Source organism: Euphorbia lathyris, chromosome 7 (genome assembly GCF_963576675.1).
Source record: "Euphorbia lathyris chromosome 7, ddEupLath1.1, whole genome shotgun sequence".
Lineage (NCBI taxonomy): Eukaryota > Viridiplantae > Streptophyta > Magnoliopsida > Malpighiales > Euphorbiaceae > Euphorbia > Euphorbia lathyris.
In genome coordinates, this window is record NC_088916.1 from 73,305,844 (window position 1) to 73,377,932 (window position 72,089).

Consider the following 72,089-nt stretch of genomic DNA (forward strand, 5'->3'; position numbering starts at 1 on the left):
TCACAGCCAGAGGGCTTCGTGGTAAAAGGCTCCGAGCATAAGGTCTGCAAATTGAAAAAGTCAATTTATGGCCTTAAACAGTCCTCTAGGCAATGGTACCTTCGTTTTCACAATCAAATGATTTCGAATGGCTTCAAGATGCTTGAAGAGGACCATTGTGTCTACACGAAACGGTCGGGTAGAAATTTTTTCATAAGTGATGAACTAAAGTTAGATGTTCAGGCACATCTAGACCTATGCTTCTGTATGGTGTTAATAACATGCTCTTCTTGAGAAAAAAATTGAACACCATAACATATGACCCATACCATGTGTGCTTTAGCGACCACGAGATGGAAAAGTAGATTGATCTCGCCTTTTCCTAATATGAGACTCACTTCATGAAGATGCGCTTCTTGACTATTGTTTATCCTTATAGACCCTAGACTTATTCTAAGAAGTTTAGTCTGATGTAGCTACCTTGGAAAGGGATACCTCGAGGTTGATGAGATAATACCAACCAAAGAGACCCTGACTGGATAAGCGAATCAAATTATAATGGACAGAATAATGTTAAGAGGGAAAGACATCCATTTGAATCATATCTAAGTGTTTCTATTCTTCACCGTCCGGACACTTATGCATATGTGCATATTTGTGAAAAATAGATGTACTGTAGAGATCCGAAGACTACAGTGGATATGATATGGAGTCTAGGATAAAAGCATACACCACCGACGATCCATGTTCAAATCTAAGATCTATATATCTATAATGAGTACATAGTTCCAAGTTTGTTACATGAAAATCGAGCAGCTATATGTTCTAACGAGTATATAGCACTAGAGCTCTCGATAATATGTCGGTCGCACGAACTATTTGCAAGAGTATGATAGAGACCGAGATTGAGAAAGTTTGGAATAAGTTCCATTGCGTGCGAGTGGGAGATGTTGGAATTAATTGGATATGGATCCAATTAGGCTCGCCCGAAATGGAATGGGCCCAAACCCAATAAGAATTAGGGTTAGGTGATCTATTTATTCAGTATAAATAGAAACCCTAATCGATCATAATTCTAAGAGAATTAGAAGAGAGTCAGAAATTAGGTTTTGAGATACAAGATCTCCAGAGAATTTTTTCTCTCCTCTTTTTCCCTAAGCCGCCGCCCCTCTCTCTATTTTTGGGATTCGTCGTCGCTTTAGTTCGTGAACCAATTGTCTTCCTCTCCCAATTCTATTGGCGTGGTTGAAGGCTTGACTGGTGATACTAGATCGGGTGATTGATCCGAAATCTTTTCGCTGCAAATCAAGAACGGGATCTGCACTACAATAGGTAACCCGTAAACCCGTTTACTTATTCAGATAAATATATATGTTGTGAATATATGCTTATCCCAACAATTGCTATTAGAGTAACATGCTACACAGAATAAAACACATCCTTACATAATCATGGTGACTCACAAGGATTCTCTTGATCACTCTCAATGTTTGTGGTGTTAAAGGTTTCTTTCCTCTATACACTCCTCAATTCTTGCATACTTGCTCAAGTCCATAAGCTTGTAAAGTTGTCTTAACTCCATTGCTCCATTTTAATCTTAAGTTCAATCAACAAGTCTTTTATTTGGTTGTAATGGGGCTAGGGTAATTTAGGTATGTATAGAAAATAGTAAAGTTCATCACGGTTACCAAGTTACAATTCCAACTCACATAGTTATATCTGGATGTACTCATAAACACATAATATTAATGCAATCATGTTTACTACATTGAATGTATTGTGCGATAGATTATGAGTTTTCACAGGCTATGTAAACTCAATACTGTACTACTAGAGAATGTTTTCTGTAGAATTTAATAATTTGACAATTTGACACCACAAGAATATTCTTCTTTCCCATCATTTTTCTTTCATTTTTTTTATTGGATGCTAATGATAGACAATTTCACATCCATTTTCCTATAAGATAAAATTGAGTGAAATTATGTGAGACAGGTGTGAAAGTACATTTATAATTATTCAAACTAAATTATAATATGATGAAATCTTCGAATTAATATTTCATAATAGTTTTAATAAGAAATTTAACAATATTCTTATTCATTTAATAAGAAATTTAACCCATAAATCATTTCACATCCACTTTCTAATGAGGTGAAATTAAGTGAAGTGATATGAGATAGTTCTCAAAATTTCAAACTCAATTATAATGCGATGAAAATTTCAAATAAATATTTCAAATAATTTTAATAAGAATTTAACAATATTCTCATTATTCATTTGATAAAAATAAATTTCATAAAAAAAATAATTCTTTCAATTGAATAGTAAGTATAAACAATTTCGTATCCACTTTCTCATAAGATGAAATTGAGTGTGTGAGATAGGTGTCGAAATTGCATTTGTAATTATTCAAACAAATACCCAATCACTTTCCTCAACTAATTTCCACGTCGAATCATTTGGTGACTTTTAATTTCTATATCCGCTTTTCTTAACTCAGTTATTTGACCAATTTGTGATTAATTGGTTTGATTAAAATCAATCAATTAATTAATTAGGTTAGAAATTATTTTGAATAGTGCAACATGTCCTAATTAATTATGAGCGAAATATCCTTATTTTTTTTTTTTTAAATTCCGATTATTCGGTTCAAGACTTCTCAGTCATCTTTAGGTGAATCTCCTTTCAATTAATTTTTTTTATGCATATACTAAAAGTCGCACCTGAAATCATTAGATTAATCGACTTGAAACCTTAACAACTAATTGTTGGTAGGCTTGTTGTTTTATTTGCTGAGAATTGAGAACTTTTCCTTTATAACGTGCCAATGCACGGCGTCGTTTTCTCTGCATTCCTATCCCTAGAATAGCCAACCGCTACTGCAGCCCCGCGAACTGAACCAAATTATCTGTTTGCGAGAAAAGAAAAGAAAAGTAGAAGGGAAACCATGGGTGCAGAAGAAGAGAAGCATCGGAAGCAAGGAGACGAGGAGCAGGCAAACCCTAATTCTATATCTAGGGAACAGTTCCTCTCCTGGAAACGCCGAAAGGTCTTTTTTCCCCCTTTCGTTCTTAGGGATTTGTTTCTTTGTATGTTTATTTGTCTATTCCTTTTTCCGTCCAAATTTGGTGAATGTTCAATTCTAAGCCCTTACGCCACTGACTTACTCGATCTAATGGAAATCGGAGTTTGGTTATTCAGATGGTTAAAATCACCTAATGTTGCTATTACTTGCTTTGGATTAATTATTTTTTGTATATGAAATGCCAATTTTGAGATCGTAAGACAAAGAAAGAAAATTGTATTATTAATTTGAGTTACTTTATCTAAAACCAACGGATACTGGAACTGAAATGGAATCTAGGAAACCATATTTGTAGAAAATATTGGAACTAAAAATGTGGTAGAAAAATGTAAATGTTTAACTTTCTAGTATAGATACATTAAAAAAAACTACATACACAAGTCACATAATAGGGAGAAAAAATAGACTTTTCATTTTGAAAACTTGTAGAAGACAGACCTAGAAAATATTAGGGATTTGTTGAACATGTGATTAACATTGATCTACTTCTGAAAACACATTATATTCTAGGAAAACGAGTTTTCAGTTTTTTTAAAGTATAGAAATGTTGCCCGAAAGTTGTCATACAAGTTTCAGAGGGTTTCGGTTTCTGAAATGCTTTCTTTTTTAACTGTTTCAGAATCCCCTCTTTATTGTTGATTATAATTAGATCAATATGTTGTTCTATTTTGCAGGATGAAGATTCCTCAGCTAGAAAAGCTGAAGCTGCTAGGAAACGTGCAGAAGACATAGCTGCTGGAACAGTGCAAATGAATGGCAGGGAGCTTTTCGTGCATGAACCCTGGGTATTTGATAACTCTCTTTACTAAGGTTAGTTTTGCTGGAAAGAATTTATCAAGGGCTTAATGTATACATTTAAAAAATCAGAGGATTAATCAGTAAAAATTGAATTGGTCGAGCGTTTAAATATGTATTTACGTCCACATATGTCTCTTTATAATTTTTATATGCAAATGCTGTTATAGTATAGAAGAGTGAGAACCACTGATCATATAGAGAAATTACTATCATATGACACTGATTATTGACCTTAACTCACTTCATACACATTGGAACAAACCTTGCCCAGACTTTGAGTTTTTAAAAAGAAAAAGAATCCACAATATCTGACATTTGATGTAGCGCTCTGGCTTACTACCATGTAGATATTATCGTTTTGGTTCTAAGTTCATTCCTTAGCCTCACACCTTTAAAATGCGTCCTCTTGTATTGGACACACTTTACTAATATAGCCCAGTCAGTCTCTCTCCCTATTTCCGATGTGGGGATTTAGTTCATTCTTGTCCCCATCACTATCCTTTACTTAGATTAGTTTAGTGGTTGAGATTAAGTAATCGTTAAGAAAACACCCTAATCAAAACACTAAATGTTACTGAGGTGCACCTCAATAAGAGCCTCCAAAGCCCAGGGGAGGCGCACAAGGCGAGAGCCTTTTAAACTGCGCCTCGCCTAGGGGAATTAAGGCTCACTACCTTGAGCCTTGCTTAAGGCGCTCTTTTAACAACTATGGCACTGAATTCCCTTTTCAATCCAGCAAAGATTATGTCTCCTTCAAGAAATTACTATCAATAAGCAGAAATTAATTCTTGAAATTCATATTCAAAGAGACATTTGAGAATAATGCTTAAAAGTTCCTTTGTTTATCAGTTTTTCTTCAGAACAACTTCCAAGAATCTCCATAACATGAATAAATTTCCTGCAAAGTAAGAAAAATAAGTGCCATTATATATATGAAAAGAAAACTTGATTTATTGAATGAGATAATAGGGTAATTAATTAGCAATTACCATATTCAATTACAACTGAGAAAACATTCTTAGATGAGGATCAACCGGTAAACCAATTGTCTCAAACACCGGATCATAAACTGCATTTCTTAAAGTTGGCCTGCGAATTTATATAAATTCACAAAAACAATTTTAACCATTAAAACTCTCCCCTTTAATAAATAAAATATGTAAAATACATCCACGATCCTTGAAATATAGAGCTATTATTATTTTGGTCTCTAAACTTCATTTCTTGACATAAACCGTTTTTTAAATTCACATTATTGTAATATTAAAGTCCAAGTCAACTAAAATCCATAAAAAAATCAACACAATCATGATATGAACAAGTTTAACTGACTGCATCATTGACTCTTTTTTATCATGTCACCATAAGTTATATGCAAGTATCTATTTTATCCTTGTCATAGTAATGTATGTAAAGTTCAAGGATTTTTATGCCAGAGTAATAAAGTTTAGGGACTATATATAGTATTAGTAGCACTATTTTTCTGGGGTTATGTAATTTACTGAATAAATATATGATTATAAGAAAACTGATTTTGAACCTTGGATGAGAAAGATGAAGAGCACTAGAGTTCCCGGCGTCGTTTTGGGAGTCATTGCTTTCTGGAGTTGTTGTTTGCACCTGTATATATTATATGTATATATATTAAAATATTATGCAAATAAATATTTTAATTCAGAGAAAAAGTTAATACCTTTCTGCGTTTTTGTGAAGACGATTCTCCCTGTTCAAGTGTCTTGCGTGCTCCCCGAGTTTCTTTCTGAAAACATGTGAATTTAATTTTAGAAAAATAATATGTATATGTTGTTTTCTGTATTTGCAAGTAGAGAAATGTGTAGTTTTTTTCAAGATTAATGCTCATGTTTGGATTGTTAGAGTGCGTATGAATACGGTATTCAAAAGAAAAGAACCACCCGGTGATTGTATCACCGGATTGACTAACAGATGTCAACATTTTATAGGCTTAAGAGTTGACATTGGTGTTTCAAATATCGGTGTCAGTTGATTAACCGGTTGTTGCAACTGTCTAACTGAACTGATGATTTAATCACTGAGTTCTTTACTTCAGAAGCCGGTGTTTTGGACTCTGATTTTACACGCATTCTAACAATCCAAACTTTGTAATCAGTGCTTACTTGAGGAATTTACGTTATTCTGAAGAAAAATTGTAACGAAGGATAAAAGATGATAATAAAAATACGAACATACCCCTCTACGGTCCGTTGTTAGAGGTACAATATCCAATTGAAGAGATGGAAATTGGATGTTCTCATTTCCTCTTGTGTCCTATTAATTAACAAATAATATTTACTTCAATTAGCAATATACGAATGGATTATTAATTAGAAGATATTTTAATTTTCTTTTTCAAAAGAAATAAACAAGGTTAATTTGTACCTGATATATATGAGCTGAATTCAAGAGGTGATATTGTTGTTCCAATTCCCTAATTAAGTAAATTATTATAAAATGAAAAATATTTTGTAATAGAAAAAATAAAATTAATTGCATAAGTACGAAACCAACCTAGGATCGAAAGGAGTTGCGAGAAATTCGCTGATGCTCATTCGTCGTTGGAATGGTTGATGATGAGGATTAAAATGTTGTTGATACCTAAATTGAATTTAAATTAGAGTTAATCTTATTAATTTAAATGAATAAAATGAAATTAATGAGTTTAATTTGGAATCAAAATATATATACCAGGGAAGCATATGGCTATCATAGTCAAGAATTACGAGGTGAAAGACGAGGTTCTGGCCAAATACGTAGCGGAAGTCAAAAAGTTGCTGGATCGCCTTGAAGCTAAGGAAACTAAATGGGAGCTGATTCACGTACCAAGGGAGTCCAACACAGAGGCTGATCATTTGGCCAAAATGGCCTCTTGTGAAGACAACTGGACAGATCCGGATTGTCCCTTTGAAGTTAAAATAGCTCCAGCATTTGCCTTAGAGGAGGTATCCCTACTCACAATGGTAGAAGATGATTGGAGATCGGTCATTCGCCAATATCTGCTAAATGGAACCTTACCTGAAGACAAGGAAGAGGCACGACGGATAGTCAGGAGAGCAACTTATTTCGCCTTGATCAATGACAGCCTTTACAAAAAGTCCTTAGTCATCCTTGGTTGAAATGCATTCTACCGGAAGAAGGGCAACAGATCCACAAAGAGCTACATGAGGGATCATGTGGGGCACATGAAGCATCCGCCACCATCTTGAAAAAATCCAGGTTAGCAGGTTTCTACTGGCCCACGGCTGAATTGGATGCCCAAAAATTGGTAGAATCATGTCACAATTGTCAGGTTCATGCGAATGAATCACATATTACCAAACACATTCAGAGGCCAATCATTGAGGGACGTCCATTCGCCCTCTGGGGAATAGATATTGTCGACCCATTTCCCCCGACTCGTCGGCAGAGAAGATACGTGGTAGTGGCAGTGGACCATTTCACCAAATGGGTAGAAGCCGAAGCTGTTTCCTCCATTACTGCAGAACGAATGGTGGAATTCGTCAAAGACAGCATCATAGGAAGATACGGTGTTCCACATACCATCATCACCGATAATGGAACACAGTTCAACTGTGGCGAATTCAAGGCTTTCTGTGAAGGGTTGGGCATCCTAAACAGATTCGCCTCCGTTTATTATCCCCAGTCCAATGGAATGACCGAAGTAACCAATCGAACGATCGTGAAGGGGATAAAAAAGAGATTGGGAGAGCATGACAAGAAGTGGGCGGATCAACTAACAAGTGTTTTATGGGCTTATCGCACCACCCCAAGGACGGCTACAGGGGAAACACCGTTCGCCCTTTCTCATGGCGTTGAGGCCGTTATTCCAGTCGAAATACAGGTCCCCAGTGACCGAGTGGCTTTTTATTGTGAAGAGGACAACGGCAAACGACTAAGGGAGCACCTAGATCAGATTGAAGATCGCAGGGATCAATCCTTTGTACGCATGGCAGCATACAAACAGCGGATTGCAGCTTACCATGATAAAAATGCCAAACTTGTGGATCTAAATGTGGGAGATCTCGTGCTCCGTAAAGCTGATAAAGTCCAATCTCGAGAAGGCAAGGACAAGCTAGGACTTAACTGGACGGGTCCATATCAGATAGTGGACAAGATTGGACCAGCCACGTTTAAAATACAGGACATGGAGGGCAATACACTACCACGCACGTGGAACCTCCAAAATCTCCGCAAATACTTTGTCAGAAAATGAAGTGTATACACGGTCTTGAGTGCTCTTTTTCCTTTAATAAGCTTTTTCCCATGTGGTTTTTCTTATTAAAGGTTTTAACGAGGCTCACTTATAAGATCTACTTGCTGTAATAAGGTTTCTCCCATTAATAAACATCATTTGTTCTATTATCTATGTTCTTTTTATTGTTTACTGCAGCAATATCAATATTCCAGTCTTAAAAAGAGGGGGGCATCCAACGCTCTCCACATTTGCAATGTATCGCTATCTTAAAGATACGTCCTCAATGTCCTTAAAAACATAAGAGGATCAACCTTATGGGCGGATCCGCCTCTAGGCGGATCCCAATCTCCAATAGAATTAAAACGATCCTTGGACGCAAGGTCTTTACACTCTCTTATCCTTCCCAGAAAGGAATTCACAAGTCCTACGGGCGGATCATTTCACCTCAAAGATAGGTAACAAATCGATCCCCTGGGCAGCTTTACTTCCTCTAGAAGGAATAGAACAGCTTTCAAACCTTCACAAAGGTTCATACGGTGGAGTATGGCTGGCCACCTACTCCAAATCCTAGATGTCTATATATTTCCTTACGCAAACGTAAAGGTAAAATAACATAGTTTCCATAAAGGATCAAAACAAATTGTACTTAGAAATGTTTTTACAATATCCCAAATAAAAGCAAGCTAAACAACAATAGGAGCATCCTCCTTTGCGCTTTCTTCACCCACGGTGCTTGCTTGGGGATCCTCCTTCTCCACATTCGCAGATACGCCATCAGGAGATACCTCCTTATTCACCAAAGATACGGGACCAAGTGGAGGAGCCTGGCCAGGAATTGGTTCTGCATCCGCCTTAAGGGGCACTTCATCAAACTCATCCACTAAGACCGTAGTAGAGGGTTTGGTTTCCTCCATAGGTCCCTTCATCCATCTCCGAACGTAATCACGGAGGTACTCCTTAGCGTCTGGCATTTTATTGAACTTCGCCACATCTCCGGCTCAGGGACGGCGAATTGCGGATCGGTGAAGTTAATCTCAGGATAAGCCAAGGAGAAGTACGCCATAAGCATCTCGCCGTAATAAAAGGCTTGCACACCCGCCGTGTATTCAGCTTCTCCAAGGGCGTCTTCATGGCTCTTGGCATCAGATGCAATCTTTGCCTTCATACTCTTAATCTCCTCATCCCTAAGAATTAAGGCGGCTGTGACAGAAGCAAGGTTTGCATTCGCAGAAGCAAGACCTGCATTAATAGAAGCAATAGTGGAATTGGCTTCCACTATCTCTTTCTCCAACCTCTCAATAGTTGCCTTATCCGCCACATTTTGAAGGAGCTCATTTTCCATGGTGCGAAGGCGAGCATACAACTGTCAAAAACAAACGATTCAATCAAAAAGCAAAAGGATTGAGGAACTAATACTTTCTACATCTTTTCTAAAAGAAACTCACCGAAAGGAGCTCCGTCTTTCCCTTTTGAGCATGAATTGAACCAGGAATCTGGTCATAGTTCCTCTGCACTTCGCCCACCTGACCCAAGGCCTCATCCAGATCATTTAGGATGGATTCGTTCTCGAAAGAACATTGGGCAACCAATTTGGCGGACCAGTATCCCCAATATCAGGCTTCGCCGTCTACACAAACATGAAAGAGTCATACTTCGGTCCGAAACCTGATGAATGAAAGGAAATCAAAAGGTAAACTACCTGTGCAATCTCCTCAGCAGGTTTGGCGGACCTCATGGCGTCCGCCATAAGTTTAACGCCCCCAGCGGTGTTGGGCTTCCTCTTCTTTAGTGGCGGATCAGCCACCTTCTCTGCGGGACGTTTACCAGTATCAGCTGGAGGATTCACCGCTTGACCTTTCTTGCGTGTTTCAGCCTCTAAAAACTTCCTGCGTGTCTCTGCAAGAGCGTGATTGGCCTTAGATACACCCTTGCCAAAGAAAACATTAAAGTAATCAAAGTTCACGAAGAAATGAAGGGTACCTTGGTCAAATTGCGCAATCTTTGAGTAAATAAATTTATCCTCTTCCCGACGAATCAATGGGATATCACTCATCATGAAAGCTAAGGCATCAGCATAAGTCCATGCATCCGCCTTAATCTGCTTCATGAGCTCCGCCACCTCCTCATCACTGTTTGTTAAAATTCGCATGTCACCCGCCATATGTAGCGGCCTGGGATTCCAGACTGAAGGAAAGCCCAACGGTTCGCCATCCTTTATCTTCACGTAGAAGAATTTCTCATCCCAGCAATGAACATTAGACATTTTTTCGCTAAAAGGCGAATAAGCTCCGAACTTGGCGAACGTGAGATAAGATTCGAACTTCCTTTTTGAGGGTTTGTGAAAAGCTCTAAAGATACGGCCCGTATATACAACTCCTAAATTCGAAGCAAGGTAGCAGTCTAAAGCAATGTCCAACCAGTAGTTAGGATGTAGCTGGCTGACTGTGATGTCAAAGTAAGAGAGGATGTCCGCCATCATCTTTGGAAGAGGAAGTCGGAACCCTCTCTCCACATGACTAATATACACTGTAAGGAAGCCGCTAGGCGGATAAGAAGGACGTTGATGAGATGCGGCGAGCTGGGTCTCATAATTTTTGATCCAGGGAAAACAATCCGCCAGATTCGCTAGATCCGCGGCATTCATGCGAGACGGAGTGGACTCCGCTCGGGGATTCTTTTTCTTGGGAGGAATCGAAGAAGAGGCCATTGATCCCCGGAACCACCTAGGGTCACCGGCCGGAGTAGCACCGGAGATAGAAGTAAAAAGAGAGGGATTCCTAGTGGAACGAGTCTGGTAATGATTACGTGCCGAGTTATCAAACTCAACTAAATCGGAATTAACCGTATCCTTGGAAGAATGGGAGTTCTTCGATGACGAGGTAGTCCAGCTAAAATCTACTTCAATTTCTGGAGGAGGAGAGGAATTAAAAAGTTCTGAAGTTGATCTAGAGGATGAAGATGAACTTCTAAACATCCAGGAAAAGTTAAAGTGAAAAGAAAAACTTACATGAGAAATCGGAAGCTTGGTGCAAAACCCAGAAGAAATCCCAGAAAAGCTTCGAGCGCAGGAGAAAAATGGGGAAATGAGGAAGAAAGAGAAAGCGTAAGAAGAAGAAAGAAGTTTTCTCCTTCCTGGGACAGTGTGCCCACTACACGTGTCAATCATCCCATGGCATTGAACAATGTGCTCATTAATGCAAGTGTTTATGACGGCGCGCGGAAGTTCGAAAGCCCTAAAGGACTTTAAGGACATTTTGGGGGGGCTTCTGATAACATTGAGATATTATCTTGAGGACCAAAAGGGATATTCACCTCGAAGTACGCCGCGTAGTGGTCTCCAAAAAGGAAGCTGGTTGGCGGATCTCCCCAGATCAGCTCAGAGAGATCCGCTGGCGGACCTATAGGGCGAATCTCACCCTTCGCCTCTATAACGGCTGGCCGCTGACTCGGCCATAAAAGATCATTAATGAGTTATTAATTAACTAATCCGCCAGGTTCAGAATAACCCGTAACCGCCATTAATGAGGCATTAATGGAGACTTTCTAGTTACCTGAAGGTTACGGCTCTCCAGCTATATATATATATCCTGATCCCCTAAGTTATCAAGGTACACACACATTCTCACCATTCTTGTCAATTCCGTTGGTTTCCTTGATCCATCTTACTGACTTTGGCATCGGAGTGTCCCCGGCCGATCCCAACGGCACCTCAGAGGGAAGTGCTCCGATCAAGGATTTTTCCTCAAGTTAACATGTTACTTGTTGATTTGAAATGAAAACATGTACTAAATAATCTTCCAAATATGAATGATGGAAATTGAGAGGGCATATTTAGGAAGAAAGGTTACAACCATGAAATCCAAAATAAAACCACATGCTTTTCTTTATGGCATTTCCTAATTTAGCAAACATTTAGGTTCAATCTTTATAAGATTTGGTATTTTAGGTTTAAAATACATCATTTGCCTCTTGAACTTGTCTAAAAAGCTTGATTGACCCCCTGAACTTTCAAAGTGTCCTCATGGCTATCTGAACTTGCATAAAATGTTCAGTTAGACTCCTGAACTTGCGTAAAAGTAATCAATTGAACATTCGGTCGCAAAAAAGTAAGTAAAATCCAGAACATGTATTCTACGTATCTTAAAATGTTATTACATAATTAAAAAATAAATTAAAAATAAAGTTATTACTTGCTCAACTATACAACTTGTCTTCTTTAATATTAGAATTGTATACCTCGATTTTGGTCGTTTTACTTTTTTTAAGACTCGTACAATACATCTTCCGCATTTAACTTACTTTGTTGCGACCGAGTGATCAATTGATTACATGTTACACAAGTTCAGGAGGCTAACTGAACATTTTATACAAGTTCAGGGGGCTATCAGAATACTTTGAAAGTTTAGGGGACCAATCAAGCTTTTTGTACAAATTCAGGAGGCAAATGATGTATTAAGCCGGTATTTTAACAATAAGGCTTGATGCATATGCATATGAATGCCTGTGTTTCTTTTAATAATATCAAAAAGTATTTCCGTTTTTTAAAGATGGTACTCCTATAACCGTAAAATGATTCATTTATGATATGTGTAAAATTCAATTTCCTGAAATATTAATTTTCAAGTGACGTGCCAATTGCACAAGGATATCAACAACAACACATTTAACCACTTCTCTCGATTTTCTATATGTTCTTTCTTTATTCACAATTTCTAAAAAAAATGGGTAAGAAAATTAAGTGAATTACTATACATAGCCTTCATTTCCCACTCATAGCCCCGTGCATAGATCGAAATACCCTTCGACTAAATTTTCAAAAATCCCAAAACCTCTTAAATACTCTAAACTCTATTCGATCAAATCCGGACTAATTTGTCAACCAAACCATGGATCGTGACAGGGGCGATAAAGAGAAAGCAAAAATGGTACGATTTATGGTCTTATTTTTTCGTTTTCGAATCTGTGACAAAGTGGGAGAAATTTGCGGAATCAGTCTCGGACGTATGGAGATCATGCCCGAATCATAGGTCGGACGTATGAACATCACGCCGTACCATAGGTGCGGGCATGAGGCTATCACGTCCGCACCTATGGTGCGGCGTGATGTTCATACGTCCAAGGCTATTTGGGGCATTTATTTTTTATTTTTTAAATAAATATAATTAATTTAATTGTTTATTATTTGTTTACATTAATTTGATTATAATTTATATGTTATAATTGTTATTTTAATAATTGTTAATTTAATTTGTATCTACGTAAATTTTATTTTGTTTAATTATAGTTAATTTTAGTTGTTGTAAATTTAATTTTGTTTAATTTAATTTTAGTTAAATGTTTATGTTGTAAATTATATTCTTTTCTAATTTAATTGTTGTAAATTGTATAGGTAAATTTAGTTGTTGTAAATCATATTTGTTGTTAATTTAGTTTTGTTTAAATTTTTATGTGTTGACGGAGCGGTCTACTATCACGGAAAAATCTATACCGTCATCAGCTCGTCGTCTAGATATGGACGAGGATGAGGATACACCACGTCATACGAGACAACATGGTATTGATGTATCAGTTCGTAGACAGAGAGGGGACGCAATGCAGCAGATGCGGAGGGGTTCGATTGAGTAGGCTGTGTTGGATCAGCCCGAGATTCGGGGAGCGGAGGCGAAGGCGGATTCTTTTGATGATCGAGATCCTAGTCTTGACCCTCTCAATGATTATTTTCAGGAGTTAGCCAAGGTACAGAGGCGGCCAGTATCTGGTGGTGATGGTGAGGGTGAGGGTGGCGATGAGCAGCCGACCCAGGATAGACAACGCAGAGGTGGTCGCTTTGCGAGAACATGTACTTTTAATTTTATTATAGTATTTATAATTTTAGTATTATTTAAATTTTTAGTATAGTATTTTTAATTTTAGTATTATTTAAAATTTTAGTATAGTATTTTTTTATTTTTAGTATAGTATTTTTAGTTTTAGTATAGTATTTTTAATTTTAGTATTATTTAAATTTTTAGTATAGTATTTTTAATTTTAGTTTAGTATTTTTAATTTTAGTATAGTATTTTTAATTTTAGTATTAATTTAATTTTTAGTATTATTTAAATTTCTAGTATAGTATTTACAATTTTAGTATAGTATTTTTTAATTTTAGTATTATTTAAACTTTTAGGGACCAGCAAACGTCCCAAAGCTAGTGAGAACCACAGCTGGATTGTTTCTAGGTCGGTAGATGGTGGCCCCATTGATGGTTCCGCGATTCTTAGTTTTCTAAGACATGTTGCCTCACGGATGCTGGGAGGGTAGCTTCGATCGTATCTGACATGCTACAACAGATCATTAGCATGTCAGAATTTGGGGGTGTGGTTACGTGGTGCGACACCTGAGGTAAGAATAATTTAGTCAAAAAATTATTTTAATTATTATTTTTAACCCTCAACCTCAAAAAAATTCAGTAATTGTATATGTGTCATTTTACTGCTGCGGGATATGGTCGAGAGGACTGGGTTATCTCACCTTCCATCCACCATGTTCAGGAACCTCGATGCCCCGCTGTTATCTGCATTCATGGAGCGGTGGTAGCCCGATACGAACTCATTCCATATGCCGTTCGGGGAGATGACTATTCTACTGCATGATGTATGGCAGATTCTGCGTATCCCGATCGACGGTGCAATGGTCTCCGAGTTATGCAGTACTGAACGGCTGCATGCCATGTGCATGATGATGTTCGGGGTGGATCAGGAGGAGTTGCTGTCGCCGCTCTGAAAATACTAGAGTGGTGCATGTGTTTTTGTTGATGCTATACATAGACTTACCAGCGAGGGTAGGGATGACGCGACTCGAGCCACGGCGTGGATGTGGCTTATGCTCGGATCCACCTTGTTTGTCGACAAGAGTGGCGATAGGATCAGACCGTCCCATTTGACTGAGGTTCACGGCGGTGTCAGAGCGGCAGTTGGACTTTCATGGGGGTCTACTACACTTGCCACGTTATATCGGCAGCTGGGAATGTCGAGTAGAGGAGACTGCTCTGGTATTTGCGGATGTTTGACCCTACTATATGCGTTGATATATGAGTATTTTTCGGTGTTCCGTCCGCATAGATTACCACTCCGGATCCCAGCTGACCATCCCCATGCATGCAGATGGGAGGTCGGGGTTCCAGGCAGGACGACCACCCGACTAGAGACCATACGTGCACAGCTGGACCGCATGATGGCAGCCGAGGTATTTTATAAAATTTTAGTATTAATTATAGTTTTATTTATAATTTTAGGAGTGATGATATTTTTATTTATAATTTTAGTATTACTTATATTTTTTAATTTTAATTTTAATTTAAGTATTATTTATAGTATATTATTATTTATTATTGAGTATTATTTTTTGCAGGTGACGTAGTTGCCGTATGGTCCTATCCCCGATGATGATCAGCTTCGAGTGTCTTACGCCGGTTGGATACGGTGTAGAGACATTGTCGAGTCGTATATGTCGGATCGAGTCTTACGTCAGGTCGGATATACTCAGCCTATCCCAGCTGAGCGTATTAGACCTGATAGAGCAATACGGTCATGGAAGTCTTTATCGTACAGGCTCACGCATTCATCTGTCACAGTTGATGATACCTGGTAGAGATTTCCATCGGCTCGGGGCATTGATCGGAGGAGATGTCGGCCAGTTGGATACGATCCCACTGCATGTGATGCTGCATACATGGACTGGTACATGCGATATTCACATCCTCATCTCCTTCATGCCTCACAGGATGGACCGGTCCAGCTTGCTCGCTCCAACAACGAATATGTAAGTTTATTATTATTTATTACTACCTCCGTTTCATATTACATGTCTTTTTAGAGACTATTTTTTGTTTCATATTACATGTCATTTTATATGATCAGTACGCATTAAGTCGTCTTTTTTCCTGCTATAAAACGGTGGTTTATAAAAATTAATTAGAATAATGTATTTATTATACAATAAATAAATAGCGGAATCAATAAATAAAGGGCAACAATGTTTTTTCTCTAATATCCTTAATTTCTATACAACTCTCTAAAACGACATGTAATATGAAACGGGTGGAGTATTAGTTTACATGTGTTTGATTTTTAATATTTATTTATTTTTTTACAGTGGGTTAGCTGGTTGTGGCGTATCACTCAGCGATCGGCTGTCGGTCGAAATGATGAGGAGGCTCCACTTATTAGGAGCGAGATGGATGAGTTTATGGACGCGTGCCGCCGGGCGAACTGATATCTGTTTTTATCTACTAGAACTTGTTATATAGCCTCACATTTTAACACTTTTGAGATTATATGTACTATTTTATGTTTATTAATTTATTTTAATGTTTATGTTGTTAATTTTTATTTCTAAAAGATTAATCCGAGTTAATGTTTATTTCTTATTGTTCTTATTTCCGTACAATTTTCCCCCCATCCAGCCACACGGGCATGAGGCTATCACGCCTCACCATAGGTGCGGACGTGAGTCACGCCTCACCTCGTGGTGAGGTGTGATAGCCTCACGCCCCACCTTGTGATGAGGCGTGATAGCCTCACGCCTCACCACACGGTTAGGCGTGATTACCTCACGCCCGCATGCCGGGAGAGGAAAAAAGCCTCCATTTTCCACCCCAAAAGCTCTAAGGATAGGTGGGAAATGGAGGCTATGTTTAATAACATCCTAAACAAATTGTTTGACAAATTACCACTCCAACCTTTTCAATCATTTTTTTCACTTCATCCGGATCCGTCGCCCTCTTCCTTATCGGCATTCCAGATATTACATTATTAGCAACATTCATCACTTCTTCTCCCACATTCACCTCTTTCTCTTCATAACTCTTTTCCAATATCAATTTCTGAACTGAACTGAAATTACTGAACTGAACTGAAATTACTGATACTAAAAATTAAATAAAAAATAACAAAACTTAAGTTGTAGTAGATAGATTAATTTGTCTTTAAAATATATTAGAAACTCTTAAATCAAGTGGTTGAATTTTCAAATCCTAACGACTCAATTTGTTACTAGAATTTCAGAAAAATAATATGGTTGAGATTATTTCAATGATTAAATTATTTGAGTTTGTTCCTACTCAAATCAACCTTGATTAAAAGGTTTTTTTTTTGTTTATGAGGATTAAAAAGTAGTTTCTATTATGAATATGCTTCACCAAGAATAGAATTATCCCTCCACAACTTTCAAACACCCACCCACTATCTATCTTTTATTCCAACAAAAATAGTATTTTATAGGCATATATACAATACTTATTCTACATTTTTATAATTTTATATAGGGAAAAGTACAAAAATAAACCTTGTGGTTATACCTGTTTTCGAACAACACTTATGTGGTTTAGAAGTTTGCAAAATGACACAATGTACTTCATTCCGTTAGCAAACACATACCAAATTGACTAATGGTGTTAAAAGTCAAAAGAAAAAGAGTTAATTTGGTCCTTATATTTATTTATTTTATAAATTAACCTTCCTTATTATCTAACTATCACAAATAAACCCCAAAATAAAAATTCAAATTCAAATACACCATCTTCTCCATCCCATTAATTTCTTATTTTTGTTTTTCTTTCTCTCTCTTCTCTCTCTCCTCTTTATTAATTTCTCTCTCTAAAATCAATTGAATTTCTCTCTCTAAAAAAAGAAACAATCTCTCCAAATCAACATCATTAACTAAAGGGTAAATTAACCCTTCCCGAAAATAATAATTGGAAATCATTCAACATTTGTAACAGCAATTCAAACTTCATTTCTCATATCAAAATACCATAAATTAACATCAAATACCTCAACATCAGAATAATCGTGATGAATATATCCATCATAAAACAGCTCTCTTTATTGGATCCGAAAGAGTATGTAAGCTTCCTTAATCTTAATAAACATCCGACTATACTCCTCAACCTCATCCGGTGGCAGTGGCGAAAGGTATGAGTTATATTTCCGGCCAATTTCTTATAGGCCTGTTTAATTTCAGTCAAGGAACCGGATTCCGGTATACCCAGAATCTCGTAGAAGCTTAAATTGGCCACAATTGTGTCACGATCGGCAGACTTAGTTTTGAATGAAGAATTTGGAAAGTGGGTAAAGGGCTTGAAATGGAGAATTGAGTCGGGTCTGGATGTTATGGGAGGAGGGGTGGAGAATATAGTTGTGGAATGCTGGAAGAGAGAAGCGTCTGCTCCCCGGAAAGGTTAAACCATACCCGTTTCGTGGTGTATAAGGTAGTAGCTATTCAAATGGAGTTTATTAGGAGTCTAATATTTGGTAGCAGTTGTGTTGATAAGAAGGTTCTCCTCCAATTAGTGACTGCGGAGAGCATTGAGGTGGATTCATGGGAGTTTCCTTGTTCATGTGCTACCGAAGAAGATGGTGATGAACAATATCAATTAGAACAATTAGGTGAACAACAGAATCAAGAGGAAGTTTGGCAGATTATTTTCTCTAGATCAAACAAACAATCTAAATGGGTATGGAATTTCATAATAAATATGTTGTTTTTACTGATGACGAATATTTTAAATTTGATAGGGTGTTTTTTGGTCAGTTTGATGAAGTTCTAACCTATTGATTTGGGGATATTGTTTCTTTTTAGAGTGAGAAATTTAATTGATTTTAGAGAGAGAAATTAACAAAGAGAAGAGAGAGAAAGAAGAACAAAAATAAGAAATTAAAGAGATTGAGAAGATAGTGTATTTGATTTTTAATTTTTATTTTGGGGTTTATTTGTGATAATTAGATAATAAAGGAGGTTAATTTATAAAATAAATAAATATAAGGACCAAATTAAATCTTTTCCCTTTGCCTTTTAACACCGTTAGTGAATTTGGTATGTGTTTGCTAACGGAATGAAGTACATGGTACCATTTTGCAAACTTTTAAACCACATAGGTGTTGTTCGAAAACGGGCGTAATCACAAGATTTATTTTTGTATTATATAGTTATTTATTATAGATTTTTTGTTTTACAATTTTTATCATGTTTATCATAACACATGTAGGTAGTTTCTCCACTATCCCACAAACCAAAAAGATATGGATCCTTACCTAAGAAACTAGCAAATGCATTGAAATGTTGAATTGGTGATTATTGCATTGTGCATCTTGTTTTCCATACCTTAAACATGTATTGATGCAGACATCTCCTCGAAGAACCCTAGCCAAGATGAAAAAAAGCCTCACACGTCGTGTAACATCAGCCAAGGGTTGAATGAAGAATCACGGGGAAATACCCCACACGATGTGTGAGCTTATTGCTGAGCTCCTAGATTGTGAATTGCTAATTCACATGGCGTGTGGCTACTCCTCACACGCTGTGTGACCTGTTGAAGAGGAGCCTTAATGGTGCAAACGACGAATGTTGGACAGTCGGAGGAATCAGCCACACGACGTGTGGTTAATCTCACACAGCGTGTGGGCTGACTTAGCCAACATGGAGACATATGCTTCCCCAATCCTGTCATATTCCTCCTTACTCTTAATTATTGTTTTTGCCATTTAGGCATATTAACCACTTTAACATTTATTTACTTCACTCCATCCTGCCCTTATTATTTCCTTTATATTTTGTAACCTTAGCTAGTTAGGGTATTTAAGTCTTTTACCTTTAATTCAGGGGAGGCATTTAACCTCATTGTTTGTAAGGATATTGGGATTAACTACTTCAAGTTTAGCTTGAGAAGAATTTTTTTTGTTGAGTTACGATTAAAATCGACTTGTTTGTTAGTAATCTGTATCAGTTGGTATCAGAGCCAAATCGTTTTCCTTTCCGGAGGCTTCTTTTTGGTGATGGTTCAACCTCGACTACCCTAAGAAACTATAGAGTCTGTGGATAAACTTTTTGAGGATGTGAAAGCTAGCATAAGAGGGCTTAGAGAGATTCTTATGGAGCATAACGAATAGATGAGGGAGTTAGTCGCCTCTTTGGAAGATTTCAATATTGAGATGCACAACTCCCTTCAACAACCCACCAGAAATCCTCACTGGAGACAAGGCGAAGTTCTTAGACCCCAACCACAAAGACAACCTACACCACCACTTTCACCACCATAAAGGGAGAACATAGTTCAACCAACCATCACAAGTAGTGTTGGTCCCTTATAACGTTGCAAGTATAGTTCCAAGGGGGGGGGGTTAGGAACTATTTAAACTTTTTTTTTAATTTAGGGCTGACTTCTTTTCTTAAGAGAAAAGGTTTTAAACAGCGGCGCTGAGTAAACAGCAAGATACTGGCTTAGTCAACTGGTGACTAGGTCAGTTTCTTAACTTGAGTCAGGATATAGCACTTGGAGTCTATTCCTGAGCTCAGATGTTCGATGCACACAACTCAGCTTGACCTCTTTACTTGGTCAGTTTTTGGTTATTTAAGCAAGCAATATATATAAGGAGTTTAAGGTAAGAAATACGTTACTCAGCAGATTTATCCAGGTTCGGCTTCTAAGCCTACGTCCTGTCCCCGGAACACGTTCCGAGATTTCCAATCCTCTACTGAGCTCTTTAAAGGTAGAGCCTCAAACCTTTTACAATCTTAGCAACTGAGTATAACAAGAGTACCTTCCTCTATACCTCTACTCAATCCTAATCTCTCGCTGAGTACTATAACCGAGTACTCAGCCTCTCCTTTCTAATCTCTAGAAATGATAAGTGTTTGTCCTAAACAATGATTGCTAAGACACCTTAGATGATTGAACAATCACTCTAGACTTTTACACAAAAGATATGAAATTTAGTGTAAGATTGCTTTGCTTCTTGCTTGCAGAACTTGCATAGAAATTTGGTCAGCGTAATGGCTTGATCAAGTTCTGTGTTGAATAAAGCTTCTGATGGCACTATTTATAGAGACGTCTTGAGGCATCGGTCATTTCGAATTTCGAAATAACCGTTGGAGGGAAACGGCTTCCTGTCGTTGTCATCCTGACTTGCTCAAAGCTCTCGGCCAATCAGATTTGAGTATCTTCTGTCTTCGGTCAGCTTTTGGTCAGCTCGGTAGAATGTCTCTCCTTTTATGGTAAAGTCAACTGGACAGCATACTGTGTCGTCTGAACTTTACCCAAAGTGGAAACACTTTGTCTGGAAGTTTTCCTTAGCCAGCTGCTGTCTTGTACGCTTTGTCGAATCAACTCAGCAGCTTCGTTCCGAAGTTGTTCCTTGAAGGTCTTCTAGATCCTTCTTCCGCTGAGTTGCGTTTTGTCCATAACGACAACGTTTTAACAAACGCGGGCCGAGTTGTATTGAACCGTTTGACTTGGGCTTTGACTCTTGTATTGGGCTTGGGCCTTTTAATCCTTGTGTCTTATAAACAATTTAACTCAACATTGAACAAACACATTAGTAGAATAAATCAAAGCATTTAAACTTAGTGTGTTTAGAATATGTTTTTAATTATACTTAAATAATTTTGTCAAATCAAAATTATGTGGAAAAGTGTTTCAACAAACTCCCCCATTTTGATGTTGGCAAAACTATTCAGCGAGGAACTCAGTGTTGAGCTCCCCCATGATAGTTGACCTAATATAACTTAGCAAACTCCCCCGTAAGGGTTGAGCTACTGACTTAGTTTTACTCTAAACATTTAAAGGTTTAATTGAGTAAGTCTAAGGTCAGTTTTCAGATATAGGTCAGCTCATGGAACATATTCTATTTTACTCAGTGTTAAGTGGAAGGTTTTAACATTCAGAGGGCACTGAGTAATTTATTGTTCAATGAGTTTTATAAGACTATATATAAGTCAATGTCAAACATGTTATCAGCATTTGGTTTAATCAATAAATTTTATAAGCATTTAAACAAGGCTGATTCAATTGAAGATACATAATGACATAATACACAGCATCGTATAAAAATAATTCATAACTCAGAGTTTGAACATAGATGCAAGTATTGATATTTAATGTAGGTAGTCAGCGTTTACAAACAAAAGTTTAAGACAGGCATAGAGACTACATACTTAGCCTATACTGAGCTAGCCTATATTTATTTCTTTTTCTTCTGTTTGGATTGACTAGACTCATGCTGTGTTCTCGCTTGGTCTTTCTCCCCCGTTTTGTCAGCATCGGGAGGAGGAATCCTAAAGGAGTCGGTTAAGACGGCTCTGGTCAGTTCTGTGGACAGCGCTTTAAGTCTATCGGCGCTTTCATTGACACCATAAAAAATAGCCACTCCATTATCTGAGACCTCGGCGGGTATATTAAGCTCAGCAGCGCTGATCATGCTGACAGTGAAGGCTTCAGCTTTGCCTATCCATGTAAGTGCATCGGTCAGACCAGCAATGACTTGATGGAATGTTTTGAGTAAGTAGGTGTCATAGTATTGACGCTGAACATTGCTGTGACGTATGTGGTTGAAGGTTTGTCTGGTGATGGACAGCATTTCATTTTGCTTCATAGCGTCAGTATCCATCTCTTGCTTGTTCAGGTTCAGCAGTCGAACGGCCTCACCAATTTGCTCTACTGAGCACTGAGAATAAGAGACCATTTGCTCATTGGTTTTGAGTTGCTCGGTGTGAAGCTGAGCAAAGAGCATTTTTACTTCATCAGAATTTGCGTAGCGTGTGTTCTCAGCTGACAAAGTCTGAACTTGTTCTTGAAGAGCGTTGAGATTTTTAACTGTTGTCAGCTGGATCTCAGCCAGCTTTGCGATGGAATCCTGCTTAGCTTACTGTGCTTGAAAAGTAATGATGACATTCAGCAAATCCTTGAATCCCTTAACTTCGTTGAGAAGCTGAGTGACTTGGGAAAGCTGAGTTGTCTCAATAGTTGAAGACCCAGCAGCAAGAGGAGTAGTTTGTTGAAGGTCTTTGATCAATGCTTGCACTGAGTCGATTATTCTTTTACCAGACTCAGTGGCATTTAAGTAGTCTTGAGATCCTTCATTAAGTCATCCAGTGACATCAGTATGACCAGTTGGAAGAGGAGTGAGAGAAGTGACATGGTCAGTGACTGGAAGTGAGGTTCCAATCTGCACTTGATGTTCTGGGAGAACTGATTGAGCGGTAGATGTTTTGAGTGGAGAAGTAGAAATTCGAATACTGTCAGTGCTGATGGGGGCAGATATGTTTGGAGTCAGCACAATGCTTGGAGTAACAGCATTTACAGCAATCGGCTCAACTTGACTTGTTGAGTTGGCGGAAGCATTCAAGTCGGCGTGTTCCTGTGGTGAAGAAACAGAGGCTTTCTTTTCAATGGAAGCCGATGTATTAGAGGTTGGTTGTCTTTTGAAAAATTCCAGCTTAACTGCAGAAGGGTCCTGGGTTGGCTTCTGAATAACGAAGTCAGGAAGAGTTGGTTGTGGAACAGGAATTTCGCTGACTGTCTTCTGACTTGCCTTAACCAATCTTCTTCTGCGAGGAGGAATGTCAGCTTGAATAGACTCTCCTGAGTGAGATGGAGAAGTTTCTTCTTGTTCAACATTAAGCTGGTCAGCTTGCTCTTCTCCAGCAGCCAACTCAATATTGGCTTGCTCAGCTTCAACCTCACTGGTTGTCTCCTCATTTTCCTCAGCGTCATCCTGACCGCTGGCCTCTTCTTCTTCTTCATCTTCTGAAGTTTCACCATCTAATTCTTCCTCAACTTGTGCAATGAACTGATCGTCCAAGTGCACCTCATCTTCTTGATGCTCAGCTACAGTTCCTTGACACTGTGTGTAGTGAGAGTCACCAGGAACAATGATGTCAGTACGGATTGCGTCAATTGGAGTCAGTGAAGAAGACTTCTGCTTCTTTTGAGGCTGCACATCAGCATCGGTTCTTTCCTCAGTTTCAGGCTCATCTTACCTGCTTCTTTTCTCAGTTGACTGAGGTCTTTCCTGACTTGGTTCAACAACTGACTTATGCTTCTTTGCCTTAGGCTCAGCTTTCTTTGAAGTGGTCTCAATAGCTTTCCTCTTGCGGGCAGCTGGAGCCTTAGTTCTTCTCCCTTTCTTTGGGACAGCTGTTTCCTCAGCTTCTTGTTCACCAGCAACATCAGTTTTTCCTTTCTTCAGAGGCTGATTGAACTTCAAGGCCCTCAGCAAAGCTGCTGTGATTTCAGATCCTCTAGCTTTAACTTCATCAGTTAGGTCTATCTGATGATCAATAAGGATCCTGGTGATGAGCGAGCCCAGTCTTAGAGTTCCAGTGCTTCGTAGGAAGCCAGCAATGAGGAATACTGGCATGTTGATCGGCTTATATGTCAGCATATGCCATATGAAGCATTGCTCGAAGTTCGTTGCTGAGGTGGTGCAGTTGATCTTGGGGTAGATGAAGTAACTCAGCAGATAGTGAGCCATCTTTTGGTGTTGACCCATAGAGGAACTGGAGACTTCTCCTGAGTGACCTTCAGGTTTACAGAAGGTGACTTCGTACCCAGTACCTTCATGATCTCCAGATCTTCTCAGCTTTGCTCCTTCATTTTTCAACTTCAGCAAATTCGCCAAATAGTTAGGGTTTATGAAAATCGTTTTCCCCCTTACTATTGTTGCCAGACAGTCCTGGTTATCATCAGCGACTTGGAGGTTCTTATAGAATTCCCTTACTAGGTCAGGATATGTGTGATCCCTAATGGAGAACAGCTCGGTCCATCCATGTTGCGATATCCATTCGCAGAAGGGTTGCTCAGAAGTCACGAATTTCTCAGAGACCCATCGTGAGAAGTCCACCTTCCATTCGCTAATATTATCAAAAACCTTGGTATAGGTTCTGATTTTGGTCGGTTTTTCTTTGGAGGAGGTAGCTTGCCCAGTTTTTCCTTTACTCGGCGTAGTGACCTTGGTAGTTTTAGGGTGACCGGCACCGGAGATGTTGACGGAAACTTGAGTCATAATTTCAGAACAAGTTTGGGAAGCTTTGAGAGTTTTTAGAGAGAAAGCTCTTTGCCTTAGAATTCGGTAGGTGTAAAGAAGATAAAGAATGGGGATTTGCCCATTATTTATAGCGGTGAAGTGTGGATCTTATTGAATCCATGTGTCAGTTTTGCCTTGGGATTGTCAACCGACAAATATCCTGGCTTTTATGACACATTCGGCGCATACGTCATCCTAGGTGGCTATACGCGTGCTTTTGCATTTAAAGCAACGGATCTAACACTCAGCGTTTAGAATACTAAGCGTTCTGAGTGGTCAGTAGTATATGACATGATGATTTCTCAGTTTAAGATTTACTACTCGGTATGCATATTGACTCAGTATTGATGTGTATTTTGTGTTAAATGCTCAGCATAACAATCACTCAGCATGCATTTGCGTAAATCATTCAGCATAGTAATTCACTCAGCATAAATTTACGTTTTAGAACAGGAATTTACTGAAGAGGATTAAACATACCAATGGCTTCTCTCAGTATGCTGAACTGTTCACGAGCCAGTGGCTTTGTGAAGATATCCGCAAGCTGCTCATCCGTTGGGACGTAGGTCAGCTTTATCTCACCTTTGAGTACATGGTCTCTAATGAAGTGATGCCTTATGCTGATATGCTTCATTCTGCTGTGCTGAATTGGGTTCTTTGATAGATCAATTGCACTTTTGTTGTCGCATTTGACCTCAATTGTCTTTGTTTGAACACCATAGTCTTCAAGCTGTTGCTTAATTCATAGGACTTGAGCAACATAGTGACCAGCAGTAATGTACTCAGCTTCAGTGGTAGACAAGGCTACTGACGCCTGCTTCTTGCTGAACCAAGATACAAGACAGCTTCCTAAGAAATGACATCCTCCAGAGGTGCTTTTTTGTTCTAGCTTGTCTCGACCATAGTCAGCGTCAGTGTATCCAACGAGTGTAAAGCCATGTGTGTTGGGATACCATAAACCTGCATTCACTGAGCTTTGCAAGTATCTAAGGATTATTTTTACAGCTATGTAATGAGATTCCTTAGGGTTAGATTGATATCTAGCACAGTAGCATACTGAGAACTGAATGTCCGGTCTACTGGCTGTTAAGTAAAGTAGAGAGCCTATCATACCTCGATACAATTTGCTGTCTACTGACTTACCATTCTCATCAGCGCAGAGGACAGTGTCAGTGCCCATAGGAGTGGATATTGGCTTGCAATTTTCCAAGTCATATTTCTTTAATATCTCCTTGGCATATTTAGCTTGACTGATGAAGATGCCATTCTTTCCTTGTTTAATTTGAAGTCCGAGGAAGAAGTTGAGTTCTCCCATCATCGACATTTCAAACTCAGTCTGCATTTGTTTGCTAAATTCCTTGCACATTGATTCGTTAGTTGCATCAAATATTATATCATCAACATAAATTTGAGCCAGCAGGGTATCTTTACCCTTTCTCTTAATGAATAAGGTTGTATCAGCTTTGCCCCTGACATAATTTCTAGTCAGCAGGAAACTGGTCAGCCTCTCATACCAAGCACGTGGTGCTTGCTTGAGGCTGTACAGAGCCTTTTTGAGTTTATAAACGTGGTTTGGGAATTTTGGATCCTCAAACCCTGGAGGTTGATTAACATAAACTTCCTCGTTTATAACTCCATTAAGAAATGCACTCTTAACATCCATTTGGAATAATTTAAAGTTCATGTAAGATGCATATGCACATAAGATCCTAATAGCTTCTAGCCTTGCCACTGGGGCAAAGGTCTCACCGTAGTCAATACCTTCTTGCTGACTGTAGCCCTGAGCTACAAGTCTTGCTTTGTTCCTGACTACATTTCCTTGCTCATCCAGTTTGTTGCGGAAGACCCATCTTGTTCCAATGGTCTTCTGACTCATTGGATGTGGCACTAGCTCCCATACATCGTTTCTTCTGAATTGGTCAAGTTCCTCTTGCATTGCGCTCATCCAGAATTCATCTTCCTCAGCATCAGCGAAGTTCTTAGGTTCCTGAACTGAGACGAAGGCTACATTGCTGAGGTACCTCCTGAGTTGATTCCTCGTCATCAGGGTATTCCCAGCAGAATCAAGGATTGCACTCTCTGAGTGCCCTCTTGGAATCCTTATCTCTTTAGGTAGATTTATGTCTTGTGCTGTCTGTGTTTCAACAATCTCTGCAGAAGTAGACTGGTCAGTGAAAGTAATCTTAGGTTCACTCTTACTCTTGGTCAGCCTTTTAGTGAATGACTCAGCAGCTGGTTCTTGGTCAGCGGTTACTGAGTGTGGATCATCCTCGGTCAGTGGCTGGTGTCTACCTGCAGGGTTAGTCTCATCGAACTCAACATGTACTGACTCTTCTAAAATTTGAGTTCGTTTATTGAAAACTCTGTATGCTTTGCTGTTTGTTGAGTAGCCTAAAAAGATAGCCTCATCAGCTTTTGAGTCAAACTTTCCTAAGCTATCTTTGGTATTCAAAATAAAACATTTACAGCCAAAGGCACGAAAGTATCCAATGTTGGGCTTCCGTCCTTTCCAAAGTTCATAGGGGGTTTTCTTTAATATAGGTCTAACTAGAGCCCTATTAAGAATATAGCACGCTGTGTTAACAGCCTCTCCCCAAAAAATACTTTGGAAGCCTATGCTCATCCAGCATTGTCCTGGCTATTTCAACTAAAGTTCTGTTCTTCCTTTCAACGACCCCATTTTGTTGAGGTGTTCTAGGAGCAGAAAAATTGTGGTCAATGCCGCTGGCTTCACAGAATTCAACAAACTTTTGGTTTTTGAATTCTCCACCATTATCACTTCGGATGTGAGCCAATTTTAGGTCTTTATCATTTTCAATTTTTCTAACCAAATTTGAAAATGTCTCAAAGGTCTCATCCTTGCTACTCAGCACGATGACCCAAGTGTACCGAGAGAAGTCATCTACAATGACCAAGGAAAATCTTCTTCCACCCAGACTCAGCGGCTGGACTGGACCGAAGAGATCCAAGTGTAGTAATTCTAACAGACGCTTAGTTGAGACAATATTTTTGCTATGAAAAGATTGTTTGGTTTGTTTTCCAGCTTGGCAAGCGTGGCATAATTGATCTTTTTCAAATTTAAGTTCAGGCAGTCCCTCAACCAATTGCTTTCTTGCTAATTTGGCCAGGAGGTCCATGCTTACATGACCAAGTCTCTTGTGCCATAGCCAGGAATTTTCTTCCTTTGATACTAAGCATAGAGTTTTTGAAAACTTTTTCTCTAAGTCTAGCATAAAGACATTATCTATGCGAGGGGCAGTTAAAATTAACTCATTTGATTTACCCTCATATATTTTACATCCAGTAGCATCAAATATAACTTTTCTCCCATTATCACATAGCTGAGCTACGTTGAGTAAGTTATATTTGAGTCCGCTGACTAGGGAGACTGATTCAATAGTAAGATTACCTCCAATGGTTCCCGACCCTATTATCTTACCCTTCTTGTTGTCTCCAAAACTTACGCTTCCTCCTCGGTTACGCTCAAACGTGATGAACTGAGTTTCATCACCAGTCATATGCCTCGAGCATGCGCTGTCAATATACCACATCTTTGACTTCTCAGCACATCTCAGGCTTACCTGCATTGTAACTAGTTACTTTTAGGTACCCAATTCTTTTTGGGTCCTTGCTTGTTAGGTGCAATAGGTAAAGCATCATTCTTTATTTTATGGCGACATACATGGACAGTATGGCCATTCTTTCCACAGAAGTCACAGCTGACCTTCTATTTAGGTTGTCTTACTGACTGGTCAGCACTCCAGTGCTGAGCATGCCAGCACACCTTTATGGTGTGACCTTTCTTCCCACAGAAGTCACACTGGACATTCCGCTGGGGATTCCATCTCTGCTGAGTACCTTGGTACTGAGTTCTCAGAGGAATGTTTCTTTTATTTGGAACCTTTAATTGGTTCTGGATAGTTGTGACGTCCTTTCTCAGTTTCTTTGAAACTGACTGGACTTCAGAGACAGACTCATGTATGATCTTCATATTATCATGCAAAGTTGAGTTGTCCTGAAGAAGATATCTGAGGTCACTCAGCTTGACCTCTTCAACCTCATCACAGCGCCTGCTGAGTGCTCTAATTTTCTTATTACACTTTTTGACAAGTGTATAGAGATCACTCAGGGCATTACCCATTTTGTTTCTGAGCTGGGAAAGTGATATTACCTCATTTGATTGCTCCTCATCGTCAGATGTAGCGGAGGGGTCAGCATGCTCAGAGACGCACGGCTCAGCAAGTTCGTCAGCCATGAAGCATATCTTCGCTGACTCGGTGGCCTCAGCTTCTGTTGATGAAGACTCATCACTGTCGCTCCATATAGCCACCATTGCCTTTTTGCCGTTCTTTTTATCTTTCCTCAGAGTGGGGCAGCTGGACTTTATATGGCCAGTTTGATGACATTCAAAGCATGTAATGGGCTTTGAGTTGTCTTTCTTGTATTTGCTGTCGCTGGAGTCAGCTTTATACTTATCAAACTTTCTGTAAGACTTTTTAGAATATTTGTCACTCTTCCTGAAGAGCCTTTTCATCTTCCTTGTGAACATAGCCATCTCCTCATCATCTGTTGAGCTCCTATTAGTGGAGTCAGCTTTCATGACAAGAGATTTCTGCTTCTTGTCTTCATATTTTTCCTTCACCTCGAAATTTTTCATAGATATCTCATGGGTCAGCAACGAGCCGATGAGTTCGTCATATTTGTAGGTGGTTAAATCCTGAGCTTCCTCAACAGCGGTCTTCTTTGCTTGCCAGTCTTTAGGAAGACTCCTGAGTATCTTTTTGACTTGTTCTTCCTCAGTGAAGATCTTCCCAAGTCTCTTGAGCTCATTTATGATGTTGGTAAACCTTGCATTCATGTCAGATATGCCCTCATCATTGTTCATCTCGAACAGCTCGTACAGTCTCATCTGCTGGTTCACCTTGGACTCCTTTACTTTATTTGTTCCTTCGTAGGTGACCTCCAGCTTCTTCCAGATCTCTTACGCCGACTCACAACCTGAGATTTTATTATATTCTGCAGCATCGAGCGCACAGTGAATCATATTAATAGCCGAAGCGTGATTTTGAAGCTTCTTGAGATCATCCTCTGTCCATTTGGCCTCAGCTTTTACAACTGTTTGGCCAGCCACAACTTCGACAGGTACAAATGGGCATTGCACTATAGATAGCCAGGCACTCATATTTGTAGCCTGAATGAAATTTTTCATCCTATTCTTCCTGAAGGTATAGTTAGACCCGAAGAATAGGGGAGGCCGAGTGATGGACAGCCCCTCAGGCAATATCTGAGTTGTTTGGTTTCCTGGGAGAAACCGAGTACTGTTTTTGCCCATAGTAGGGATCAGCTCAAGGTTGTTAAACCTTTTACAGTGAGCTTTTAAGCTCTGATACCACTTGTTGGTCCCTTATAACGTTGCAAGTATAGTTCCAAGGGGGGGGGTTAGGAACTATTTAAACTTTTTTTTTTTAATTTAGGGCAGACTTCTTTTCTTAAGAGAAAAGGTTTTAAACAGCGGCGCTGAGTAAACAGCAAGATACTGGCTTAGTCAACTGGTGACTAGGTCAGTTTCTTAACTTGAGTCAGGATATAGCACTTGGAGTCTATTCCTGAGCTCAGATGTTCGATGCGCACAACTCAGCTTGACCTCTTTACTTGGTCAGTTTTTGGTTATTTAAGCAAGCAATATATATAAGGAGTTTAAGTAAGAAATACGTTACTCAGCAGATTTATCCAGGTTCGGCTTCTAAGCCTACGTCCTGTCCCCGGAACACGTTCCGAGATTTCGAATCCTCTAATGAGCTCTTTAAAGGTAGAGCCTCAAACCTTTTACAATCTTAGCAACTGAGTATAACAAGAGTACCTTCCTCTATACCTCTACTCAATCCTAATCTCTCGCTGAGTACTATAACCGAGTACTCAGCCTCTCCTTTTTAATCTCTAGAAATGATAAGTGTTTGTCCTAAACAATGATTGCTAAGACACCTTAGATGATTGAACAATCACTCTAGACTTTTACACAAAAGATATGAAATTTAGTGTAAGATTGCTTTGCTTCTTGCTTGCAGAACTTGCGTAGAAATTTGGTCAGCGTAATGGCTTGATCAAGTTATGTGTTGAATGAAGCTTCTGATGGCACTATCTATAGAGACGTCTTGAGGCATCGGTCATTTCGAATTTCGAAATAACCGTTGGAGGGAAACGGCTTCCTGTCGTTGTCATCTTGACTTGCTCAGAGCTCTCGGCCAATCAGATTTGAGTATCTTCTGTCTTCGGTCAGCTTTTGGTCAGCTCGGCAGAATGTCTCTCCTTTTATGGTAAAGTCAACTGGACAGCATACTGTGTCGTCTGAACTTTACCCAAAGTGGAAACACTTTGTCTGGAAGTTTTCCTTATCCAGCTGCTGTCTTGTACGCTTTGTCGAATCAACTCAGCAGCTTCGTTCCGAAGTTGTTCCTTGAAGGTCTTCTAGATCCTTTTTCCGCTGAGTTGCGTTTTGTCCATAACGATAACGTTTTGACAAACGCTGGCCGAGTTGTATTGAACCGTTTGACTTGGGCTTTGACTCTTGTATTGGGCTTGTGCCTTTTAATCCTTGTGTCTTATAAACAATTTAACTCAACATTGAACAAACACATTAGTAGAATAAATCAAAGCATTTAAACTTAGTGTGTTTAGAATATGTTTTTAATTATACTTAAACAATTTTGTCAAATCAAAATTATGTGGAAAGGTGTTTCAACAAGTAGGCCCTAGGGTTCCCGAGGTAAGATGACCTAATCATGTTATCATTCATAACATGGATAGTGATGGTGATAGTTTTAATGAGTTTGAGCATGTTAGGGTTGGTATAGATATGGATAATGATGATAATATTGGTGTGGTTGGTAATAGAAATATGAACTTCTTTGGGAGGAAAACCGTATGTTGATGATATATATGCTAGAGGCGGATATGTGAGAAATTGTGATCGAGGTGATGCTTTTAAATTGAAAATAGACTTGCTTTTATTTGGGGTGAGTTGGACATTGAAGGATTTCTTAAATGGTTTAGGGGTTTAAAGGTTTTTCGAATATGCGGAAATTCCTGAAATCATCTTGATTGAATCAACTTATTTCATCATACTATGAGCTTCAACTTTTCACTATTTAACTTATCACTCTCTTTTTATAGAAATTAAAGGAAATAGCAAAAAGAAACTAATTTCCGACATCAACAATTAAATAAAGAACAAAAATAAAATACTAAAATGTAATAATTGATAAAAAAAAACTGTACGGAATAATCCCAATGCAAAGTTTTTTTAATAATTAAATTTAGCTCTCATTGGTAGGTGATTTGTAAATTCCACTGTAAACCCTCATCAAGGTCTGTGGTTTGCCCTGACCTTGGGAGTGTGTAGACCTACCCTTACCTAAACTTTTTCTGTTAAAAAAAAGTTTTTTTAATAATTAAATTCGATTATTTTATTCCATACTTATTAGACACCTTTTTTAAATATATATTTTTTTTTATCTCAATTAGAGTTTGTAATGTACACTAAAATTCAATATAAGACAAGTAAATGATAATTGGGAAAAGTATAAAAATAAACCTTGTGGTTACACTTATTTTCGATTGCAGTCTTGTGGTTTAAAAATTTATAAAATGGTACCTTGAGGTTCATTCCGTTAGCAAACACATACCAAATTGACTAATGGTGTTAAAAGTCAAAGGAAAAAGAGTTAATTTGGTCCTTATATTTATTTATTTTATAAATTAACCCTCTTTATTATTAATTATTACAAACAAATCCCAAAATTAAAAATAAAAATCAAATACACATTTTTTTCCATGTTTTAATTTCTTATTTTTCTTCTTCTCAAAAAATTTCCAACTATTTCTAAATCTTAGAATTGATTTTGGATTAAAGATTAACAATTCACCTATGTACTCTACTTTCCGAAGACGTGAATTTCTAGCCGACCTCCTGCAATTTCAAGCATCTTTCATCAGATTTTGTACAATTTCAATCCAACTAATAAAGAAAGAATGCATACTATTTTGTTGCTTAAGATAGGTCGAAATCATTATTAGATTCTTGCGAAGAAACAGAGTCACTTGAACATCTTCGACGACCTGCATCCTTTTTTAATTAGGGTTTCTTCTATGCAATTTGAATCCAACAATTAAATTTGTCACTGAGATTTTGTGGGAAGAGCAGTTCAATATTTAATTAGAACTACGAAATGCAAGCATATTTGCTAGAAATTCACGTCTTCGGAGAGTAGAGCATATAGGAGAATCGTTAATCTTTAATTAAAATCAATAGTAAGCTAATTAAAAATTAGATTTAGAAAAAATGGAAATTCAATTGATTTTAGAGAGAGAAATTAACAAAGAGAAGAGAGAAAAGAGAGAAAAAAAAAGAAATTAGAGAGATGGAGAAGAAGGTGTATTTAATTTTTATTTTAATTTTGAGATTTGTTTATGATAACTAGATAATAAAGATGGTTAATTTATAAAATAAATAAATATAATGATTAAAATAACTCTTTTCCCTTTGACTTTTAACACCGTTAGTCAGTTTGATATGCGTTTGCTAACGAAATGAATCTCAAGATACCATTTTATAAATTTTTAAATCACAAAGGGTGTAACCACCATGTTTATTTTTCTACTTTTCCCGTGAAAATTTACACATAAATTTACATTTGAAAATTTATTTATAACAAACATTTATTTATTTCTAATCCTCTTCTGCTTCATCATCTTCTTCGTCTGTACAAACATTTCCTTACTATTTCAATCTTCAGTTTCTCAAACTTGCGGAGGTAATTTCGGAAAGCAAGTCGCCACTGCATCTGCTACTGTAAGGAAGATTCTGTCCTCGCCGATCTTACTTACTAAACCGGAGGCATGAAGCTTGTCGATCACCACCGGTCCCGGATTTGCTAGAATTAGCTGCAAAAACCACAGCCAAACAACTCCAGGTTAGTTAATTACAATGCGATTACTTGATTTAGGCTTTTTTATTTTGAATTTGAATTTGAATTTCAAACCTGAACATCTTTCTTCAGTAGACTCTTGTATAATTTTTCTAGATCGTGAACTCCACTGGTGTCACTTGTAGAATTTTAGCAAATGATATTGAGACCTGCACAAGTAGTAGAGGTGTCAAAACGGGTTATCGTGTTATAAAACGTCTGAGGCTCCCAAACATGCAATAATTTTACAGCTTACATCATTTGCTAAAATTCTTCTACCAAATAAGACTTGTATCTGATTTCCAAATAAGACAATACCAAACTTTAGTACATAACATTAGAAACCGAAACAAAAACTGACATGAAACTCAGAAACTCTTGTGACTTACATAGTCCGTACTGAGGATCAAGTTTTACTAAATTTGAATACCCAATGCTCTTGAACATAGAAAGCCTGTAATTCCTGCCCCATCTTAAGATCGGAAATAAGCCATGAAGCATAGACATAGCCACTCTGCTGCTGGGTTGATTAGTTTGCTTAGAAGTTGATTTTCGATGTGGGAAAACAACTTCCTTCACTGAAGAAATTATCTCCTGGTGGATCAGGAGGAGCATTTACAACCCCATTTCCTCTCTCACTTCTCCCATTTGCTTCATCAATCTGCTCAACTTCAGATGTTTGCTAAATAATTCGCATTGGCTGTTCTTATAGTTTTAAAAAGATGGAATTGCTTTCTTTCCTTGAAAAGGAACACAGTCTGAAAAGGCAAATCGAAAACACTACACAAGAAAGCAAAACAGATTCATTAAACAAATGACACGTGGACAAAAAAAAAAAAAACTTAACGGCTACAAAGACAAATTATACAATCCATAAAGAAATAAAAAAAACACTAATGAACCCAATACTGAACTTTACATTTTTTAATACTGATGATCACTCAATTTTAACTAACTTCTCAAAATGACAGTTAACGACCTCAAAATGAAAATATTCAAGAATTAAAGTTGTTTAAAATGACATTTACGACGAAGCCACATTTTTTATTTTCTAAAATCTTTTTTTTTTTTTTTAGTTTTTTTCTCTAAAAACTCACTCTCTTTTCTAACCAAACAACACATAAATGACCTTAAAACGAAAATTTTTAAAAATTAAAATTCCTTAAAATATCATAAGCTCTTCAAATTTTTTTTTGAGGCGTTGAGTGGCCACCGGTGTTAAAAAGTGTAAAGTTTAGTGGTCATACCTTTAAAAATTAAAATTCAATAGCCACAATGTTAAAATGGTTAAGGTTCAGTGACCATGGGTGTAATTCACCCATGAGAAAGGTGTAAAAATACATTAACAAATGTTCAAAATCAACTATAATTATAATGAAATGTTTGAGTTGATATTTCATAATAGTTTTAAGTAGGGATGGCAACGGGTAGTGTACCCACGGGTACCCGGCACTACCCGATCCTAATGGGACTACCCGTACCCTGTATAAAAGGGTATGTGAAGGGTATCATTAGGGTAATGGGACGGGTATGGGAATACCCCCCAGGGTACCCGTTACCCGTCATAACTCTCTTATATATTACAAAAGTTATTGTCTTTAGATGTAATATTTGAGATTTTAAACCTCAACCTTTTGTTTTTCAACCATTGAGTGATACCACTAAGCTACTTATTCTTATTTATTAAGATTCAATTTGTTCATCCCTGGATTTGAGATGGGCTATTAGAAAGGGTGATAAGGTGTCGGTTTGGGATGACCCCTGGATTTGGGGTGCTGATCAGTTCAGGGCACAACCTTTGAGTACAAATGTAAACCAAAATGCTAAAGTGGAGGACCTGTTCATCCCTGGGACAAGATGTTGGGATCGTGGGAGATTGAGTTGCTGGTTTTCGGAGGAGGATGCGAGTTGGATTGGACAAATGGTCATCCCGTTGACAAATCGACCGGACAAGCTAATCTGGCATCACACTAATGATGGTTTGTATTCATCCAAATCAGGTTATTAGCTACAGACTCAAATAAGGGAAAGGAGAGATGAAGAGGTTGGTTGGTCAAATTTGTGGAGGCTGAAGATACCACCAAAATTCAATTTTTTCATCTGGAAACTAATATCTGGTATTCTCCCTCTCAGGACTAAGTTGGCGGATAGAAGAGTTCTTATCTTGATTGTTTGTTTAATGTGCCCAGTTGGTGTGGAAAATGGTATGCATCTGTTTTCTAGGTGCAATTTTGCACGTAGTTGTTGGCAAATTGCGAGTCTTGATCCTCCGAAAGAAGAATGGGTTCATATCGAGGACTGGGTATTGCACATGTGTACTGGTGTGGATTCTGATATTATTAGGAAACAAATTACAGTACTATGGGCAATTTGGTTTGAGAGGAACAATGTGCTATGGAAACAAGGAAATAGAACTGCTGAAGTTGTTATGAGCATTGCAAATGATTTGGTGAGGAACTGGACTGAGGCACAGGAGGTGAGAATTGGAAATGGGAATCGGGTAGGGAGGGAAATGGTTAGGCGGGAGGTTATTGGGGCTGTTGACGGTGATGAGGGGAGAAGCGTAAGGGAGGTTGAAGGTGGTCGGGAGCTTATAGGGGCTGAATCTAGTTCTGCTGCAGAAAGGAGAACTGCTGGTTTTTTGAATAAGGCGAGGGAAGCTTGGGCTGGTGATGGGAGATGTGTGCGAGGGGAAGCGAGCAATAGGGGATTGGAAGATTTGGTTCGACGAGCTGGACTGATTAGTAATGGGCGTGCGCTTGTGATTAGAGGGCGGAACGTCAGTGAGAGAATCATCAGCTCTGGTTCATCTCGAAACTGTCAGCAGAGAAAATGGAGTTGCCCGACTGCAGGAACCTTAAAATACAATGTGGATGCGTCGTTGTTCCCTAATGAAGGAAGGTTTGGTGCTGGTGCGGTTATTCGTGATAGTTTGGGTGTATTTTTACAAGGGATAAGCATGCATTCGGTGGGTTCAGTGACGGTCAAGATGGCAGAGGCGTTGGCGGTAAAGGTTAGTATGGAGTGGTGTGTGGCGTTGGGCCACCAAAACGTCATTTTTGAATCGGATGCAAAGGATGTTGTTGAGAGTATATATACATGCGACATAGGAATTTAACTGAATATGGTTGTGTTTTAGATGAAATTAGATCAATTCTTAATAACCATCCATTGTTCCGGGTGGTTTTTGTTACAAGATTAGCGAATGAAGCGGCTCATGTCTTGGCTAGACACGCTCGTTCCTATGCTAATTCTTTTACTCATTCTTTTATTCCTGTATTTTTGGAGAGCACTCTGGCTAGGGATGTTTCTCTTAGTTAAATAAAGTTCTTTTTCCTCAAAAAAAAAAAAAAAAAAGATTCAATTTGTTCAATTTTTAGATAAATGATTTATTAAATTTATATTTTGTTAAATTTGTAATATTTTTTATTTTATTTATTGATTCTTAAAGGGTAAGGGTACCTGTGGGTACCCGCGAATTAAAGTGGAAGGGTATGAGATGCAAAAATATACCCGTTAGGGTAATGGGACAGGTACGAGTAAGGGTTTGGGATTGGCATTACCCGCGGGTACCCTACCCATTGCCATCCATAGTTTTAAGGCCTAATACTCCCCCTTAACTTGTCCAAATTGGTCATTTTACCTCCTCAACTTATCGAATATCCTATTTACTCCCTTAACTCTATAGAAGTGGTATTTCTCACCCCCTCAACTTGTCCATTTATCCCCCAACTCATAGAATATCCTATTTACCCTCTTAACTTCATAAAAGTGGTATTTCTCACCCCCTCGACTTGTCCATTTACCCCTCCCCAACTCATAGAATGTCTTAGTTACCCCCTTAACTCCATAAAAGTGGTATTTCTCACCCCTTACAATCCGTCATCGATGCCTAAATTGATACATTTTTTAAATGTTAAACTTATATTGGTGCTATTTGTACGTGGAACCTAAATTGATACTTCTCCAAAATCATAGGTCTATTTTGGTACATTTTCCCTACATATAATGTCTTTAACTTGTTTATATTAATGTTCTTGTTTTTTATAAAAAAAAAAAAAATTCTTGTTATTTGTATCTTTTATTCATTCTTTCTCTTTTCAACTTTTTTTGCTAGTTAAATTTTGATTATCTAATTATTGTAATACAATATTATTATAATAAACACATGAAGGATCGATATAATTATCAAATTAAAACAAAATAAAAAGTTGATATTAAAAATATATATTTTCAAACTCATTTGAATAAGTGCTATTAATTTTGCACTATACAATAGTAAGAAATGCCACTTTTATGGAGTTAAATGGGTAAATATGATTATAAGGGATGAGAAATACCACTTTTATGGAGTTAAGGTGGTAAACAGGACATTCGATGAGTTGAGGAGGGGTAAAATGGCTAATTTGGATAGGTTAAGGGGGTGGGAAATACCATTTGTATAGAGTTAAGGGGGTAAATAGGACATTCGATGAGTTGGAAGGATAAAATGACCAATTTGAACAAGTTAAGAGGGTTGGAAGAGCATTAGGCGTAGTTTTAGTAAGAATATTCTTATTCATTTGATGCAAATTAATTGCATAAAAAATCATTTCACAATTGAATATTAACCATAGACAATTTCACATTCAGTTTCCCATAAGATGAAATTTAGTGAAATTATATGAGATTGGTGTAAAAATGCAATTATAATTGCAAGAACTTAACTATAATAAAATACCAACTTCAAGATTTCATCGTATTGTAGTTCAGTTTGAACAATTGTACACACATTTTCATATCAATTTCACATAATTTCAATTTTGTCTCATATAAAAGTGAAAAAAATTGTATATCATTCGCGTTTAATTGCAACATTTGTATTTTTTATGAAACTCATTTTCATCAAAACATTAATAATAAAGTTTAATAAACTATAATAACAATATTTCAATCTAATTATAATCAAACTTAAATTAGTTAAGTTCACACTCTAAATTAAAAACAACAATTAATCTAAATGAATAAATTAGTTAAGTTCCCTCTGTGCTTTCACTATTATATATATATATATAGTAAAACCTCGATACCAGAAAAAAATATTCATTAAGCGAGATTATTTATTTATCGATAAATGATTATTCATTTATCGATAAATCGATATTTATTATTTTATAGATAATTTTTCATTGTAAAATGCATATATTGTATGCGGTAAGAAAAATCAAATGAGAAGTTATCCAGTCAATAATGAACAATGATGATGGAAATGATCCAGAGCCAGATGATAGTTGCGTTGTCGCAAATGTATCGTCAAAAGACGCTTTTTAAACAATGGTCACATTAAACAACTACTTGCTACAACATAAGCAAAATATACCAGAAATTGTATTTGCACTACAAAAAGTTAAGGATGGTGTTCATTTTGGTTTAGGTGAAAAGAAAAAACAATCGACTATAGATGCATTTTTTCAGAAGAAACGATTTCTATTTGATTGGTTGAAAGGTTTTAGTCTGTACTGGGGACAAGCCTTTCCCTACCAATTTATTTGGCAAAAAGTCACTCCTAAGACTCCAACCCGTAACTCTAACATACATATAAATAATTAAAATTAAACTTTAATAAGACAAAAAAAAAATAGTACAAATTTTTATTAAAAAATATTAATATGAAGCAAAAAGAACCAATAATATATAAGGAGAATAAGGAAATAAATTATGGAAAATGATATTCTCTATAAAAGTTATTAAATTATTTTAATTATTATAGTATTATAGAAAGGAAATAACCAACTTACCTCAAATGATAAACGAGGTAAGCTGGTCCCTAATTCTTTGGGACCAGCTTACCTCACGAATATAAAAAGAGATAATTATAAAACTGGCCCTATTTTACAATTTATTTACGTTTTAGTTTAGTTATTCAACTTTTTACAAATATAAGCAATTTTAAGGAATTTAGACAAAAATACCCTTTCTTTCCCCAACCCTGTATTTCGCCCTAACATATCAAACGACTCGATGGACACAGTTAAAGACGGCGATTGCGATAGGAAGGAAGGCAGACCACGGCGAACAACGAACGGAGACTGACGGAGAACGGCGAACGGAGACGGCAACAGCGAACGGAGACGGTGAACGACGAACGGCGACTGCGAACGACGAACAGCGACTGCGAACATCGAACGGAGAACGACGAATCTCGTTTCTGCAATCTCGTTCCACCATGGGCAAAAAGAAGGAATCTCGGAGCAAACGAAAGGTACATTAGTTATTTCTCTGCTCCATAGATCTACACTTCTGATGCTAGAAAGGTATGAAAAATTGTTGCCTGCTGCAGCATTTTTAGCTGAAGTAAAAGAGCATATTGAATTTGATGATCCCTCACATAATGCACCATTAAAAGTGTTTCCTTTTCTTCTCAAGCTAGTTCTGGCTAGCCTTGCAAATGCCATTTATGTGTAAAGTTATAAGGTTTGGCCTATTGAACCTGCACCAGAAGTGAGGGGAAGTTAGCAATGTGTGTGAAAGGGAGAGTTCAGAGCAGGGCTATATATAGGAAGCCAAATAGAGAGTTCCAAATCATTGGGAGGAATAAAGACAACATATAAAACAATCAAGGTAAAGTCCAAATGACATGTGAAAGAATCGTCAGGCGTGAAGACGATCCTTTCTAAGGGTAATTAACAAAAGAACAAAAGCCAAACATAGCTATTCTCATCAGTTGATGGTAGTCACAAAGAGTAACTTATAATTAAGTTTTGGCATAAACTACAACCAAATAACCAAAAGGCTAAATACAGCAGAGGACCCTGAAATGTGTCTTTTACATTAAGATTTCTTGGTCTCACATTCCTTACAGGTTAATTATTTTGAACTAGATTTCTTGTTTTTCGAACCTTGAGTTTTGGAATCTTGTATTTTCACTTTAGCATTTTAAAAAATACGACAGATACGACAGACTATATAATCTGTCTCCTGTCGCATTTTAAAAAATACGACAGGTATGACATAGTATATAATCTGTCTCCTGTCGCATTTTAAAAAATACGACAGGTACGACATAGTATATAATCTGTCTCCTGTCGCATTTTAAAAAATACGACAGGTACGACAGACTATATAATCTAACTTGACGTATATTTTCTATTATGTTCTTTGTATTTGTCTGATTGTTTGACTTATTTGTAGCATGATCAAAGGGTATCACAACAGAACAAAATGAGAAAGATTGAGATAAAGTTGAAATACCCATTTGCCCTATATTCACCCGCTCAAGTATCAAACAGGTTTAACACGTCCGTTAAAGGTGATATTAGAAGACATTTGACTTCTAAACAATTAGACTTATTTAGGGCATGCTGTTTCGGAGATTATCTCAGACGAGATTTTCCCTCTCTGTCCGGGTTGTTTATCCACACGTTGTTAACTAGACAGATTACTCTAGTTGAAACATGTGATACGGAGATATGTTTCAATGTGAGGGGATTGGAGTTGAGATACACTGCAAAGGAGTTTGGGATAATTACAGGATTGCCCTTTGCAAGCACAAAAGCAATAACGAAAGGGATGAAGAAGATGAAGACTAAGGGAGGATTTAAGGAGAAGTTTTTTGGAAAGGTTGCTAATGTAAAACACAAAGACATATATGGGAAGTTCACAGGAACGGATTGGGCCAAGCAAGACGATGGTGATGCAGTTTTGATGGCAATGCTGTATTTCATACATGGCAACATTTTGGAACACAAGGGCACATGAAAGGTCCGTTCTTATATTATGACCCTTGCTGAGTTCCCAGAGCTGTTCCACAAGTATCCGTGGGGTGTGGTGGCTTTTAATGAGAGCTTGAAGACTTTGAAGTCGGCTCTAAATAAGAAAAGTTTTCTGGATATGGTTGAGGCGAAAAAGGTGCAAGGCCGGATTGGATATAACATGTATGGTTTTACTCACGCACTCCAGGTATGAAATTTTTGTATACTTGTTTGCTTTATGTGTACTTGTTATAGTGTATATAATATTTATGTATACTTGTTGCTTGATGATAGGTTTAGATTTGTGAGATATGGAAAGCTACCAATATCTTTTATAAAAGACTCGAATTTGAACCTACCATTCCTCGCGTGCTTCGGTGGACACAGTTAAAGACCGCGCAATTGTCTGAAATCCAGACATTGTTTGTGGTAAGCGAACAAGTTGTACGAGTTGTACAAGTTGTACAAGTTGAACAAGTTGTCATCCGTCCAAGAGTGGATAAGAGAAGGGGACTTGTGGATGAAATCATGGAAAGGGTCAATCACATGATGACCTCCCATCAAGAGCGGTGCAACGAGCAATTTTTAATCTTAGGGAGTCGATTGTCATTGGTAGAGGCTGATGTTAAGAGTCTAAAGGGTGAACTCCAATATGCGGAGAAAGATGATACAATTAACTATGGGGATGCGAATAAAGATGAAGAAGAGGAGGAGAAAGATGGGGATGCGAAGAAAGGTGATGAAGAAGAGAAAGATGATGAAGGAGGTGATGATAAGAAAGAAGCAGGGGATGCGAATACAGATGGTGAGGAGAGGAAAAAAGGAGAGAAGCAGAAAGGAGGTGACGAGAATAAGAAAAAAGGAGGTGATGAGAAGCAAGATGAAGGTGATGAGAGGAAAAAAGGAGAGAAGCCGATAGAAGGTGAGGAGAAAGACGATGAAGAAGCATCAACTTCGGTATGTTGTTGGAATACTTGAATTTTTTAGTTTTCTTTAAGGTTTTCAATTTGTCTTTTACTCGTTTTATTTGTATTTAATAAGGATGAAAGTCAGAGTGCATCAGACTTAGTAAAGAGGTGTCTGCTGGACTTGAAGTTTGGGGGACATTTAAATGAACTAATGGAAAATGAAAAGGTAATAAGGCTTCGTCGCATTTGTTGTAGTGCGACAGAGTATTTTTTTCTATTGTTGTATATGTTATTAATGTAATTTATTGTGTGACAGAGCGATAGAAGTGCTACATCCAAAAGAAATGGAAGAACAACTCGACGGGGAAGAGCCAGTCAGTTTCTCCGCTCACCGTTCACAGATCCTTTCACCAAGAAAGGTAAGAAGAAACGCATCCCCGGTGAGAAAAGTGGAGTTCTGGATGATAGAAGGGATCTACTTGATGCAAACGCGATTCTAAAATACGCTGAGTGGTTAAGAATGGCAGATCCAAAAGAACAGAGGCGTATCATTGGGGTGCAATATCACTTGCCAAGTAAAGCTTGGTTTGAACAGATACAAACATCTGGTCAAAACGTCGACAATGATGTAAGTGTCTTGATGTCACATTGTATTTATTCTTATATACATTTTTACGTACTTATATTTTAAATATTGAAACATCATGTCAGTGGGTGGTTTACTTTACTCCGACGCCGTTCTTACACAAAGACTAATATATGGACTACCGTCGACTCAGATTTCATTTGTTGCATGTCTCAAGACTGTTTTGTGAAGGGCTACAAGGAGGAAGGCTGGGATGGATCATTATTTCTGGACCGAGTGAATGGGATGCCAACGCAGTTCATCCGGATGTGGAGTGAAGTTCAGATGGTACTTATTCCGATAAACTATAAAAACGAGCACTGGTTCCTAGGGGTTCTTATGCTGCAGGATATGCATTTATACATATATGACAGCCTGGTGTCAAATTGCAGCGAGGAATCACTAGAAATGTTTTTAAGTTTACGTCTAGATATCATTAGAAGAGTCATGGTTAAGAATGGTCATTGGTCGGAGGCACAAGTGAAACGAGACATAACCTGGAGCAGAGTTCCTGGTTGTCCACAACAACTAAGTGGGTCAAATGACTGTGGCATATTCACTTGTGCTTTTGTCCAAGTTATAACTGAAAGGTGTGAAACCCGACATGATCAGTTTGTGTGCAACTTTGACGGATCGTATGGCGTCCATTTTAGATTGCGTTTTGCAGCCGAGTTGTATCATCAGAAGTTATTAGTAGATAATCTAGAAACAAGTTTGCTTTTGTCTGATAGTTAGGCATTGTAATTTAGTACATTTGTTGTACAGATATGTAATATGTTATTTTGGTACATTCGTGTTAAAAGTAGTATGTAGTTTAGTACATTGATGTTTATTGACAGGTGCGACATTGATGTAATATGTTATTTTGGTACATTCGTGTTAAATGGACGACACAATTAGTATGTATTGATTGACAGGTGCGACATTTAGTATGTGTTGATTGACAGGTGCGACATTGAGTATGTGTTTTTTAAAAATACGACAGGTACGACAGGCTATATATTCTGCCTGTCGTATTTTTTAAAAATACGACAGGTACGACAGGCTATATATTCTGTCGCCTATCGTCTTTTAAAAAATGCGACAGGTACGACAGGCTATATGCTCTGAAACAAGAAGCAGATAGGGGAACGAATTATTTGCAACTATGTGACAGATGTGACAAGAGCAAACTACTTCAAATGTGGAAAGTTTTACTAAAGTACAATCCTAACAAATAAATTTTTAAAATGTTAATTACCCAAACATCAAAAATAAACAAGTACATAAACCTCACAAATCAAAGTTTGAAAGTACATAAACTTCAGAAATTAAGTGTCTATATTCCCCGAACAGCTTGCTGCAAAAGTTGAGATATTAGTTGGCATTCGTATTGTATTTGGAAGCGGACGATGACAATTCATCCTATTATGACCCGTATTCCCACATCTGCTGCATGTTGTGCGAACTACTTCTTCACCTTGTGATGGTATTCTGTTTTGACTTTTTGGACGACCCTTAGATGGCTTACTAAGAACTTTAGGGGGCAAAATTCTCATAGGGGGCTCGCAGGTCGACCATTCTGATTGGTGACCAACTGGATAAATAGACTCAGCCCATGTCAGTTTCACTTTTTCGTTCGTGTAGTAAGGATCGACCCACTGATATGCATCTGTTAAATTAAACGTCGCAGCAACCTTACACAAGTGTAGACATGGAATCCCGGATAGTTGCCATCTCCTACACGTATTAAACACATATGATATTGTATTGAGATTAAAATTGAAATCTAGGTCAAACCCGGCACCATACTTACATGAATAAACTAAGCTTTAGCTCTTGGATTGTTCACTTGATTGTTGTTCACTTGATTGTTGTATGAAGTGTTGTAAAAAAATGGAAAGAAAAAAAGAAGAGAAGGAAAGTGTGGAGCAAGTGTGATGAATGAGTAATGGTGAATGTGTTTGATGGGAAAGAAGGGGGAATAAGGAAGACAAGGGTATTTTTGTCCAAATACAATGAAACTGCCTATATTTGTAAAAAGTTGGATAACTAGGCTAAAAACGTAAATGAGTTGTAAAATAGGGCCAGTTTTGTAATTATCCCTATTAAAATTCTTGTTTAATAAATTAAATTAGTCTGGATTAAAATCCCAACCCATGAACAGTTCTGGACTCAATTAGTTGTTTGATGTAATACAATAGTCTTTGGTACGGTAGAATCAGGAAAAAGTACAAAAATAAACCTTATGATTACATCTGTTTTTAAATAACACTCATTTGGTTTAAAAGTTTGCAAAATGTGGTTTCATAATAAAGGTAACAACCTTAATTCTTGAATATTTTCATTTTGAAATCTTTAACGGTCATTTTCAGGAGTTAGTTAAAATTGAGTGGCCAACAATGTTAAAAATTATAAAGTTCAATAACCATACTGTTAAGAATTGAAGTTCAGTGACCATAATATTAAAATAGGTGAAGTTCAGTGTCCATGGATGTAATTTACCCGATAATTCTCGGTAGAAATTTGAGAGAGATAAATAAACCAAAAAAATAAAATAACTCTGTTGATTAATATTTAAAGGAATAAAAAGTAAATAGTTTTTTTTAGCATAAAGTTTAAGAATTTAAATGTCATAAATGCAATATATGTGGAGTATGGTTTTGTATACCTACACTCATAAACCTCATGCGACATAGTTATATCATTTCTTCAATTATTTCCATACACGTTTAGGCATGAACAATGATCCTATGAGTAAATTACATCCATGGCCACTGAACTTTACTCGTTTAACATTGTGGCCACTGAACTTCAATTCTTAACAGTATAACCACTAAACTTTATACTTTTTTAACACTGGTGGACACCCAACGCCTCAAAACTACCGTTGACGGTCTAAAAATAAAAAAATCTGAAACGTTAATGATATTCTAGAAAAATTTCGTTTTGAGGTCATTTAGGTGCTGTTTGGTTAGCAGACAAAGTGAATTTTTAGAGAGAGAAAGCTCAAAAATGTGATTTTGAAAAATAAAAAATGTGGTTTCATGATAAAGGTCGTTCTAAACAACCTCAATTCTTGAATATTTTCATTTTGAGGTCTTTAACGGTCATTTTGAGGAGTTAGTTAAAATTGGGTGGCCAACGATGTTAAAAACTGTAAAGTTCAATAACCATGCCGTTAAAAATTGAAGTTCAGTGACCACAATGTTAAAATAGGTAAATTCAATGGCCATGGATGTAATTTACCCGATAATTCTCTATAGAAATTTGAGAGAGATAAATAAACCAAAAAAATAAAATAACTCTGTTAACTAATATTTAAATGAATAAAAACTAAATACTAATATTCTTTTTTAGCATAAATGCAATATATGTAGAGTATGGTTTTGTATACCTACACTCATAAACCTCGTGCCACATAGTTATATCATTTCAATTATTTCCATACACGTTTTGTAAATTAGTTTTAGGCATGAACAATTATCCTATGAGTAAATTACATCCATGGCCACTGAACTTTACCCGTTTAATATTGTGGTCACTGAACTTCAATTCTTAACAGTATGACCACTGAACTTTATACTTTTTAATACTGGTTGCCACCCAACGCCTCAAAACGACCGTTGACAGTCTAAAAATAAAAAATCTGAAGCGTTAATGATATTCTTGAAAATTTTCGTTTTGAGGTCATTTAGTTGTTGTTTGGTTAGGAGAGAGAGTGAATTTTTAGAGAGAGAAGGCTCTAAAAAATGTGGTTTCATAATAAAGGTCGTTTTGAACAACCTTAACTCTTGAATATTTTCATTTTGAGGTTTTTAACGGTCATTTTGAGGAGTTAGTTAAAATTGAGTGGCCAACGATGTTAAAAAGTGTAAAGTCCAGTAACCATACCGTTAAGACTTGAAGTTCAGTGACCACAATGTTAAACGAGTAAAGTTCAGTGGCCATGGATGTAATTTAGCCGATAATTCTCTATAGAAATTTGAGTGAGATAAATAAACCAAAAAAAATAAAATAACTCTGTTAAGTAATATTCAAAGGAATAAAAACTAAATACTAATATTTTTCGCGAAGTTTAAATATATCATTTTAATCGTATTTTTGGAGAAGCTTATTAAATAAAAAGTTTCAATATATATTATTTTTGATCAAATTTTTTTTGTTATGTTTGGAGTATTACGGCCCGTTATTGGCTACCTGTTGTTTACGGTTCTTATTTACTATTTTTTTTTTGAAGAGAAATACTAACTTTATTAATCAAAAAATGCCTTATCCTGAATCAGGATACTGCCAATAAATACAGGAACTAAGTCATGAATAGAAGAATTAGCATAGGAACGAGCATTACGTGCCAAAGCGTGCGCTGCCCCATTCGCTAACCTTGAAATAAAGACAACCGAGCAAGTCGGATGATTTTGCAAAAATTGACGAACATACTCGACCTCCACCCCATACTCTGAGATATCTCGTTTTCCTCCGTGGACACTATCCACAATCTCCTTCGCGTCAGATTCAAATTCCACATTCGTGTATCCTTGAGCCACGATCCAATCGATACTCATTCTAAGGGTCAAGATTTCAGCCATTTTAACTGACACACTACCATTTTGGATCATCGTTCGGCCTCCCATGAATTCCCCTAATTCATCTCGTACAGCATCGACATTGCATTTGAGGTACCCCGCTTTTGGTCTAATCCATTGGCTTTTTTTGGAAATTAACCAGCTCCCTCCCCTGTGGATTTGTTCTTCACAGGCCTTCCTCTCCCTTTCTAACACCTGCTCCTCCCTCCCCAGGAATCCATTCCTCTCCACACCATACCCAACACTCACCACTTCACCTACTCTTCGTCCACCACTACTTTCTCCTCTCCCTAAATTTTGATTTCCCAAATTAACACCCAGCACCCTAATTTCCCCTCCCCAATCCGATACCTCCTCATTTCCCCCTCTTTCCCAATTTGCCACCGCCCCTCCACTCGTCTCTCCCTGTTCATCCCTTCTTTCCCTTATAACTCCCTGGCCTGGCCTAATTTGGTCAGGAACATGAATTGCATTTCCACCCCCTCTCCCTCCTTCAGTCCCGTCAGTTCTTGGCCCTTGCCCAAACAGATTTCGCCTTTCAGTTTGGTTTCCCACGACGACGTCACGACGGTTATAATCAGCAGCATCAGCTCTCCATTCTTGCTCCTCACTATCAGTTCCGCTTCTAGCCACTAATTTCCTCCTCTCTGCTGCCTCGGTGCGAGCCGCTATCCACTCTTCAATTATTTTTTGTGCTATACGGACCACTTCTGCGGCTTCCCTGACCTTGTTATTCCAACATTTTTCATTTCGAGTATGCCAAACAACCCATAGGACAGCCGTACTGGTCTTGATAATTTCCGATGGTGCCGTGTTACACAAGTGGATCACCCAATCCTCAATCCGCTCCCATTCCTCCCCTGGCTGTTCTAAGCCCACAGTAGCCCAGCACTGGCGTGCGAAATTGCATCCAGCAAATAAATGCTACCCATGTTCGACATCATTTGGACAAAGCAAGCATGATATGGGTGTATTTACTCTTCGGGATGCCAGCTTCAATCTTACAGGTAGAACTCCCGCCATGACTCTCCAAAGGAACATCTTGAACTTCGGAGGTAAATGTTGCTCCCATAATCTCTTCCAACCTCCATTCTCTTCTTCTTCATCTAAATTCTGAGTTATTAGTCTGTATCCTGATTTCGACGAATAGAGTCTGTCCTTTGTAAAGTGCCAGACTAATCGATCTTCAGCCCCTATATCCGAAACGACCATCTTAGTGATCTCTGCAGCTGTTTGTGAATTGAACCAGGAATGAATCTTCCCTTGATTCCACATTCTAGTATTGGGTAGAAACAGCTCTTCCACCCGTGCATTGTTGTTATGTACGTCTCCTGGTGACTCTGCTTTGAAGCTCGCAGTGCCTTTGATCCACGGGTCCTTCCACACCATAATCTGACTACCTCTCCCAATTCTCCATCTAACACCAAGCTTCAAGCATTCAATTGAGCTCCACACACTCTTCCAAACAAAACTAGGATTATTGCCTAATTTGGAAGAAAGGAAAGTCTCCCTAGCGAAATATTTAGCCTTGAACATTCGGCTTACCAAACTGTGTGGATTGTCAATCAGCTTCCATCCATGTTTTCCTAATAGGGCCAAATTGAAACTATGCAGGTCCCTGAAGCCCAGTCCTCCATTTTCCTTCCTCCTACATAATTTCTTCCATTCGAACCAGTGTATTCGTTTGGTTCCATCTTCCTTCGTACCCCACCAGAATGAGTTCATCATTCTTTGGAGTTCCTCACAAATAGATTTAGGCAGTAGGAATGTGCTCATACAGAACGTAGGAAGTGCTTGGGCTACTGATTTGAGTAATACCTCTTTTCCTGCACTAGACAAGAACCTAAAGGTCCACTTACTAAACCTTTTAGTCAACTTCTCCTTTAGGAATCCGAATATGGCCCTTTTGGATCTCCCAATTAGTGAGGGAAGTCCCAGATACCGTCCCGTATCTAGGGGGTTCTGAACCTGCAGTATTCCTTTTAGCGTTCCTCTCAGCTCTTCCTTCACATTTGAGCTGAAGAATATCCCTGATTTCATCAGATTAACTGCTTGGCCAGAGGCCTGTTCATAATCGGCAAGCAGTTCTTTTATCTTCATGCACTCAACTTCTGAGGCCCTGAAAAACAAGAAACTATCATCAGCAAAAAATAGGTGGGACACCCTTGGTGCCCCTCCACAAATACAAGTGCCAGTGATATCTCCCACTTCTTCTGCTTTGCTCAGTAATTGTGATAGAACCTCAGCACGGATTATGAATAGATATGGGGATAATGGATCGCCCTGCCTTAGTCCGCGCTTTGGGGAAATTGGCCCTATCACCTTCTCATTCACAGCAATTGAGTATTTCACAGTATTAACACAAAGCATAATCCAGTTGATCCACTTTTCACAAAAGGCCATTCTATACAATGTTTGTTTCAGAAAACCCCAATCCACCCTATCATAAGCTTTGCTAATATCAATTTTGAGTGCAACACTGCCTTCTTGACCCCTATTCTTGCGTTTCATATAGTGAATCGTTTCGAAAGCCACTTGCACACTATCCATTAAGGACCTTCCAGGCACAAAAGCTGATTGGCTCTCAGAGATTATGTCTGGCAAGATCAATTTAAGCCTATTTGCAAGGACTTTTGCAATAATCTTATACAAAACATTACACAGGGAGATAGGTCTCAGTTCTGTCATTCTCCTAGGGTTCTCACACTTTGGAATTAAAGTTACTATTGTATCATTCAAATTTGATGGAAATTCACATTTATCTAGCCACCCCAAACAAGCAAAGAATATATCCTTCCCAATTAAAGGCCAGAAATATTGGACAAAACCTGGATTCAGTCCATCAGGACCCGGGGATTTCTCCGGGTGCATCTGAAAGATTGTCGTGGTGAATTCCTCAAAGGTGAAATCCGCCACCAATTGCTCATTCATGTCTGATGTAACTTTCTCAGTCAGCCCATCCTCATGTGCCAGACCCGCCACGCTCCCTTCATTAAACAACTCCTCAAAGTAACCTTTTACTATTCTCTCCATTCCATCTGCATCTGTTACTTAGCCCTCTGTCTCCAGTAAGTCTCCTCTTGTTCTAACAACTCATTTAGCTTCCTCTTAGCTTCAAGGAACATCTTAACAGAGTCTCTATCTTCCCGATCTCTCAGTCTTTCCAGGGTCCTTTTACACGAATCAATTCTCATTCTGAACCTCCTTCGAAATTGGCGACCCCACTCCTCCATTTCAATGCTACAGGCTGTCATTCTCCCCATCATTGCAGCGCCTCTACTCCTATTCCAGCTCCTGCGCACTACACTTTTGAATTCCTCTTCCTGTAGCCAGGCTTCCTCAAACCTAAATCTCCTCTTCGACTTCCTGGACTAAGTTTCCTGAAAAATTATCATAATTGGGGAGTGGTTAGAGTACGAGGCCACCAAGTTTGTTACTTTATAGCTTGTAAATCGGCTACACCAGTCGCTGTTCCCAAAAACTCTATCTAGTTTTTCTCTGACCCAGTGTTGCGTTCCTTTTCCTCTATCCCATGTAAACGGGCTTCCCCTCATTCTTAGCTCAAAGAGGCTACAATCACGAACTACTTCAGTAAATTGGGCAATTAAGTAAGCTGGGTAAGATGGCCCGCCAGCCTTCTCAGACTGGTGTAAAATGCAATTGAAATCGCCACTAATCATCCATGGTAAATTACCCCGAACTGCCAGGCTTCTCATCAGATCCCAAGATTCCTTTTGTCTATTCCGGTCCGCAAAACCATAAAATCCCACAAATCTCCAGTCCTCAGTACTTCCTTCATGTATAATAGCTTCAATATGATGGTCAGAAAAAGACTTAACCTCCACCATACTACTGCTCTTCCATAACAATGCTAGCCCACCGCTATGACCCCTCGAGTCTACCACAAAACATCCTTCAAAACCAAACTTCTTACTTAGTATCTCAATTCTTTTTTTATCCACAAGTGTTTCCATGAGAAACACCATTGATGGGACGTGAGCCTTCAAAAGCTCACCAAGTGACCGAACCGTCCGAGGGTTTCCCAGACCCCGACAGTTCCAGCTTAGACAACTCATTCCTCTCGGCGGACCTGATCCTCAGGTCTCGCCGCTTCATTATTAAAAGAAAAAGATTTATCCTGAAAGCTCTTGGAAGAATCAATTCCTGGTTGTGAGTTAACAATGGTCACTGTCTCAACATTCTTGCTTTTATCTCCTGTCTCAGCTCTTCTACGTTTTCTATCTTCTAGGAGGGCTAATTCAATCTCCTCTTCAGTAATCATATCCTCCGTCTGTGCAATCAGTCCTTCAGCTCCACTTGCCTTACTCCCACCTACCCCGACTCTGCTATTTTCCATCGGTCGTTCCCATCCTCCCTCACTGCTGCTGCTGCCCCCACTAGGGGCCCGGAGCCATCTAGACACACCCTGGTCTCCTCTTCTTACAGGTGCCCGGAGCTAATCGCCCCATTCCCTTGTAACTTCCTGCACCGGTGTTCTAAAGAGCACCTCACAATATTTGTCAGTATGACCTATGTGGCCACAGATGTAACAGAAATTGCATAAGCGTTCGTATTTGAATCGAATAAAGGACCACTCCTCTGTCGATTTCTTCATCTTTTTGCACCTTTTCAGGGGTTTCCTGACGTCCATAGAAACTCTAATTCTCATATATTGTCTTCTTATGCCAGCATTGTTACTGACATCATATTCTTTAAAACTTCCTATGAAATCTCCTATCTGCTTACCAATAGATTCTGACATACACCCCACGGGTAAGTCATGCACCTGAACCCATATCTCCACAAAGTTCAAATTGACTTGCTCAGGCAGTATACCCTGCTTCCATTCTGCCAACAGTAGCATATTATTATCAAATGACCAGGGACCTCCAGCAAGGACCCTATCTCTATCTACTCTATAGAAGAACTCAAAGATATAGAGATTTGTTGTTACTTCTGAAATTGCTACCCCCCTTCCTGGTCTCCAGAGGTCAGCAAGTTTTGTTTTCATAGCCATGAAATTAACAGGTCGTTCCGTCAGGAACTTTCCTACTAATGAAAGTCCTCCTTCAGTACTAATAGTCCACTTCACTGCTTCCAGAAAATCGAAATGGTCATCCTCATCCTTGGATAAGGTGAGTTTAGCTAAGTCCCCTTCTACTCCTCCTTCAACGTTCCTATCCATCTCCTTCAAGCGATCAGACCCTACTTCCGCTATAATCCGCAGCTTTTCAAATACTGCACTACTAACGCCGACTTCCACTAGCTCGCAAACGAATAGGCCTCACGATTTAATTTTCACATACAGAAACTGACAAAACGCAGCAACCCGGAGACTTCGCCGGTGGCTGAAAACGATCTCTCACACAGACGAGGAGAGACACTCTCACATTAGAGTTCCAGTGGAACGGAGAGACTATAGAAATAAAGCACTTTTAATGGCATTTTTGCTGTTTACTATTTGTTGTTGGAAAATGTTGTTTTTTCAATGTAAAAAAATGCTATTGTCAACTTTTGTTAAAAAATGCTTCAATACTAAGCAACTTTAAAAGTTGTCACAATGGCTCCACAAATTATTATTTTTATAATTTATTTTAATTATAAGTATTATCAACCAATAGTGAAAGAAGAGAAAAACTTATAAAAATTTACACCAATAGTAATCAAGTAAATCATTTTTTTTATTAAAAAAAAATTGGCAACCTTAAAGCAAGGTTGCCAAAAAGTGTCAACATTGCTTGGCATCCATCATCAGTCCAATAGTAGACACCATTTGAAAGTTGTCAAACTCAATATCATATCATCTGACACTCTTTTAAGCATCCTTTATTGGAGATGCTCTGAGAGCAACTCTAGTGGGTGTTACAAGTTTGTTACTTGTAACACCCAACCACTAAAGGGCTAATGACTTTCTTGTTACAAATTGTAGTAAGTTAGGCCATGTTCTTTATCACTTAATTTCAGTAACAATCAGTTCAGTTCAGTTTAATTCAGTTCAGTTCAGTTCAATTCAGTTCAGTTTAGTTCAGTTCAGCATTCAGTTTCAGCATTCAGTTTCAGCATCCAGTTTCAGTATTCAGTTTCAGTATTCAGTAATTTATCCTTATTTATTATATTATAATTATTTATATATAATTTATTATAATAATTATTATTATTTAATTTATTATTATTTATAGTTTATCATTATCTATAAATTAGATAAAAGTTAAGAAATGATAGTCAAGAAATGATAGTTTATTAAAGTATATATCGTTTAATAAAAAAATTAAAACTAAAGTATACTTCCATATTTAAAAATTAGAAATTGCACTCAAATTTATCGAATTTATCAATGTTAGAGATAAAATTGCACCATTTTAGATGTTAGGGGTAAAATTACCCATGACCCAAAACGTTAGGGATATTTTTACACTTTAACCCTTAATTAGAATAAAAAGTTAAGAGTTTGTATTCATATAAAAATTTGTATTTGATTTCATAGGCTTTAAATTATATGTAAATTTGTGTTTGTATGTAATTTGTATTTTTAATTTAAATTAGACTTATTTTTATTTAATTTTATAGGCTTTTATCGAGCCAGAATTTTATCAAGTCGAGCTTTTATTTGATATTCAATTTAGTTTTATCTTTAATAATATATTTTTTTTATTATTATTGATATTATTAAATTTATTAGAACCATCATTATTATTATTATAAGTTTATTAATGTCCAATATTATCAATTAAATTATTTTAAAGTCTAATATCATCATTATTGTTTAGTTCGGTTCAGTTCGGTAGTATTCAGTTAAGTTCAGTAGTATTCAGTTAAATTCAGTTCAGTTCAGTTCAGTTCAGTTCAATTCAGTTCAGTTCAGTTCAGTTTTTTTCAGTAATAAAGAACAAAGCCTTACTACATTTTGTAACAAAGAAAAGTACAACAACAAATATTACTCTTCTTTTAAGAGTAATTTTTTTATTAATTTGTTAATTGTTTTTAATCCTTTAAATTTTAATTATTATTTGTCCATTGTTTTTTTTATTGATTTGTCAATGATAAGTATTCGCTTAATTATTAAATTTTAGAAAAATAATAATACATACAGTAAAACCTCTATAAATTAATAATGTCGGGACCATAAAAATTTATTAATTTATAGAGTTATTAATTAATCGATAAATTAATAATTATTAATTTATAGCGTGATTTTAAATTACTAATTTAAATAAAGTTTTTATCTAAAATCAATGAACAAATAAAATTAAATATGCATCATACAAGTTAATTCAACTTGGAAATTCATTGTATTTATGTTAAAAATATTCAATATATCATAGTTAATGAATTACTATATAAATTTATATGGACTGTTGTTTCAAATCATAACAAAAATGAGGATGAACCTCAGGATAATTCGGTACTTTTGAAACCAGTCAAAGGAAATGAAGCAATTATAGCATCATCCACTCTTTACAATTTTTTGTTACAAGTTAACAAGGATACACCGGAATTTTTGAGAACTCAGATTACCATCAGTATGTATATTGAGAAATTATTAATTTATAGAGGTAATAATACAATGTATTTATAAAGGGTTAGTTCCGAAAAATTATTATCTTATTAATTTATTAAAATTGATCATTTTTTGAACTGGTCCAAGTCGGGACCAAAAGAAATTATTATTTTAAAGAGTTTATTAATTTATCGAGTATTAATTTAGAGAGATTTTACTGTATTAAATTAATTACAAAATATAGTTCGTTTGAGTAGTCAAAGGTCTCAAGTCGCTTAAGCTAAATTTCGAGTTCGAGTCCTAATGTACGCAAAAAAAATTAATCGGACAGTTTATAAAAAAAAAATATTGAATTAATTATTTTATTGGACATATAGTTTTATGAAATTATTAATAAGTAATTGAATTAATTATTTTATTGATTAAAAAATTATTAATTGTATATTAATTGAGTGAATGTTGTATAGTGTTTATAACAAGTGTACTCTACTAAATTTTAACAAAGAATTATAGTGGAATGTTTTTTTATGAGTGTTTCTTATATTTACGTGGCACCCAATTATAACAAACCTTTGTTACAAACACTAAATGTGTTCTAAGAGATGAAGAGAATAATTTATAAATAAAAACTACAAAATTAATTGCATATAGACATAGAAGGTAAAAACTAAATTGGAAATTATAAATATAGAATTTAAAATTAGACATGGTAAGTATAGAATTAGAAATTAGAAAGTAAAAGAGTTGCAAGTAATTAATCCATTAATATTGAAAAAAAATAATTTAATTTTGAAGGGGATTGTTGATTTGAAATAAAAACATGTACTAAATAATCTTCCACTTTCCAAATATGAATGATGGAAATTGAGAGGCCATATTTAGGAAGAAAAGTTACAACCATAGAACCCAAAATAAAACCATATGTTTTTCTTTATGACATTTCCTAACTTAGCAAACATTTAGGTTCTCTCTTTATAATATTAGGTATTTTAGGCTTAATATATCATCTATCTCTTGAACTTGTCCAAAAAACTTGATTGACCCTCTTAACTTTCAAAGTGTCCTGATAACCCTCTGAACTTGCATAAAATGTTCAGGTAACCCTCTGAACTTACGTAATGTAATCAATTGATCACTCGGTCGTAAAAAAAAATAATTAAAATGCAGAACATGTATTCTACGCATCTTAGAATGTTATTATATAATTAAAAAATAAACGAGGGGACCAGCTTACCTCAATTAAATTATTTCATCCATCAATTTAATTCCCATATCAATATCATGTCTTCTTTTTGGATCAACTGCTATAATTCCCTCCTTTTTCTTCTTTATAAACACCTCAGACTCTCTATATCCCACATTCTTGCTATATATTAAAATTCTTTTTTAATAAATTAAAATAGTCTGGATTAAAATCCCAATTCTGGATTCAATTAGTTGTTTGATATAATACAATAGTCTTCTGGACCGTACAATCAATAGTTTTAAAGAAAAAGTACAAAAATAAACATGTGTTTTTTACTTGAATATTTTCATTTTGAAGTATTTAACAGTCATTTATAAGAGTTAGTTAAAATTGAGTGGCCAACGATGTTAAAAACTGTAAAGTTTGAAGTTCAGTGACCACAATGTTAAAATAGGTAAAGTTCAGTGGCCATGGATGTAATTTACCCGATAATTCTCTAATGAAATTTGAGAGAGATAAATAAACCAAAAAAATAAAATAACTCTGTTAATTAATATTTAAAGGAATAAAAACTAAATACTAATATTTTTCGTGAAGTTTAAATTTATCATTTTAATCGTATTTTTGGAGAAGCTTATTAAATAAAAAGTTTCAATATATATTATTTTTGATCAATTTTTTCTAATGTTTGGAGTATTACGGCCCGTTTGGCTACGGTTCCTGTTTACTATTTAATGTTAGAAAATGTTGTTTTTCCGATGTAAAAAATGCTTTTGTCAACTTTTGTTAAAAAAATACTCCACTACTAAGCAATTTTAAAAGTTGTCACAATTGCGCCACAAATCATTATTTTATATATAATTTATTATATTAATTTTTTTTAATCAAAAGAACAATGAATTAATGAGCCAAATCATGGCAAAATTGTAACAATGAATCAGAAACATAACTCGGTAATAAATTAAAAAAAGAAGGGCAAGTGGATAAACGAGAAGACTGTGCTAACACATGTGGCATCCTATTCGCTTGCCGCCGTATCCATTTGACTGAGTAAGAGTCATTTGATGTTAGAATCGATCGTATTTGAATAATTCTATCCCCAAATTCAGACTCATCAACATAACTAGAATTTATTGCATCAATTACTTGTTTAGCATCAGATTCGAAAACCACATTCCTTATTCTATCAGCTTCTAGCCATTGCATAGCCTGTAATAGAGCTTCAGCCTCACATTCTCGAGTTGTCGGACAACATAACAGACCCGTACGTCTCCCCATTACAAACTGCCCATTTGCATCTCGTACTGCTGCTCCCATCCCTGCACGACTATCAGCGTTAAAACATGCAACATCAACACAACACGAGAGAAATCCTTCTGATGGCGGGTGCCAAGCCATGCAACCAGTAGATGAACTATTTCCTACTACTGTATTTCTGGTCTGCTGTTCTCCTGTACCAGTCCGATTCCTCAAGGCATTTGCTTCTGACCAATCATTAAGTACCATGCAAGCATGAGCCACTATTTGATCTGTTGTGCGAATCTCATACTGCCAAAGACGAGTATTTCTAGCCTGCCATAAACTCCAGAGGTGCATCAAAAATGTGTTCACACTTTGTTCCGGTGCTGCTCTAATCATATTATGAAACCACGCTGTCAGGTTCTCAGCCACCGCCGCCTCCACATTAATTCGATCCAGAAGTCCCGCCTTTTGCCACACTCTTATAGCTCCTGCACATTCAATAAAAAGATGTCATCCATCCTCCCAAGGTTCGTTACATATCACACAAGTATTACATACCTGTAACCCACGAAATTGAAGATTCACTCGCGTTGGGAGACAATTGCGTGCTAGTTGCCAACCAAAATGTCGGATCTTGTGTGGAATTTCAGCATACCACAATTTTTTCCATGCTCCCTGAACATGAAATCTCTCACCTCCTTCCAACGTTGTAGCCAATCTGTAAGCACTTTTCACTGTGTAACGTCCTGAAGAATGGAATTTCCATATTAACCGATCCTCACTACTCAAAGTACCAACGAACAGTTTATGAATCTCTGTAATATCTCTATGCTCGAAAATTTCCTCCAACAGCTCTTCATCCCAATCCCTGGAATTATGGATAAACAAATCATTAACTTTTAAACACTCCAACCCTTCTACCATAGGGGTTCGTATATAGCCATCATCTTCATCATGCAACCATCTCTCACTCCACACATTTATTGATTGACCGTTTCCAATTTTCCATCTGATTCCTTCTTTAATGATTAGTTGAGAACTCCAGATACTTCGCCATATAAAACTTGGTGAATGCCCCAATGAGGCCCCCATAAAATCCCCTATTGGATAATATTTAGCTTTGAAAACTTTACTAACAAGCGAAGATGGATTGGTAAATAACCGTCATCCCTGTTTTCCCAACATAGCAAGATTAAAAGTTGTGAAATTTCAAAAACTCAGTCCTCCCATCAATTTTGGAGCACATAATCTATCCCATGCCATCCAATTCAGTCCTCTCTCACCTGACTTTTTATTACCCCACCACAACGAATTCAACATTCGTTCTAATTCCTCAGCCGTCGATATAGGAAGCAAGAATACACTCATGAAATAGATTGGTATGACTTGCCCTGCTGCTCGAATAAGTGTAGCTTTACCAGCTTTTGATATTCCTTTCCCTCTCCACCGTTGTAGCCGCTGCCATAATCTGTCTCTGAAGTGTGCAAAGAATGCTCATTTCGTTCTACCCACCAATGATGGAAGACCCATATACCTTCCCATATTCAACGGACTAGTAATACCCAAAATGCTAGAAATTCCCATAGCCAGATCATTTGCCACATTTCTACTGAACATGATTCCAGATTTTTGGAAATTTATAGCTTGCCCCGAAGCTAATTCATATGATCTGAGTAATTTTTTTAACACTCTAATTTCAGATATAATAGCCTGGCAAAATAAGAATGCATCATCAACAAAGAGCAAATGTGAAATCGCAGGTGCCCCTCGCTTAATTCAGCAACCATGCAATAACCCCCTACTCTCAGCTGCCACCAATAAAGACGTCAACCCTTCAACACAAAGCAGGAATAAGTATGGTGATAGTGGATCACCTTGGCGAAGTCCTCTTTTTGGGCAAACAGGACCGACCAACTGATCGTTTATTCTAACCATATATTGCACAGAAGTTACACAATGCATTATCAAATTTACCCATTTATCTGCAAAACCCAACTTTAGCATCAATTCTCTTAGATAATTCCAATCCACCCTGTCATATGCTTTATTCATATCAACCTTTAGTGCCACATTTCCTACATTCTTAGCAACATTATTGTTAATGCTATGAATAAGTTCAAATGCGATCAAAACGTTGTCATGAATAGACCTCCCTTTAATAAAAGCAGATTGATTTTCAGAGATAATCCTAAGTAAAAGCATTTTCAATATATTCGCTAAGACTTTGGAAAAAATTCTAAGTATAACATTACACAATGCTATTGGACGAAGTTCAGTCATAATAACAGGATTCTCACACTTTGGAATGAGAGTAATGATAGTATTATTAAGCTCAGAGGGAAACATACCTTGATCAAACCATGTTGACCCAGCAGTGAAGATATCATCTCCAATTATGTCCCAGAATTTTTGATAAAATCCTGAATTAAATCCATCAGGTCCTAGAGCCTTATCAGGATGCATATCAAATAATGCTCTATTGAATTCCTATTTTGTAAGTGGTCGTAGTAATTGCTCATTGTCCCGATCAGTGATGCGTGGCTGCATTAAATCTACTACTTCACTCCATTAGCTATTACTGTCAGAGAAAACTGATTCAAAATACTATATTGCAATCTGTCCCATCCCATCTTTATCATCAATCCATTCTCCTGCATTATTTCTGAGCCCTGTTAAACTATTCTTCTTCCGTCTTCCATTAGCGAAAGAGTGGTAAAAACGAGTATTCAGATCTCCCTCTTGAAGCCATAAGACTTTTGCTCTCTGTTTCCAGTAGTCTTCCTCTTGAACCATAATTCTCACATACTCAGCTCGGGTCGACTCATACTCATCACTATTATTTGGACCTCCCACATCACGTAATTGTATTAATGACCTTAAGGAGCACATACCGGCCTTCCTCCAAAAAGCACATATTCCTCCACTTCTCCCAATCCTATCAACAACAAAACACCCTTCAAAACCAATGCGTACTCTGATAGCTTCAATGCGAGATTGACAAACCAGAGTTTCATACAAGAAAATAACATCAGGCCTATGAGCTTTGATGAGCTCATACAGAATGGGAACTGCCCTAGTGTTGCCCAGACCTTGGCAGTTCCACCTAAAGATTTTCATTGCTCTAGGCAAACCATTTGGCCTGCCTGTCCTGTTTGCTGTTTAACTTTGTTTTGAACTTCTTGGTTTCTATGTTCTTGCTCACAAGCTTTATTATCATTATCATTTTCCTGGTTTGGAGGTAGATCATCAACTTCCATGGTTTGAATGGTTACCTCCTGTATAGTCTCAATTGGTTTTGGTTGAAATGCAACAAGTTCTCCCCTTCGTCTTTTCCTTTCCTCTCCTACTTCTAATCCGGTTTCTAATTGCAAAAGATTAACTGGAGAGATTTCCACACCCTCATGGTCATAAAAGCTTACACCAAAGTTCTTTGATAGATTCCGGAGATTATGTCTAGGAGTTGGTCCCTTCATCTGTCCCACTGTACTACTACCAGCATTTCTATTTGAGCCATATACCATATTTCCTTCGGTCCTAGCCTCTTCCTTCAGCCATCTTTCTCCTCCCATAACACTAGCACGATGCAAGGGAGCCTTTATAGAAGCATCCCAAGCCTTCACTAAGTCCTCTTCCTTACTACGAAAATAGATCTCACAATGTCTATCCAAATGTCCAATTAGACCACATATAAAACATATAGTTGGCAATTTTTCATATTTAAAGATACAGTTCAACGAGTCTCCTCCTGCCCTTCTTACTTTTTTTCCCTTTGTAATGGTTGTCTGATATCCACACTAACTCGCACACGGAGATAGCTTTGCTCATTTATCCATTTCGTTTTTGAATCCATAGATACATAAGACCCAATGAAATTTCCGAAAGCCTGTGCCACTATCTCAGTAAACAAATTCTGTGTAAGACCATGAATCTGTATCCAGAAGTTTGTATGTGTCAATTGAGCCGCAGATGGATCTTCCCCCTTTTTCAGAGTATACAAAATCAATAATTGATTATCAAAAGTCCAAGGACCATTTTCACTAACCCATTTCAGATCATACAGATGATAAAACCTAAACAAAATCAAACTTCCCCCAATCTCAGAAATTGTTAAACCCTTCCCCGGTCTCCATATACTAACCATTCGATGTTTGAAAACTTCAAAATTAAAGTTTTTATTCGTGACAACTGATCCAACCAGACACCACCTATAATCAATCTTTTCTCCTTCTGTGACTGTCGCTTCGAACTCGAACCCATCATCAACAATCTTCAATTGTTGAAACTGGTCTTCCATTTCCTTCTTGTATATTGAAGTTCCTGATCAACACAAAGAAGAAAAAAACCCAGCAGTTTATCAAACAACAGACGGTGAGAGAACGCACAAAACCACCCACACTTCCAAACAGACACAAACAACATAAAAACCAAACACTCTCAAATGGAGTAGGCTCTCAACAGGAGCATTTCAGATCATCGATCCTAATTAATCACCCTTTCATTCTCTTTTCTGAAATATTTCAATTAAATTTTCACTCTACAATTTTGAATATTTAAATTGTAAATTTAGGAAAGAAATAATAGCTTAATTTCTGTTCATTTTTTTCTTGATTTTCTAGGTCAGCGGAACACTTTAGCATAGATCGGCGGCGGCAGAGATCGGCAGCGGATCGGAGGTGATGGAAGCCTTAGCAGAGATCGACGATGGCACCCCTAGCAGCGGAACCCTTATCAGCAGTGGCGGAAACTCCATTAAAGCAAAACATGCCCTTTTCTCTTTCTAGGTCGAACGCGAAGGCACCATCAGGATCGAACGTCGGCGGCGACGGTAATCTTAGAAGATATCAGCGGTGATCGGTGGTGGCAGAATCGATCGGCGACGGCAGAAAATTGAAGCAGCGGCGGAAAACCCTAGATCGCCATTCACCTTTCTCTTTTCTCTTCTCTTTTTTATATAATTTATTTTAATTATAAGTATTATGAACCAATAGCGAAAGAAGAGAAAAACTTATAAAAATGTACACCAATAGTAATCAAGTAAATCATTTTTTTTTATTAAATTTTTTTTGGCAACCTTAAAGCAATGTTGCCAAAAAGTGGCAACATTACTTGACACCCACCATCAGTCTAATAGTAGGCACCATTTGAAAGTTGTCAAACTCAATATCACATTATCTGACACTCTTTTAAGAGGATGCTTTAAGAGATGAAGAGAATAATTTATAAATAAAAACTATAAAATTATAGAAATAGAAGGTAAAAATTAAACTGGAAATTATAAGTATAGAATTTAAAATTAGAAATTATAAGTATAGAATTAGAAATTAGAAAGTAAAAGAGTTGCAGGTAATTAATCATTAATAATGACAAATAGTAGTATAAATCAAATAAAGCTGAAATTTTGACATGTGTGTCACGACCCATCCCGCGGACCATGACTGACGCTAGGGAACGGGTAAATTTAAGCTACCGGAACCGTAACAAGCTTAATTTAACTTAAATAATCTATATACAATTATTTCTTTAAAAAAATTAGTATCTTTATACATATTAAACATTATAAACATTGGATCATTTTCAATATAATTTAATAAATTCTCGTATATCTGGTACTGCTGTGAAACCAGCTAATCCATTATATGTTTTCCAGTTAAATAATTCAACCGACTGGTTGAACATGGGCTTACTAACTATGAAAACTTTCTCAGTTAGAAATAAAAAAAATAATAATTTAATTTTGAAGGGGATTAATGAGAAAAACTTGTTACTTGTTGATTTGAAATGAAAACATGTACTAAATAATCTTCCACTTTCCAAATATGAATTATAGACATTGAGAGGCCATATTTAGGAAGAAAGGTTACAACCATAAAACCCAAAATAAAACCACATGCTTTTCTTTATGGCATTTCCTAACTTAACAAACATTTAGGTTCTCTTTTTATAAGATTAGATATAGTAGGTTTAATACATCATTTGCCTCTTGAATTTGTCTAAAAAGCGTGATTGGTCCTCTAAACTTTCATAATGTCCCGATAACTCTCTGAACTTGTATAAAATGTTCAGTTAGACCCCTGAACTTGCGTAAAAGTAATCAATTTATCACTCGGTCGCAAAAAAGTAAGTAAAATGCAGAACATGTATTCTACGCATCTTAGAATGTTATTACATAATTACAAAATAAATTAAAAATGAAGTTATTACTTGCTCAACTATACAACTTGTCTTCTCTAATATTAGAACTGTATACCTCGATTTTGGTCGTTTTACTTTTTTTTAAGACTCGTACAATACATCTTCCGCATTTAACTTACTTTGTTGCGACCGTTACGCAAGTTCGGGAGGCTAACTGAACATTTTATACAAGTTCAGGGGGCTATCAGAATACTTTGAAATTTCAGGGGGCCAATCAAGTTTTTTGTACAAATTCAGGAGGCAAATGATGTATTAAGAGGGTGTTTGTTTCAGCTTTTCGGAGGAGCATTTAGCGTTTCACTTCAAACCGCAGGAAATATAGCGTTTGGTTAGGTTTATATAACCGCAACGTTTAGCATTTTCTCTGGAAACTGCAGCATTTTGGAGCGTTTCACGAAAAGCTCCTATTTGGAGCTTTTCATAAACAGTTGTTTGTAGTTAGTTGTTATTGACAGAATTATCCTTCTTATTTCCACAAAATATATTTATTCTTTAACATTATTTATATTTCTACAACATAATTACTAGAAGAACAAGTTTGTTGCGTTTAATAAATTTTTTATTTTTTTATATAGATTAGTTTTATTAAGTTGTGTAACACATTTTTTATTTTATAATAGGATAAAGTGCAAAATTACCCCCAACATTTATATCTAGGAGCAATTTACTCTTAACGTCTAAAATTATTCAATTATACCCTTAATTTTGACAACCAAAAGCAATTTTACCAATAACATTGTCAAGTTTGGTTAATTTGAGAAATAATTTATCAAACTGTCTTCTTGGTCATGAATATTGTCATCTACACTTTACATGTGCACCCTTTTATCATCGTTAGTAATAGATCACAAACATATGATTAGACGTGAATTTTTTTAAGAAAATAAAAAAAATATATTGTCTTTTGTACGAGTTGGACAAAAAAATTTCCAATATTTCATCGAAGTAAAATTGCTCTTAGCTGCCAGCGTTATGGGTAAAATTGCACCATTTTAGACATTAAGAGTAAAAGTATTCCTATTTGTAAACGTTATGGGCATTTTTTCACATTTTTCCTTTTATAGTTTCATTGTTGATTAATTTAAAACATGTCCATTTTAGACTTTTTAAATCCGAACAGCAACAATTCAATATAATTTTACCAAACACTAATAATTAAACAGCTAATAACAAACAGCTAACAGCAACAGTTAACAGCTTACAGCAACTGCAAACAGCTAACAGCAACCGCAACAGCTATTAGCTAACAGCTGAACCAAACACGTCCTAAGTCGGTATTTTAACAATAAGGATTGATGCATATGCATGTGCATATGCATGCATGTGTTTCTTTTAATAATATCAAAAAGTATTTCCGTTTTTTAAAGATGGTACCCCTATGGGATATTTACACAGAAATTCAAATTTTAAAATTTAATTACAGTTTTGACAATAAGTAATTTTCAATATATCATGCCTAAAAGTTTTGACAGTTAACGGGAAATATACCTTCCTTTACCATATCACCAATTAATTTTTTAAAAAAATTAACCTGACATTTATAAAATAAAGATGGATATTCTGATATATTAAGAATTAAACTAATAAAAATGATAAAACAATAATATTATTTTCATTTATGATTTTCATGTAAATGACCCTAAACCGTAAAATGCTTCATTTATGGTATGTGTAAAATTCAATTTCCTGAAATAGTAATTTTCAAGTGACGTACCAATTGCACAAGGATATCAACAACAACACATTTAACCACTTCACTTAATTTTCTATATGTTTTTTCTTTATTCACAATTTCTAAAAAAAAAATATTATAAAAAATTCATGGTTTAATTGCTTCTCCAGCCCCCTTAACTTGTCCAAATTGATCATTTTACATCTCCAACTCATCGAATATTTTATTTACCCACTTAACTCCATAAAAATGGTATTTCTCACCCCCTTAACTTGTCCAAATTTGTCATTTTACCATTCCTCAACTCATCGAATATCCTATTTACCATTTTAACTCCATAAAAGTGGTATTTCTCAGCACTTATAATCCTATTTACACTCTTAATTCCATAAAAATGGTATTTCTTATCCCTTTATAGTAGTAAAAAAATTTGAAAAGAAAAAGAGCGAATAAAAAAATACAAATAACAAGACATTAATATAAACAAGTTAAATACATTATATGTAGGGATAACGTACCAAAATAGGCCTATGATTTTTGGAGAAGTATCAATTTAGGTTCCACTTACAAAATAGCATAAATATAGGTTTAACGTTTAATTTTTTTTATCAATTTAGGCCTCAATTATGGATTCTAAGGGGTAAAAATTATCACTTTTATGGAGTTAAGGGGGTAAATAGAACATTCTATGAGTTGGGGGATAAACGGACAAGTTGAGGGGGTGACAAATACCGCTTTTATGGAGTTAAGGTGTCACGACCCATCCCACGGACCGTGACCGGCGCTAGGGAACGAGTAAGCTTAAGCTACCGGAACCCGTAGCAAGCCTAATTTATCTTAGATAATTAATATACATAAATTCATTTCTTTTTCTTTTAAGTTTTTATACATATTAAATATTATGTCATTTTCCAAATATAAATAAATACTAGTATATCTGGTACTGCGGTCTAGAATTAAAATTTTTATATTAATTAATAGGATTATATATAATAATGATAGGTGTGCCGCCCGGAGGAAGATATTTGGCTGCAACAGACTTCTAGTCACTTGAAAAATTAGAGGGAGTCAAACCTCCCATAGTGAATTAATTATATGCAATGCATGAGTAATTTAACATTTATGTCACACAAAATAATAATAATAATAATGATAATATATAATATATAATATAAGTGATCACACAATATGCTTTTCATAAAATGTCTTATAAATAAATAGATAGGTGGTTTAATACGTGTGTCGGACCCTAAACCTCAATACTCAATCTAATAATCCACCAATAATCACCATTTCACTCATATCCAATAACTGGGGGACCGAGAATAACTCAACCGACCACACGCCCAGTTAGCTGGAGGACGGAGAATAACTCAACCGATTCCGTACCCAGCCTCACTTAAATCCAAAATCCACATATCATATAGCCCGAGAATATCTCAACCGAGCTTATCCATATATCACAACATTCACAACATTAGTATCATCAATATCCAATAACTCGATAGTACCTGTGCGCATAAAGTCCTGATGCCGCTCACCAGGAAGCATGTTCATAACACGTATTTATCCACAAATAATTACGTATAAATTATTATAACAATAAGACACTTTAATAAGTAAAAATAATACTTTATTTGAATTATCATGAAATCATTTATTATGAATGCAAATGCTAAATTAAAAATGCATAACATATAATTAACTCACAAATTGCTCCTAGCTGACTGTCCTAGTTTTCAGGTACTGCTCCTCCTCCTACCGTCTAAGTATCTAAAAGAGATAATATTGTTTTTAGAATTTATATATGTTTAGGGAAATATTAAAATTTATTTTGTTTCGTTTTACAGACTATCTCCCGAAAATTCGGCAGAGTCTCCCCTATAAAACGAACACTCTCCTAGTAATAACTAGGGTCAACCCTGCAATAAAATACACTTCTATATTAAAAAATATCCAAAGTCCAAACCGGGACTCCATAGACTGCAATTTATCAACCCGGTTGGACACCAATCATCCGACAGTTTCATAACTGCCAGTAATTCCAACACTTTACTCCCAAAATTACTCATCATCAAATATCATATAAACATATATATATTTATAATTCATATTTATAATATATATATCAACCAAATTAATTAACCAATAATCTTAAGAGCATAATTAATTAATTATGCTTAGTCCAATCTCCCTTCGACCTTTATTTTTAAAATTATATATTCTGAAATTTATTTAAATAAGGATCCAAAAATCATTTTTAACCCAACTTAATTTATTTTCTTTAATTTCACCCAACTATATACTTTTGTAATTTATAGAGACTAAACAGTAAGGAATTTGGCCAAAGTCCAAGAATTAATGTTGCTCCAAATAATATTTAGAACATTCTGAACTTAACTAAATAATTTTTCTGCACTTATTTCGTATGTCACCGGAAAATATCACCGGTGTTCGGGATCCGCCTATCGGAAAAATTAAAGTTGATTGTTTTGCGAAATTAATTATACCACTTTGTTCCTTATGATTCTAGGAGTCTAGAATCACTCTCAAAACACCCAAAATCGACCGGAAAGTTAAACTTTGGTTAGATTTCTTACTTTTTTCGGCGTAGCTCCGATTACACCTCAAAACTCCTTGCATGCATCAAAATCTAGTGTATCCATAGGTAAATCGACCCCCTGAGTCCATTTTTGGTGTTAGAATTGTAAAATAATGAACATAGGACTGAGAAATAGAGAGAATAGCAAAAGTGACGAATTTTCTCTCTCTAAACGATTTTTAAAAACTCAAAATCTCACAATAAAACTTATATGCACTTGTAACTGGAGTTGAGAGCTTCGTTTCGGTATAAAGAACGCCAAAAACGGTGAAGAAATGAGGAAGAATGAGGTAGGAGAAGATTGAGGAATGAGGTTGGAGCTTGAATGGTGCGAGGAAGAAGAAGATCCCCGGTCTTATTTGATGCATATTGGTGAATTTGAAATTGATCCCTATATTTATAAGATCTTTTAAAAAGTTTCTCAAAAGTAATTATATTTTAGCCTTAACTCCTTCTAACTAATCATTTTAGTAATTACTTTAAATATATATAATTTGGGGTATTACAAATCTTTCCCCCTTAAAGAAATTCGTCCTCGAATTTAAATTGGAAGGACTAATCTCATGTTTAAAATAGATAAAGATAACTGTTCTTCATCTCCAATTCGGATTCCCAAGTGCACTCTTCCATGGAACGATTACTCCATAACACCTTCACCATTGAGATAACTTTTGATCTAAGTTGGCAAACTTGACGATCCACAATTGCCATTGGTTGCTCCTCATAAGATAAATCTTCACTAACTTCTATCGCTTGAGGATGAAGAACATGAGAAGGATCGGGAACATATTTTCTTAGCATTGATATATGGAACACATGAGCCTGTGATAAGTTAGGAGGCAATGCTAGTTGATATGCAACCTCGCCTATTCTCTTCAAAATCTCAAACAATTTGATGTATCTAGGTGTCAACTTTCTTTTCTTTCCAAATCTCATGATTCCTTTCATTGGTGACACTTTGATGAAAATATAGTCCCCTTCCATGAATACCACATCCTTCCTCCTTGGATCCACATAGCTTTTCTGCTTACTGAAGGCAGTTTGTAATCTTTGACGAATGATGGGAACTTTTTCAGAAGTTATTTGTATTATCTCAGGGCTAATAAGCTTTCTTTCATCAACCTCTCCCCAATATAAAGGAGATATGCACTTCCTACCATATAATGTTTCATAAGGAGCCGTTTGAATGCTTGAGTGGTATCTATTATCATATGCAAATTCAATTAGAGGTAAATGAGCATCCCAATGACTACCAAAATCCAGCACAAACATTAACATATCTTCTAATGTTTGAATTGTTCTGTCAGATTGACCATTTGTCTGTGGATGGAAGGTTGTGCTGAAATTTAATCTAGTGCCTAATGCACTTTGAATTTTTTTTTTTTTTTTAAAATTTTTTTGAAGTAAACAACGAGCCTCTATCTGATACAATGGACACTAGCACTCCATGTAGGCAAACAATTTTATCCACGTACAACTGTGCCAATTTTTGCCACTGAATATGTTGTCTTTACTGGAAGAAAATGCGATGACTTGGTTAATCTATCAACTATGACCCAAATCGAATCATATCCAGTTAACGCACGGGGAAATCCAACCACAAAATCCATGGTTACTCGCTCCCATTTCCACTCTGGAATATGTAGCTGTTGTAATAATCCCGAAGGCTTCTGATGTTCGAGTTTCACTTATTGACAAGTCAAACATCGAGATACAAACTCTGCTACACCTCGCTTCATACCATTCCACCAATACAACTTCTTAAGATCTTGATACATCATTGTAGAGCCTAGATGCATATTATAAGCTGCAAAGTGTGCTTCTTCCATGATCAATTTCCTCAAATAATCTACATTGGGAACACAAAATCGGTCTCCATGTCGTAGACATCCACCATCATCAATTCTAAAATCTCGAGCCTCGCCATCATTCAATTCATATGCAATCTTACACAACTGAGGATCTCTTGTTTGAGCTTCCTTGATTCTATCAAGTAACATCGATCTAACCTTAAAGTGAGCTAAGAATGTGTCATGATGATTCAACTCTAGTTGCACTCCAGAATCATATAGACCATGCATTTCTTTAATCAAATGCCTTTTTTCTGAGCTAATATAAGCTAGACTTCCTGAAGATTTCCTGCTTAGAGCATCTGCCACGACATTAGCTTTACCAGGATGATATAAAATGGCACAATCATAATCTTTCAAAAGTTTCACCCAACGTCTCTGCCTAAAATTCAAATCCCTTTGTTGGAATATGTATTTAAGACTCTTGTGATCAGTGTAAATTTCACAAGCTTCTCCATAAAGATAGTGTCTCCAGATCTTTAGTGTAAATACTATTGCTGACATCTCTAAGTCGTGAGTTGGACAATTATGTTCATGTTTCTTTAATTGTCTCGAAGCATAAGCTACAACGTTACCATTTTGTATCAAAACACAGCCTAAGCTAACTCTAGAAGCATCACAATATGCAGTGAATCCTCTTGATCCAGATGGTAAAGTGAGTATCGGTGGTGAAGTCAAACATTCCTTTAGCTTTTGAAAACTGTTCTCACGTGCTTCTGACCATATAAAAGGAATATTTTTCTAAGTTAGCCGAGTTAAAGGTGCTGCTATCTTGGAAAAATCTTAAACAAATCTCCTATAATAGCCGGCTAAACCCAGAAAACTATGAATTTCTATCACTATAGTGGGTCTCTTCCAATTGGTGATTGCTTCTACCTTTTTAGGATCTACTTGAATTCCATCTTTGGACACTACATGTCCTAAGAAAGCCACACTTTCCATCCAAAACTCACATTTAGAGAACTTAGCATAAAGTTGATATTCTCTCAAAGCATGCAATACCATTCTCAAATGGTTGGCGTGTTCCTCCTCACTCCGTGAATATATCGAGATATCATCAATGAACACAATCACAAAGCGGTCTAAGAATGGTTTGAACACTCTATTCATTAGATCCATAAAGGCCGATGGTGCATTGGTTAAGCCAAACGACATTACCAAAAATTCATAATGGCCATATCGTGTTCGGAATGTTGTCTTGGGTATATCTTCGCTCCTGATTCTCAACTGATGATACCCAGACCGCAAATCAATTTTAGAGAAGTGACACGCACCTTACAACTGATCAAATAATCATCAATTCGATGAAGAGGGTATTTATTACGGATTGTCACCTTATTCAACTGTCTACAATCAATGTAAAGCCGAAGTGATCCATCTTTCTTCTTAACAAACAAAACTGGAGCACCCCAAGGAGACACGCTAGGTCGAATGAAGCCTTTATCAATTAAATCTTGTAAATGTTCCTTCCACTTCTTCAACTCTGTTGGTGCCACCCTGTAAGGTGGTATCAATATTGGGGTAATACCAGGAACTAAGTTAATACAAAACTTAATTTCCATTTCAAGAGATAACCCGGAAAAACACCTGAGAACAACATGAATTCTTTACTTTATCTTCATCTACCGTTATATCATTGACTAAGCAAAATATCATTGACACCTTTTATGCAACAACTTCCTAGTTGTTATGGCTCATATCAAAATCAAGGAGGAAGTGCTTTTATTACCTTTGGATTTGAATTCAACATCTCTCGTTATGTTAAATCTTACCACTTTCAGACGACAATCTAAAGTGGCAAAATGTTAGATAACTGATAAGTCTCCAATTCAACGTTCAAATGTCCACTTTAGTGCTAGGTTATTTAATTAATTTGGTGTTATTCTGGGTATTATTGTTTGTTTTGGTTTGATTTGCCTCCACAAGACTCAAACGATTAAAAGGAGCAGAATTGGGCTTAATTAGAGAAACTTTAGACCAGAAAGGAATTTGGTGCTGAATTAAAGGAGCTGAAGCGAAAATGGAGTTAGTCTTGCCCAAGACTAAGGACCTCCGAATCTTCTGATGTTCAAATTGACCAGGACCTTTTCCAACTCGAAATAAAAGGCAGAAAATCAGGGATTTGAAATTTGTAAAAGAG

The 72,089-nt window shown here is 36.8% G+C and overlaps 2 protein-coding genes and 1 long non-coding RNA gene across 6 annotated transcripts; all 3 read left to right on the forward strand.

The window, feature by feature from the left end:
• The first annotated feature begins 2,795 nt into the window (after positions 1 to 2,795).
• On the forward strand, positions 2,796 to 8,928 carry LOC136201248 (uncharacterized). Of its 3 annotated transcripts, none has more exons than XM_065991874.1 (3): positions 2,796 to 3,031; positions 3,742 to 3,877; positions 6,572 to 8,928. In XM_065991874.1, the coding sequence occupies exons 1-2, from the start codon at positions 2,930 to 2,932 to the stop codon at positions 3,874 to 3,876; spliced, it is 237 nt and encodes a 78-aa protein (XP_065847946.1). In that variant the 5' UTR covers positions 2,796 to 2,929; the 3' UTR covers position 3,877; positions 6,572 to 8,928. The 3 variants fall into 3 exon arrangements, with proteins under 3 accessions (XP_065847946.1, XP_065847947.1, XP_065847945.1); XM_065991875.1 differs by lacking the exon at positions 6,572 to 8,928 and adding an exon at positions 5,420 to 5,550; XM_065991873.1 differs by lacking the exon at positions 6,572 to 8,928 and having other exon boundaries at positions 2,798 to 3,031; positions 3,742 to 4,039.
• A 4,323-nt stretch (positions 8,929 to 13,251) lies between these two features.
• On the forward strand, positions 13,252 to 16,344 carry LOC136201005 (uncharacterized). 2 transcript variants are annotated; one of them, XR_010673639.1, is made up of 5 exons: positions 13,252 to 13,914; positions 14,242 to 14,456; positions 14,606 to 15,299; positions 15,465 to 15,875; positions 16,209 to 16,344. It is a non-coding gene; the product is annotated as an uncharacterized lncRNA (long non-coding RNA). The 2 variants fall into 2 exon arrangements; XR_010673638.1 differs by having other exon boundaries at positions 13,252 to 13,893.
• Positions 16,345 to 39,872: 23,528 nt separating this feature from the next.
• On the forward strand, positions 39,873 to 43,978 carry LOC136200831 (pheromone-processing carboxypeptidase KEX1-like). The gene is made up of 6 exons (XM_065991306.1): positions 39,873 to 40,120; positions 41,050 to 41,817; positions 41,904 to 42,566; positions 42,651 to 42,743; positions 42,834 to 43,145; positions 43,229 to 43,978. Exons 3-6 carry the CDS (start codon positions 42,138 to 42,140, stop codon positions 43,271 to 43,273), a joined length of 879 nt encoding a protein of 292 aa, XP_065847378.1. The 5' UTR covers positions 39,873 to 40,120; positions 41,050 to 41,817; positions 41,904 to 42,137; the 3' UTR covers positions 43,274 to 43,978.
• The last annotated feature ends 28,111 nt before the right edge of the window (positions 43,979 to 72,089 follow it).

Excerpts from the sequence above, each read along its gene's own strand:
- LOC136201248 (XM_065991874.1), top strand. The coding sequence starts at position 2,930 with ATGGGTGCAGAAGAAGAGAAGCATCGGAAGCAAGGAGACGAGGAGCAG. Across the intron at positions 3,032-3,741 it reads TCTCCTGGAAACGCCGAAAG|GATGAAGATTCCTCAGCTAG; the intron begins GTCTTTTTTCCC and ends TCTATTTTGCAG.
- LOC136200831 (XM_065991306.1), top strand. The coding sequence starts at position 42,138 with ATGGAAAGGGTCAATCACATGATGACCTCCCATCAAGAGCGGTGCAAC. Across the intron at positions 42,744-42,833 it reads AACTAATGGAAAATGAAAAG|AGCGATAGAAGTGCTACATC; the intron begins GTAATAAGGCTT and ends ATTGTGTGACAG. Across the intron at positions 43,146-43,228 it reads GTCAAAACGTCGACAATGAT|TGGGTGGTTTACTTTACTCC; the intron begins GTAAGTGTCTTG and ends ACATCATGTCAG.